The 70,567-nt window shown below is 41.2% G+C and overlaps 6 protein-coding genes across 12 annotated transcripts in view; 1 reads left to right on the top strand and 5 right to left on the bottom strand.

Moving 5' to 3' along the window:
- Positions 1–7,441: 7,441 nt before the first annotated feature.
- Positions 7,442–9,874, bottom strand: LOC103699625 (G-type lectin S-receptor-like serine/threonine-protein kinase At2g19130). Its single transcript, XM_039125208.1, has 2 exons — positions 9,303–9,874; positions 7,442–9,224 (listed from the first exon to the last, which is right to left on the bottom strand). Exons 1-2 carry the CDS (start codon positions 9,872–9,874, stop codon positions 7,442–7,444), a joined length of 2,355 nt encoding a protein of 784 aa, XP_038981136.1.
- Positions 9,875–25,536: 15,662 nt separating this feature from the next.
- LOC103712853 (protein CONSERVED IN THE GREEN LINEAGE AND DIATOMS 27, chloroplastic) lies at positions 25,537–39,931 on the top strand. Of its 6 annotated transcripts, none has more exons than XM_039125254.1 (4): positions 25,537–26,099; positions 26,189–26,217; positions 34,886–34,942; positions 38,851–39,367. In XM_039125254.1, the coding sequence occupies exons 1-4, from the start codon at positions 25,589–25,591 to the stop codon at positions 38,983–38,985; spliced, it is 732 nt and encodes a 243-aa protein (XP_038981182.1). In that variant the 5' UTR covers positions 25,537–25,588; the 3' UTR covers positions 38,986–39,367. The 6 variants fall into 6 exon arrangements, with proteins under 6 accessions (XP_038981182.1, XP_038981181.1, XP_026662650.2 ...); XM_026806849.2 differs by lacking the exon at positions 38,851–39,367 and adding an exon at positions 39,617–39,931 and having other exon boundaries at positions 25,539–26,099; XM_026806851.2 differs by lacking the exon at positions 38,851–39,367 and adding an exon at positions 39,491–39,532 and having other exon boundaries at positions 25,539–26,099.
- A 2,892-nt stretch (positions 39,932–42,823) lies between these two features.
- LOC103712873 (cytochrome P450 90D2-like) lies at positions 42,824–47,142 on the bottom strand. The gene is made up of 8 exons (XM_008799565.4): positions 46,785–47,142; positions 46,149–46,473; positions 45,260–45,409; positions 44,941–45,183; positions 44,641–44,730; positions 44,372–44,557; positions 44,097–44,218; positions 42,824–43,496 (listed from the first exon to the last, which is right to left on the bottom strand). The coding sequence occupies exons 1-8, from the start codon at positions 46,997–46,999 to the stop codon at positions 43,316–43,318; spliced, it is 1,512 nt and encodes a 503-aa protein (XP_008797787.2). The 5' UTR covers positions 47,000–47,142; the 3' UTR covers positions 42,824–43,315.
- Positions 47,143–56,448: 9,306 nt separating this feature from the next.
- Positions 56,449–57,739, bottom strand: LOC103712854 (putative GATA transcription factor 22). The gene is made up of 3 exons (XM_008799539.3): positions 57,387–57,739; positions 56,950–57,303; positions 56,449–56,841 (listed from the first exon to the last, which is right to left on the bottom strand). Exons 1-3 carry the CDS (start codon positions 57,576–57,578, stop codon positions 56,521–56,523), a joined length of 867 nt encoding a protein of 288 aa, XP_008797761.3. The 5' UTR covers positions 57,579–57,739; the 3' UTR covers positions 56,449–56,520.
- Positions 57,740–61,440: 3,701 nt separating this feature from the next.
- LOC103712855 lies at positions 61,441–68,253 on the bottom strand. The gene is made up of 2 exons (XM_008799541.3): positions 67,935–68,253; positions 61,441–62,060 (listed from the first exon to the last, which is right to left on the bottom strand). The coding sequence occupies exons 1-2, from the start codon at positions 68,071–68,073 to the stop codon at positions 61,759–61,761; spliced, it is 441 nt and encodes a 146-aa protein (XP_008797763.2). The 5' UTR covers positions 68,074–68,253; the 3' UTR covers positions 61,441–61,758.
- Positions 68,254–68,905: 652 nt separating this feature from the next.
- Positions 68,906–70,567, bottom strand: part of LOC103712856 (calcineurin B-like protein 9) — a 7,395-nt gene continuing 5,733 nt past the window's right edge. For both annotated transcript variants that reach the window (XM_008799543.4, XM_008799542.4), the window contains exon 9: positions 68,906–69,448. In XM_008799543.4, coding sequence (XP_008797765.1) covers positions 69,394–69,448 — 55 coding nt within the window. In that variant the 3' untranslated portion in view covers positions 68,906–69,393. The remainder of the gene's footprint in view (positions 69,449–70,567) is intronic.

Genomic DNA, 70,567 nt, shown 5'->3' on the forward strand with positions numbered 1-70,567 from the left:
AAAGCGGCGGTAAAAACCCGCATGCCCTAAAAATGATCGAATTTCCCTAATAGTCTTAGGAGGTGGCAATTTAGCAATTAATTCTACTTTGGACTTATCCATCTCAATTCCCCTTTGTGACATAATGTGTCCTAAAACAATTCCTGATTCTACTATGAAATGACACTTCTTCCAGTTAAGAACTAAGTTTTTCTCTTTACAGCGTTCTACAACAAGTGTCAAGTGGTGCAGACATTCATCAAAATTGGATCCAAATATAGAAAAATCATCCATGAAAACTTCTAAAAATTTCTCCACCATGTCGGAGAAAATACTCATCATACACCGTTGGAATATAGCTGGTGCATTGCATTGCCCAAAAGGCATGCGACGATAGGCAAAAGTGCCATAAGAATTGGTGAATGTGGTTTTCTCTGGATCCTCACGTGCGATAGGGACTTGGTTATATCCAGAATAACCATCGAGAAAACAGTAATGGGAGTGGCCCCTTCTTCCTCTTCCCAAATCTGTTTGAGGGCTTCTAACTCTACATTATTTACATTGTTCATATTTGCCTTTTAAGAAGCTTTTTCTGTACTCTTTACAAACTGTTTTCTTGTTACTTGATTCAATCAGGGGATTGAATCAAGGTTGTTGAGGTTTGTTGGTGAGCCGAAGTTAAAACCAACGGTGTAAGGGTTCGATTGTGATCCCGGAAAAACAATCGGATGGTTCTAGTCGATGAGCCTGTGAAAACCGACCGAGTTTGTTGTGATCTCGTAAAACAACAAGTTGGGTTGTGAGCTTGTAAAACAACCGGCTGTAATCCGAGGGATTATAGTGAACTCCCAAGTGAAGCTTGGGGAGTGGACGTAGGAGCAAGGATTAGCTCCGAACCACTATAAAATCTCTTGTGTTTGTGATTGTTTCATTGTCTCTTCCATTCCCTTCATTCACTGCATATAGTAAACTAATTAATCCACTTGCAATAAGTTTTAATTAGTTACCTACAAAGTTTTTTTAATTGCAATAATTACTTAAAACCCAATTCACCCCCCCTCTTGGGTTGTCCTTTTGGGCAACAGTTTGGCCTTAGTTAACATCTCTAGGTGTTAGAGAGGATGTGTTCCAACTGATTAGCATCAGGTGGTGTCCCAAGTTATTTTTCTCCTAAGGGATGAATATTCGCCAAGGTGGAGATTGTTAGAATAAGTGGCTCATATTAAGTGGTATTCTTATTTGAGTGGGACACTGGTATTCTAACGGAGCGAAGTGAAGCGACGGGATATGTTTATCTTTGGGATAATTATGTAGTATTTTATTTTACCAGAGATGCTGATAGGGATTGGGACTCTAGGGTTAGGGTTTATCTATAAATATCTTGTAACCCTTGTTATTTGAGAGATAGTGAAAGTTACGGCCGTTTCGCTCCCGTGGACGTAGGCACATTGCCGAACCACGTAAATTCCTGTGTTCAATTTCTCTTCCTATTCTTCTCTCAATTCTATGCGTCGTTCTGTTCGCCATCTGGATCCGGTGTTTTCCGCAACAGATGTCTTTAAAGATTTTTGCTTCCTTTTTTTTTTGTTTTGGTGAATGTTTTTAAAAATTTTTGGGCAAAGTAATTTTAAGTTATTGCAGCAATCCATGCGAACGTGTGTTTAGTCCCATATCGGCTATGCGCTAAATAGATCTTAAATAATTATACATGACTAAAAAATCTAAATAATATCTTTTAGTTAGCTTTTTGAGATGAAATCTTGAGTTGTTAGAAATAATATTGGAGAAAATCTATTGCACGACCAATGCGAAATTAGAAATACTACAATACGAGTCCATTTGAGTTGACCAAGAGCTGATTGTAGTGTTTATAATTAAATTTAAATTAATTTGGACTCTTAACTTGGCGACAGCACCAAGATTTAAATGAAAGAATTATGTGAGGATTTGTGCATGCCCTGGATGGATCTTGGATGAGATTTTGATTATTACAGCTGCATTTCCTTCTTATTACACTTTTATTAGGAGTTTAAGCCATAAATCTAATTTCATTCCCTTTCGCTCTTTCTTTTCTCTTAAAAAACAAAAAAGAATCAAAGAAGAAGAAGAAAACAGAGGGGATCAGAGTGTTGCATACCCTTTTTTCCCGAAATATTAAAGCCTTTCTTTTAATATTTATTTCTTGACAGATAAGAAAGAAGAATTCTTCCCATGAAGGGATTAGGACGATGAAAGACTTTCGATACGGATACCACAGATACCTTCGATAGACAGTATATGAGCATTCCGGGCCCCTGCACAAATTATTTCGTTGGGCAACAGGTAATAAATATCAAATAATATGACAAAAATATTACGAAGTATTTCAGAGGAGGGTTCATTCAAACGGTGGACCCAGGCCTTAGATGAAACGGTGGAGATTGTAGATAACAGATAGAAGTAAGCGTGATCATGATTTGAGTTGGGAATACATGGACTGACCAGGGCTACACCTCCAACCATGGCCCATCTATGATTAATGTGATAACCGTGATTCAATGGAGCCCATTCGGTACCCAAAACAACTGCATCTCGTGATATATCGTAGACCTTATCCGGTCATTGCCATTGGGCCCAATTATGAAAGGTAGTGATTGGAAAGCTGAACATGTACGTTGGAAAGGACCCCGACCTGATATTTATTGGCCATCAGTCCTGACAAAAGCCTTTAATATCTGTACGTATGACGTTGACCGTTACTGCCACGATGCGCTGATGTACGCTAGATGCGAAAGCCTGTGATCTTCGAATACATCTAGCAAGATATTTTAGAACATGGCCTGATTTATGCTCTTTTCTTTTCTTTCTTTCTTGCTCCTCCTCCTCTTTTTTTTTTTTTTTTTTTTCTCTCTTTTTTTTTTTTTCCCCCTCCTATACAATAGCGGCTCATACACTATAAATATTAATACGGCCAAAAAAATCAGAAAACATAATGCTACATAAAAGCACTCGTACAAACCCACGATCCACCCAAACGAAGCCATCGAAATGATGGGCTGCATAGAAAGCCACCCAATCAGCAGCTCCGTTTGCCTCACTATAGACGTATGAGGTCTTATGGGATTCGCACATATATACAAAACTTTTTACCTCCACCGATGACAAACTCAAACACTAAGTACATCGATCCACTCCTCAATCTATGAACTTTAGGGCAACGTGGTATGCTCAACACCTTCTTGCCCATACAATTGTCCCACTACGAGATCATGCCTAACCATTAGACTGACTATAACAATCATAATCAAAGGTATAAAATTGTGGAAGAAACGATATTAAATCTTAACATTGCGTGCTCGGAACTCTGGTTGTACAATGCCAGCCCAAGACACCTCTTAGGGTCCACCTTGTCAACCTAGGTTTACCTAGATATCTGGACCTCCACTAGTCCATAAAATATCTAGAGAGATAAAGAGAGAAACATGAGAGAGAGAAAAAGAGAGAAAATAAGAGAGACAAGAGGGAGAGGGGGGCGAGAGACAGCGAGCATCATGGCCGGCCACTCCCCCATAGCGGCGACCTTCGGCAACCGTAGCAGCGACAACAATCACAACCCCCCGCGGCAGCAATGGCCATGGCCCTCGATAGCGGTGGCCGGTCGGACCGAAAGGAGAAGTGAAAAAAAGATAAAACATGGGAGAATGTTTTCTTGAAATCCGGTAGCCGATGACTCCAATCAGGCTATCAAGGGTGGTCTTGGGGTCGGAAAAGAGGAGAAGAAAAGTTAGGGTCAATACCTCAACTCCAGTGAGAAATCCACAATAATATGGAGAAATTTTTTGGCTAGAATTGAAAGGAAACTCGAGGAAATCGTTGGCAACTTATTGAGAATGAGAGGTAATGCCAAGAGGAAAGATGGAGGGCCTTTTTATAGGCTCAATCTAGGGCTCCAACAATCTCTAGACTCCGCATGTTCGCGAGGCACTATATACTTCTTTGTTTCTTTTTCTATGCCTTGAGATTCATGCGGGGGAAGGATTTTAAGCTTGGGCCTGTCAATGGACCGGGCCCTTACGATGGCATCACGTGAATTGCATCACATTCTAGTCTTATATATTCTCTCCATTTATAGATCTTGGAACACAGCTGCTTGAACAAAATAACAGCAATTTGATGTGATTTCCCCATAGTTTTCCAACAGGCTTGGGCCTGTCAACGACCCGAACCTGTTTAGGCCAAATCCAAACCTGTCTATAGCGGGTCGAACATGGGTCGGGTTGGCGGGTCGGATCATATTTTGCCACCCTAATTGGAGTTGAGCTAAAAATTATTTCATAATTTGAAAATATTTTTAATTATTAAAAGATTCTTATATTACAATTACAAAGCAATTCAGGAGCAGTTCTAAAGTTATTACAGGAATCCTGGACAGACCCAAGTTAGGCTATTCGGAGATCCCTTAAAAAAATTAGAACTGTTCATCAGCTCCTAAACAACAAGATCCATATGACCGATTGTGATGCAGGCGTTCATCCCAAATTTCCTACCATGATCTTAGCCGCACCTAATTTGGACAATCCAACCAAAGAAGGAAAGGCCAACCAAGGCATCCACTCTAAATCTCCTGCCCACGATCTCAGTCGTACCTAGTTTAGAGAATCCAACCAAAGAAGGAAAGGCCAATTAAGGCGTCTACTCCAAATTTCCTACCCGCAATCTCAGCCGCACCTAGTTTGGAGAATCCAGCCAAAGAAGAAAAAGCCTACCAACCCATTAAATCTTTTCAGCATTTTTAGAATTATTGCCTTAAAATTATTGCTTTATTTTTTTTGTCTTTCTACTTATGTGTAGCTCACCCTTATTATATAAAGGCCCCACTCCCTTGTATTGGATTCGTCGAAGTTTTGAATAATAAAATTGTTTCACAAATTTTCTTTTAGTGTGATCACAAGAGAGCAATATGCTTGCTTTTCCTCTTCCATCCTTCATCAAAGGCGAAGTCTGTAGTTTTCATATGGCATTTGTGTTACTGGAAAAATAACTATAGATTTATTTATTTATTGCCCTTCAGTTAAATTTTCAGATAAAATCGGCAAAACCTTGTTAATTATAAGTGAATTATATTTGGAAATAATTATTTGCAGGTAATAATGAATGTTTAATGGTTCATTGACCCCTAATTCATAAGTTTGACGTAAACAGGATGTAACTGATAAAGTTTGATGGAATAATAGTAATTTTTAGACAATGGGATTTGTCATAGATCAAATAGTATGATGGATATAATATACTTAAATGAAAAAGAATTTTAAAAAAAATCAAATTTTTGTATTCTGCATGGTAAAAGCACCTATTGTAAATACGACATAACATACTTTCTTCTTTTTATCTGTTAGCAGTTGCTTGTTTTCTTCCTATCTCCCCTATAGATTCCCATTTATATGATGACGACAAGCTAAAATAATTTGCAGAGAATAAGAATTCCATCTTGAGGACACTATCATGTATAGGACAACTAAAAAGCCTAAAATATCACTAATGTTCCTTTTTCTTCTTCCTTAGATGAACTTGTTCTATAAGTAGTGTCCTATTCGACTAAAAATGAGACTTTTGGGATCCATATTGTTGCTGCTAGTCTCAAGGGGATGTTGATGTGGACCGCCTCCATGGATCTGTAAAATAATAGGCAAAGGTCAAAGAGCTCACCAGATTAGCTCCAACTGGATCCTTCGATGCTTAAGTTATAAAAGATTATCCCTCTGATGTTTAAGTTAGAGGAGATTATTTGATGGGAATTTAGAAGGAAGAAAAAAGTATCCTTTTCGGGCTCGGCCAGAGCCAACCTGATGAGCTCTTTGGCCCTTGCTTATTATCTTGAAGGTCTACGGAGATGATCTACATTAGGGTTTTGGGACCGGGGGCAGCACATACAATTCCTAAACTTACTATATATTTTGAATGTGGCACTTTATTTTCATGATTAATGTTTTCCTTTCCTTTTCATTTTTCTGTTAATTAAAGGCCAGTGAAATTGAATTACCTGTGCGTGACATTGATAGATGGGTTCCTTGGGCTATATACATGGTCGCTGATGCTTGTCTGTACTATATAACTGGGTCAATCAGCTTTGTTTTCTTTGGAACTGAAATAATCATTTGTCGACGACCTCTGATTCCTTTATTTTATTAGCGAAGAGCTAATAATACAAGCCTACTTAGCTTAAAAAAAGCGCATGGATCAGATGAATGCCATATATTGAAGAGCCTACAAAAGAATGCCCGCCACCGGCTGTCTTCAATTGGTTTATCAACAAGTTTGAACAGATTTAACACTCCTTTGTTTATTATATGGGTAAGCACAAGATAGAAATAGATTGCATGCGATTAAAGAAGGAAGTTATATATTTTTTTAATTCTTATTTAAATTTTTTGTATGGATACTCTTCTAAATATCAAATTTTGCATGAATATCCTTCAAAAATTGATATTTGCATGTATACCTTCGTAAAATTTTATTTGTGTACAAATATCCGTAATATAACAGTTGCTCTAACGGTATTAAAAAAATCATATTTATATTAATTAAAAATAAAATAAAATATTAAAATTACGCTATTGTTCTTGTCTTCTTTTTCTATCGGGATCACGATCTATTTGCATGTCTACCCATTAAGGGTATTTAGTCATTTTAATTTGAAACCATTAATTTTTTAACGTCGTTAGATAGCATGGGTATATATGCAAAAACAAAAATAAAAAAAGGGTAGAATGACAAAACAAGTGTTTTACAAGGGTATACATGTAAATATCAATTTGAAGGGGTATTCATACAAAATCCAATATTTAGGAAGATATTCATGCAAAAAAACCCTTCTTATTTTTATGTTCTTATGTCCTTTTTTTTTCCGCCTATGAAAGAAGTGGGAGGGAGGAAAAAGCCACCTCCACCTCTAATTAACATCCATATCCTTTCAACCTAGCTTACCATCTTGCTTTTTATCCCACCTCTAATTAACATTATCCATAATCAAGAAAACATCCATGGGGTATAATCATCTCAGATGGCCGGTCCATGAACCTTATAAACACATGCGCATATGTGGTTTGATTGTTGAGGTGATTCAGCAAAACTGAGAAATTCTGAAATAAATGCCTTGAAAATAAATAGATAAGAAGGTCTTGAACATTGTCTTCAGCAAGAGGTACATCCGGTGGTTGCCAGCTTACTCGTGTATCTAACATATCTATATAACTCATGCTTGGAAAGCGATGAGTTGGAAACTTTATAACATCTAACCTATCTTTATAACAAGAGATATTCATGAACTTTATGCCACTACATAGATACTACAGCCACTATAGAACATTACACCCTCATACAAACATCCATCTTAAGGATCATAACAACTACAAGCTATACTTTAACCCGTTACATATTATTGGCATGCTCAGCAGAGATTCATGTGGCCCTTATAGCTTGACAATTACGGATAGAAATCTTGAGATTGATCAAGTGGATCTTTGCATTCAGTGGATGACAAATCATCACGAATTTGGCTCCGATCTTCCGTAAGGAGCTGAAGAACCCTAGGAAGTGGCGGCATGCTCACTTCCAGGACTCCCTCTAGGATCTGCACCACCTGTCCCATTGTTGGCCTGTCAGCTTCAGAGTCTTGAATGCACCAGCAAGCAACTCTGCAGACTCTGGTTAGGTCTTCAAGGTCGGCAGCACCTTTGAATCCATGGTCTAATAAGCTAAATAAATCGCCTTCAACGACCTTTATAGCCGCCCAGGACGGATAAAAGAATTTGCTCCCATCCGCAGATTGCGCTGTGTTTCGCTTGCCTGATACCAGCTCAAAAAGCATCATCCCGAAGCTGTAGACGTCAACCTTGGAGGTGATTGGCAGGCCAGAAATCCACTCGGGTGCGAGATAGCCAATGGTTCCCCTTATGGTTGTCAGCACCCTGCTGAAGTCGCGACCGATGAGCTTCGCCATGCCAAAGTCTGCAACTTTGGCGCAGAAGTCCTTGTCTAGGAGTATGTTGTCTGGCTTTATGTCGCAGTGTATGATGCACTCCCTGCACTTCTCATGGAGGTAGGCTAATCCTCTCGCAATCCCAAGAATAATTTGATACCTCGTCTTCCAGTCCAGAACCGTGGATTTGTTTTGAAAGAGATGAGAGTCCAGGGAACCACCAGGCATGTACTCATAAACTAGAAGCCTTTTGCTGCCCTCGGTGCAGAAACCGCGAAGGTGAACCAGATTGACATGCTGAATAGCAGCCAATGTGCTCACTTCGGTTCGGAATTGCTTCTCTCCTTGTCTCAAGCCTTCAAGCTTCTTCACAGCTACTTCGGTTAAGTCAATTAATGTCCCTTTGAAAACAGAGCCAAAGCCACCACCACCCAACTTCTCGGAGAAGTTCTTGGTCACACGCTGCAAATCGCCATATGTAAACTGAATCAAAGAACCCTCAACTTGTTTTGCCATTCGAATACGTTTCCTCCTTTGAAATGCCCACATTAGTCCGACAAGAACACACAGGATCCCAATAATTCCACCGATGACACCAAGAGTAAGATCTATTACGAACTTATGGGAGCTACTCGAAGCTGGGAAATCAGAGGCAGCGAGCCGGAAATGCAGAGTTCCAGCTCCACCATCACCATCATAGAGTTGTTGAAGGTTCCGAAGATCCCCATTCCAAATTGAGCATCCACTCACATAAGCATATGCGTTGCAAGAGCAACTGTTCAAGCAAGCCTGTTCGCAATCTCTAGCACTCCCGACAGTTAAGTTCTGCGGATTGGCAGGCAATCTCATATTGGTCATCTCGAGGAATCTATCCCCTTCTTCACCGGTCGAGCTTTTATTGCTGCATCGCAAACTGGTTTTCCTCACGCACCCTGAGTTCCAAACATTGAACTCCCGTTCTTCCATTGAAGCTGGTTCAAAACCATAGGAGCACCTGCAAATATTTGAGCTTTTCTGGTCGCAGATACCGAAAGCTCCACATAGAGAGTAGACATCACATTGAGCCAAAGGTTGAGTAAAGATTGTCTGCCACTCCTGGGTGCTGTTCAGCCAATACAAATGTTTTAATAGCCCCGATGAATCAACCACAGTCCGGGTGATGAAAGAACTGTAGAGGTTGGTAAACGTGGCATACTTCCGCTGCTTGTTGTCGACGAAGGTGAAGTTGATGGGAGAGCTCTCTCTGGTACCAGGGATTGCAGGGAAGTACCGGCCATTCCAAAGCCCACTGCGCCAATAAATTTCAGAACCATTCCACAGCAATATGAACTAATTGGATCCATCGGGGTCCATACTTTGAGCGAACGGCCCGGGGGCAGGATTCTCAGGATTCTCCCATGAAGTTATGCTCTGATACTCCCCTGTGATCTTGTTTACTCCAACCCATCCTCCTGGCATGACGGTGTCAGTTGGATGATCAAAACTCTGCCAAATTGTAGCGTTCGACCGATTTCCTATAACAAGATTTCCCGTGTCAAGAAGCACTGCAACCATGGAATTCGAGGTCGATGGAGTTGAATTGGATGCCCAAACTGGGATTTTGGAACTGTTGAGGAGGACTAGTTTGCCATCTTCTGAGATTTTTAGCTCGGCAGATGAGGTGTTGGAGATGGGTGTTGCTCTGTTGGCCACCCAGATTACAGTTTGGACAGGAATTGTTTTGTACCAGATACCTATGTAGTAGTTCCGGGAGTTACCTGGTGTGAAGAACCCCAGCTCAAACTTGCCTTCTTTGGACACTATGGTCTGGTTTCCGGAGACGGACTGGCCCAAATAGATGCTATCAGTTGCTCCACAGGGTTGGACGTTGAGAGAAGAGAGGAGAAAGAAGAGAAGAATGATGGACAGGGAGGAACATGGCCTCATCTCAGTATCCATAGGGGCACAAGCACGGTGATGAGAAGATTCACTGATGGAAAGTTAAGCACGGTGAATTATCAAAGTCTAGTTGTTATGAAGATCTTGTACCCTTTTCAAGTCCATGTCGAAACTTCCTGTGGAAAAAATCAATAGCCGCTTTGTCCTCCATTCAAGGCTAAATAGCCACCCTTCAATACAATGGTAATCAGTCTTGTTAGAAAGTCTTACAAGATTGAAGTCCAAGTAATGTTGATAAAAGATAGTGTAAGTTAGCCAAGCAAGGTGAATTATCAAAGTCTAGTTGTTATGAAGATCTAGCACCCTCTTCAAGTCCATGCCGAAACTTCCTACGGAAAAAAAATCAATGGCTGCTTTGTCCTCCATTCAAGGCTAAATAGCTGGACTTCAAAAGAAGGGTAATCAGTCCTGCCTGAATTATCAAAGTCTAGTTGTTATGAAGATCTAGTACCCTCTACAAGTCCATGTTGAAACTTCCTCTGGAAAAATTCAATAGCTACTTCTTGTAACCATGCTGACCTTGTCCTGGGGGTTGATCAATCAGGACCACTCGAAAAAAGAAGCATAGGTCATGAAGACCATGATTAATAGCGGAGTGAGATAGTCAATCAACTTGTAGAGCTAATTTGTGGTTGTGTTGCTTCATGCATGCAGAGTGTCTCTACCAGAGGAAGCAATCTGCTTCTAAGTCTTGAATTTTGGATTTATGACGACGTTGTGAAAGTCATGCTTGTCTCATGCCTGATATTGATATATGGTTGGACGAAATTCCCTGTGAGGGGTGAAGATTTTTGGGGTCAGATTGATTTAGGTTTCCCAACAGAATAATGAGGGTGGTCAGTTTTCTTTCCTTTCTAAAAGTATGTTCCACAAAGTAAAAGCAGAAACCATGCAGGCTTATTAATATGATTATACTTTTTTAATTTCATGTCTACTTTGCTAATGACTTGGTTGCTTGCCTTTTTCCACCTCTCAATTCAATCCCATATATATGATCCCTACAATCCAGTCTCTGTTGCAGAGACACCTTGAAATTTGCAAGAATGGCCTTGTTGCTTGCATGAGAAAATATGATAACTGTCATGGCCTACTTTTTAAGGTGCCGCATGAGGGGGGACATTGGGCTCTCCTACTAGATATTGTCCGGTTTTGGGGTCCGGAAAAAAAATGCGTCTACAAGATTTGGAGACACCCGCCTCATATGCTCAGGCTCGAAGGACTCTCTAGCCGACGTGGGACTAAGGAGCCTCACACTCCACCCACCATCGGACTAGAGCCGTCCTCGACTCTGATACTAAATGTCATGGCCCATTTTTTAAGGTGCCACATGAGGGGGGACACGAGGCTCCCCTACTAGATATTGTCTGGCTCCGGAGTCTACGCGCGCGCGCCCCGAGCTTAACCCCTTCCCAGTTTTGTTTTTTCCCAAAATGCATCTACAGAATTTAGAGACACCCGCCTCATATGCCCAGGCTTAAAGGACTCTCTAGCCGATGTGGGACTAAGGGGCCTCACAGTAACCACCAATTTCTTGACTCTTGGTGCTGTTATCAGACCAATCTAATTCCCGTTATAGCTTTTTCCTACTTCTTTTAAGTCCATCATGCGACAGTTAGCATGCATTTATAATGTATACTAAAATAAATATAAATTTTTATCACTAAAACTAACTTAATGATGAACCCAACAGCAGGAGACTCAAAAACAAAAAGGCCGATTCAGATCCTTAGAAAACTTGCGGACTTCCAGTTTGGGCAGAGTTCCTGTTCATGTACCGTTCTTATGTTCTAACGGTGAAGTGGGGTCTTGAGAGCATCCACAACATGATCAAGGATGCTAATTCTGGCAATAACTCCGTAAACACAATCCAGGATGCTGATAATCATAATGCTCTCTCACAGCAAAATTTGTTTATGCAAACACTTTTATAATCTTTCATCCATTTGCAGAGCACAATATTAGTTCCTTTCTGTCAAGCACCCTTTCCAGATGGAGTTTTCGGTTTTATTTCATTGCTTCTTCTCTATAAGCTAAGATTGACGGGAAGCATTAAGACATGGGCGTTACATGACGACAAGGTTCTGCCTAGACAGGTGAATTTTCTATTCATACTAGAATTGGCAATCTTTTGAACGTATATATAGAGAATATTGCATGTAGAAAATCATCAGTATTGATGGCTAACTACTTGCTAATGTAAGGGAAAATGAACACCTAAATTTGCTCGTTAGTCATTCCATACCTTCCTCTTGAAAATAAAAAAGAAAAGTTGATTAAAAGAATTTGATCAAAAAACATCCTTCGATCCTCTACCGAGCGTCCTCCTTCTTCCTCTCCGGAGCATCCCTTCCCAATAGCCTACCTCAACATTGGTTCAAGTCCCCGTCACCGACGCTATAAATCGTCGGGAGTTGAATTTTTTTTTAAAAAAAAATTATTGGACCTATAGTAGATAGATTTCATGTTGCTATGAAGATTCTCGGCATTGAAGATGGGCATATAATCGCCATCTTCATATAATCTCTTCTCAAAAGCTCTTCCATCTTCATATACTGCCATCGCCGATTCTCTCTACACCTCAATTAATTGGCAGAGGGGAGAATCACACACACAAAAAAAAAACCAACAAAAAATCAAAGAGAGAATTGGAGAATTGAAAGGAATTAGGGTTCGGGATAGGGTTTTTGAAGATCTAACCTTCTGCCCCAAAAATCATTGGGTTAGGGTCCGGGTTCTTGTCCTCCGCCACCGCAGAGGAGGGAGGAGAAGAGGAGCTTAGGGCCGGTCGGTCGGGCCGCAGAGGAGGGAGGAGAAGATGGGCATATCATCGCCATCTTCATGCAATCTCTCCTCGGAAGCTCTCCCATCTTCATGTACCGCCATCGCCGATTCCCTCTACACCTCAATCAATTGGCAGAGGGGAGAATCACAAAAAAAAAAAAAACAACAATTCGAAGAGAGAATTGGAGAACTGAAAGGAATTAGGGTTCGGGTTAGCGTTTTTGAAATTCCAACATTCTGTCCCGAAAAATCACTGGGTTAGGGTCCGGGTTCTTGTCCGCCGTCGTAGAGGAGGGAGGAGATCTCGGAGATCAGGGCCAGTCGGTCGGCGCCGTAGAGGAGGGAGGAGAAGAGACCTTGCAGCCGGTCGGTCGGCACCACGGAGGAGGGAGGAGAAGGGGAGAATAGGGCCGGTCGGTCGACGCTAGAGAGGAGGGAGGAGGACAGGAGCTTGGGGCCGGTTGGTCGGCGCTGGAGAGGAGGGAGGAGAATAGGAGATTGGCTTGGTCGGTCAGCACCGGAGGGAGGAGGAGAGGAGATTGGCCGGGCTAGCTAGGGCATCGAGATAATAGGTATTGAATAGCTAGGGCTTGTAGCCTATGACGATGCTTTAAAGCATTGTCTCTTGCTGATGCTTTTTAGAAGCATCGGCAAATTTTGGCGCCCTGCCAAACTTTTCCGACACTCCTTCCTAGCGTCGGAAAAAAAGCGTCGCCATTTTCACATTTTGTTGTAGTGACTCCTCTAGCAGTCCGTATATCTCATGGATTAATGACTGATCCTCAAAACTGAGCATCCATCAAAAGAGAAAACGACTATTTTGTACGATGGGTAGCATATTTATAGAGAAATAGCATGGCATATTGGTGGGTCTACAGTCAAATACGCATGAAATAGCCCCTGCCCCTGCTTTCACCCTTCGTTGCACCACCCTAATCTAGGTCCCCCTCATCGCCACCCAATCCAAAGCCTCCCTCAATTGTCATGGTCGTACTGCCCCTCCTACCTCTTCGTTGCTCCTCCACGACCCTCCACTTCTTTACCACTCGGCGGTCATTAAGGCCACCATCTTCTCGCAACGGGAGGCTCGTGCCCTCAGGTGTGGGGGTGACCTTGTCACTGAAGATCACTATATCGACAGCGTTTTCTCTAACAATTCTATGGTGGAGATCGAGCCAAACAAGCCCTACACCGAGTTCTGGATGGAAATCCATGAGCCTGGGCCTTCTTTCTTGGTCCAAACCCCAATGGAGAACCTCAACATGCCAAAAAGTCCAAACCCTAATTTTGTCATGTCGAGGTCATGGATCCCAAAGGACCTACAATGCTAGGAGAGAAGGCCGTGAAGAGGCTCATTTCCTGCACAAACTGGACTAAGAGTCAAGCAAGCCACATCCATAGCAAAAAAAAACACAAAATAAAAAAAAAAAATCAAACCAAGTTGGATAAGCCAATCTAATCGGTTCATCTAGTTTTTTCAGATTTGACCCAATTTTTACCACTTTTTAAAAAATTTTTGAAGCAGATCGAATAGGCAAATGATTCATGGTTAAACCAGATGAACTTCCTGATCATTCTAATTTTGAAAATATTGATAACCAGATTACTAATAGATCATCCACTGTACCATTATTTATTAATAAATTTTTATTTTATGAAGTAGAGAAAAAAAATTAAAAAGAGAAATAATTAGAGTAAAAAACATTAGTTCCTATTTTATCCTATTGCTAATTAAAGTGTGTAACACACACAAAAACCAAAAATAAAATCCATTCTCAATTGAAACTATAAATTATTTATTTTAATTATTACTTGATTCATTTAGTCCTCTCACAATTGAGGATTGATCCAAAAAGATTAGGTGTCAATTTGGACATCGAGCCACCGGCCAGCTAGTCACCGGCTACCACATGGGACCCTTGAATATAGGACAAGTGAACTATGTGTTGAGAACCCCCACAAATCCCACCATGGACCACGCCCAGATTTCCACCCCACCCGCATTCAGCTCCCAACACCCGCCTAAATTCGAATTTGAATTCGAATTCTGCAGCCATGAAGCACCGCAGCAATTAAAGCCGAGAATTATGCTGCACCAACTTGGCGAATTAAATCCAGCAGCAACCGCCCCATGCACCCAACCAACCGGTCTTTATTCAAACTTTGAATTTGAATTTTGCAATCCACACAACAACAACAACAACCGACGCCCATTGATCACGCCTAGCGCAAATCAAGCCACATCCCATGCCACGCGTTGCACTCCATCTTTCCTTTGAATTTGAAACTCTAATTTAAATTTGAGTTGTTTTAGAATTCTGCATGTATCTATGTAAAAGCCTATATAAGGCATAGGATAGGATTAAGGAAGGTACCTTGGAAGTCTTGTTTTTATCCACCTAGAGTGTGAGTTGGCCGCAAAGGCTTGGGAGGCCTAGTGCTTATTGTAATCGGCCTTCAGGCTTGGGCTAAGGTTGGGATAAACCAATCCCTCCTTAGATTGTTCTTGTCTTTCTTCCTTTTGGAATCAAATCAGCAAGCCTTTCTCTTATTGTGCACCTCATGTGTGTTGATTCAACTTGGACAAACCACATGATAAGCTGCAGCCAGTAATCCCTTGGTTGGTTCAAGAATTTCGAGGAAGAGACAACCATCCTTTTTGTGCAAACATCGAGATAAGCTGCAGTCAGTAATCTTGATCTTGGACAAAGGGAATTTAAGTGTGCCGAACATCAAATCTACTCAGCGTTGCCTATATCCGGTCGGGGCGGCACTATCATTCCAAGGGTAGACGCAAAGGAGGCAGGAGACTACGTGGTGTGGAGGCGGCCGACTGACGCACCTCACCAATTTGGTGCTTTTATTGAGAGCCTTGAGAGGAGGATCTTGGGAGGTAACACCACACTTACACTACTTAGATATATATTATCAAAGAGCAGTACATGCTCTATCCTTCATGTGGAATTGTTATCTTTAAAATTCTACATCATTATCAATTGCTTGGGAATTAGTTGTTAAGTATTCGAAGTTGATTGTGAGATCTGAAATTTTGAATTGAGAGAGTCCCGAGTTGTAAAGGGGCGGGTGTATGAGTGCCTTCTTTCGGATAGATTGTATTGAAGTTTTTTATCTTCGCCGTGTTCATCTAGGGATAGCACAAAAGGAAGGCTACTTGTAGTACCTTGTGCTATTTGACCCAACTGATTTGCTGTAGGTAACATTAAGGATAGCATAAAGGGAGGCTACTGGTAGTACCTTGTGCTAATTTTTTAACTACAATGAATCAGAAAACTGGCTTAGAATTAAGGGCTGATTAAGGAGATCTTGAGGGACTGAATTTTCTGTAGGTATCTTTGAAAACCCTGTAAAGTGGAGGCTGATTGAGTGGTGTATTACATAGGAGGGTTGGATCATCCTTTGGGTGACAACCGCAGGAGGTTTGGAGTGGTTTTGGATGGAGGAAGTGCAAAAAAAAAAAAAAAAATTCTGGGTGTTGTGATCATCCACAGTAGCCATCTAATCATGGAATTCAGGAGAAACTCTAACTCCCATCAACAACGACTTGAAACCCTCGAAAGTCAACCCAACCAAGTGAATAAACTCTTGGAGGAACTCTTTACCTCCATGGCTGAAATGAGAAGAGAGACAAATGTTAGTTTGTAGAGATTGGAAAGAAGATTGGGTGAGGGTGAAAGAGAAAAAAATCAGAGGGAGAGGCCTTGGTCGCATGCCTTACGACAGGGCAAGCCAGAGAAGAAAGAGAGAGTGAAGGTGTTAGTGGGTCAGCGACCGATCATGGGGGTTATCATGTAAGGAAAAATATGAGAGAAAATATGAGAAGAGGGAGTAGAATCGAAGGCTATGGTGTTTGTGTAGAAATGTTTGAAGGGGGTATGAGACAAGAAGAATATTATGAGGAGGGTACGGAGCCAGAAGATAGGCCTTATCATGCCCCACAACATGATGGCCGAAGAAGTCATGGGAAGAGAAGAAGAAGAAGGCCACATGTAGGAGAATATGGTGATGAAGAAGGGAGTCCAAGAAATCAAGATTGGGGGTCAAGAAAACCAAAAATAGATTTTTCGAAATTTAATAGAGGAGATCCCTATGAATGGTTAGATAAAACGGAGCAATTCTTCTATGTGTATGAAGTACCCCGAGATGAGAGAGTCATCTTGGCGAGCTTTCATTTGGAGGAAAGGGCTAGCCGATGGTGGAGATGGTTAAGATCCATTTATGAGAAGGAGAGAAGAAGATTGGGATGGACGATCCTTGTCAAAGAGTTCATGATACAACGGGGGCCATTGTTGGTTGTCAATCATCACGGGCAATTGGCGAAACTGAAGCAAGAAGGAAAGTTCCAAACCTATATTGATGAATTCCGTCAACTTCAAACCATAGTGATGGGTTGGTCGGATGAAGCCTTGTTGGGAACCTTCATTGATAGGTTGAAACCTCGGCTTTCCAAAGAGCTGAAATTGAAGCAACCGGCTACTTTGCAAGGAGCCATGAGGGTAGATGAAATCTTAGAGGAAAGCTACCGTTTGGAGGGGAGAATGATCAAGAAAACCATCAGCAGCCGTGAGCCTAAGGTCTTTCAACCAAAATCTAATTGGAAGGGCAAAGAAGTGGTCGGCAACAGCCCCAAACCGCAGCAGCAACAAGTGAAGAAATTGTCTCGGGAGGAGCTGCAAGACTTCATCAAAAAAGGCCTTTGTTTCAAGTGTGGAGAAAGGTGGAGCTATGAGCACAAATGCAAAACCGGCCAAACCTTTCTTATTGATGTATATGGAAAAGAAGAAGAGGAGGAGGCTACTGAAATTTCTGGGTGCAGTGAAGATGAAAAGGCTGCACCACAAGGAGTTCTCACTTCATGCCTTGACGGGAGTCCAAAAGTCTTGCACCATGAGGCTGATGGCATGGATAGGGAAGCATGAAGTCTCTCTACCTATCGATAATGGGTCATCGCATAACTTCATCAACGCCAACATTGTGCAAAAGGTTGGATTGCAAAGCTTGGCCATTCAGTCATTTGAGGTGAAGGTGGCAAGTGGTGAGCGATTGAAGTGTAATGAAGTCATCCGAGAAGTGAAGATGAATGCCCAATGGGTTTGCATCAAGGCTGACTTGCATGTACTGCAATTAGTGGGGCTTGATGTGGTCCTCGGCAATGCATGGCTTTCAGAAGTGGAAAAGGTAGTCATCGATTATGGCTCAATGACTATGGAGTTTAAAATCAGTGGGGAAAAGAAAAAATGGGCAGCAAAAACCAACCAAGATAACATGATAGTTCATATGATGTCCAAGGAAGATCCATGGGTGTCCAAGAAAGAAAAGGAATCTACATGTGCCTGGGCCCGAATCTGAGAAGCAGTCAAGCTAGATGCCTGGGCCCAAGAGATTTATGAGAAGATTGAGGCAACCACTGGTGGAATCAAAAATTTCAGCTCGAGAGATGGGTTAATCTTCTAAAAAGAAAATGTTTATATGCCGATGTACCAAACTTAAGGAGGGATATTCTTGATCATTTCCACAACAGCAAAGAAGGACATTTCGAGTAGCTTCACACATATATTCATTTGAAGCATTTCTTTTATTGGGAAGGACTAAAAAAGGAAGTGAAGACAATGGTCGCCGAATGTGAAGTTTGCCAAAAGATCAAGTATGACCCAAAGGCACCAATGGGAATTCTACAACCCTTACCTATACTTGATCAAATATGGGAGGATTTGTCAATGGGCTCTGCTGCGGGGACGGATGCTTTGGCCGGAGCCTCGCGCAACAGTTAGCCCACATTAAGCTAGCAGAGAAAGAGGACTGCGTTCCTTCCGAGGTATTGTCCGCTTTGGGCATTTTCGGCCCGTGCGTCCAACGCTGACGGGGGGATACCCTCATGGTTTTGCCCTTCAAAAGGCGCCTCGAGAAGAAAGGAACTTTTCCCCCCAATTAAGGTACAGAACCTTTCCGCTACTAGCCGATGTGGGATAAATTTGGGTGCACCCCCCCCCCCCCAACAACATAGCCGGCATCGGGCACTCCTTCAGGAGCTCCCTCGGTGGAAGCCTCCCGAGATGTCTCCTCGACTGCTTCGACCTCAGCCCTAACTGCTTCCCGCTCGGCCTCAGGATCCGCGGGCGCCTTGCTGGCCAAGTCGCCGCTCGCCGGGCCTTCGGGCCCACCCTCGTCCTCGTCGATCTCACCTCCGGGTTGGGGTGCGTTGAGATCGAACTCAGGGCAGAGCCGTCTCAGTTGCCTCCGGAAGTCTTCAAAGCCGCGGATAAGTCCATCCACGGCCTCTTCCTCCAGCAACTCGCAGAACTCTTCCGACTCCCGGAAGAGTTGCACCACATTTTGGGCTTGCTCCAAAGCCCTCTTCCACGAGCCTCGAGCTGCTCGATCTGTAGCCGGACGCCCCTCACCTCATATCGGTGACCGGCGATCGCGGAGCGAGCTTCGGCCAGACGCGCCTCAGCGGCGCGCACCTCCGACCTGGCCAGAGCATGCACGGCCCTCTCCTCCTCGAGCTCCGCAGTCAGCGCTCGGAGCTCGGCTTCGGCGGCCTCCACCCTCGCAAGGAGCTCCCTCCGCGAGACCTTGACCTCACCAAGTCTCCTCTCGGCCTCCTCCTGCCCCCGCAGACATCTTCGGGCCTTGTCCCGATAGTCTGCCGCCACAGAGATCAACATGTCGACCTCGTGAAGATGCTGCAAATAGAACAAATGAAAGAGTAAGCCAAGGCCAAAAATCGAATACAGGAGTTAAGGCCGAAAACAAACTTACCCGAATGGCGGAGCAAAAGGTCCGGTCCACAAGACTGTTGAAGTCCGCGGACTGGAACTCGGCCCGATCGGCCGGGAGCAGAGCGACCCGAAAGACTTGACACACTATTTGGGCGTCATGGAGGGTCGAGTCACCCTCGAAGACCACCCACTCGGGGCAATGGGGCCTCCTCTCTTCCTGGGTCTCATCCCCCGAAGGATCCGGAAGACTGGGCCTCGCTGGGCTTGGCGAAGACGAGCTCGGGACCCCTAGGCCGCTCCTCGGCTCGGGAACCGAGCGCCGCAACTGGACAAGCTGCCGACCGGGATGCTGAGAGACGGGAGCTGGACAAGCGGGGGCCGCAGAAGTCCCCGCAGAGCTTGAGCCCCCGCGATCGGTGCTCAGAACCTCCTTCCGAGCAGGTCTAGAGGTCCCGGCCCTGGGGGCACTTGCTTTGGCGGCCGCGCACGCCGAAGATTTGGCTTTTTTCCTAGGCTCGAGTAGGGCCCCACCGGCCTCGGCCTCGGCTGCCCTTTTTCTGAATCGGGCGTAGAGAGCCGCGTTGCTGGTCACCATTTTCGGAATATCTGAAAAGACAAAAAAGAAAAGCCCAAATGTCAGGGAAGAGAAGACGAGAGAAGAAGAGAAAAAGTAAAACGAACAAGACGAGAAACGACAACCACCCTTACCCTGGGGGCGCGCCGAACTCAAGCCGACATTAACCAAAGCAACCTCGCTCACGAGGTCATTCAAAAGAATATCTTTCTCGAGGCCGCAAAGAGCGTTGAGGATCCCCTGCTCGTTCTCGGAAAGTCTGGGGAGCTTGTTGGCGGTCTTGAGCCGGGCCTGCCCCCACCTGGGGTCAAACCCCACGCACGCTCGGAGGATAAAAAGAAAACTTCTTCTTCCACCCGCGAATGGATGTAGGAGCACCTTGGAAGAGTGACCGACCGCCCCAAAGGGCAAGGTAAAGCCACTCTCCGTCCCCCGGATTGGACTGCAGCAACAAGCACTGCCGGAAGACATTGACCGAAGTCGATATCCCGTGCGCAAGGCAGAGGGACAAAAAACCAACAATGGTCCTCCACACGTTCGGAGCGAGCTGTGCTGGGACAAGCTGGTAGGTCGCTAGGAGCTCGTTCACGAACCCGTGTAGGGGAAACTGCAAGCCGGCCCAGAGTGTCTCTACGTACACTCCGATCCGACCTGGGGGAGGCTTCGTTACCCGATCCTCCGACCCCGCATGTTCAAAACAAAACCCGCACCGAGGAAAAAACCACTCGGCGATCATTTTCAACTCTTCCTCATTCATAGTGGACCCGACTTCATCCGGACCACAACCCATCCCAGAAAGAAGACGAAAGAAGAAGAAAGAGGAAAGAGAGCAAAAACCCTCCGAGCGAACGAGGGGGGAGGCACCTACTGAGATCCCCGCCGGAAGTGCCGACGATCCGGAGAAGAGAAAAACCAAGACGATCGCCTGAAAATGCCTCGGAGTGCCGCCGGAAGAAACTGGACACCAGAGAACAGAAGGAAGAAGCAACAATAGCGGCGGCCAAATAGGAGCCCTTAGGGCCAGGATAAGGGTTTATATAGACCTTTCCAACGGCCCGGATCAGCGAGACAGGGTTCCGCCTCCCACTTAGATCGTACCATTTGTCGGCCCCGAAGACTGAAGCGGCGTATCCAATTCAGATCGGCGCTTTGAATACCGAATCACGGCGTCCCATTGGATCGTGGAGCCCCATTATGAGCCCACGATGCGAGGCTACCTCGAAAGGCAAAAGGGCATCGCCCCGTCTTTTCTCATTAAGAGTGCCTCGAAACGCGCGGAACGTCGGAATGAGTTAAGGCTTCCTGGCCCACACCAATATGGTAAAGACAACTACTTCTCACGTCCGAGCTCGCAAACGGCTCGAACTAGGAAGTCGGGGGTAGTGTTGGGGGAAAAAACGAGTCGTCCCGAAATACATGGGCGCATGACCATCACGTGCCTGGGGGCGCCCGACTTGGAGGCGCCCGACCTGAAAGCGCCCGACCTGAGCACTCGACCTCGGCATCCTCGACTTCGGAAGCCCGACCTCACCATCACCTGCTACAATCACATCCTCCTGTAGCTTGACCAAGGACAACGCCCTGCTACCGCTGTCAACAATTAATGCGCATGGTCTCTGCTGATCTCCGGCTCACTCAACAATCAATGAGCGTACTATCTACGGACCTCAACTCTCCACGGCAGACAGTTGAGCTACTCCGCCACGTCCGATCAGCCACGACGACTCACTGACTCCGGCCTGATCTCCCACGATAATGCATTAATTCACACGATCGTGCTCAATCATGACGGTAACCTGTTCGCCCCGTCACATCATAGGTAATTCTGTACCCCTCTATAAAAGGAGAATCCCTCCATCTTAGAGGAGGTTGGACTCTAAAACTCATGGGACATATTTTCTCTCACTCCATACATTTGCCCCCTCTAACTTAAGCATCGGAGGGCCGGCGCCGGAAACCCCGGCCACCGGCTTTTTGCAGGTCCCTCGGAGGACGCCGCCCGCCGACGGACCGCCACCTGCCATCTCACGCTGGAGCTCCTCCTTCTCAGCCACTGGTCTCCCCCGGGTCCAATTTCCAGCAAAATCTGTTGCGGAGACGGACGCTTTGGCCGGAGCCTCGAGCAACAGTTAGCCCACATTAAGCTAGCAGAGAAAAAGAACTGCGTTCCACCCGAGGTATTATCCGCTTTGGGCGTTTTCGGCCCGCGCGTCCAGCGCTGATGGAGGGATACCCTCACAGTTTTGCCCTTCAAAAGGTGCCTCGAGAGGAAAGGAACTTTGCCCCCCAATTAAGGCACATAACCTTTCCGCTATTAGCCGATGTGGGACTAAATTCAGGTGCACCCCTCCCACAACATAGCCCCCCTAGCGGGAAGGTTCAGTGCGCGTCCCAGTCCTAGGGGGTAGCCTGCAGCAAGGGGCGCGGCCCTTCCTCGAGAGATGGGTTAATCTTCTAAAAAGAAATTGTTTATATGCCGATGTGCCAAACTTAAGGAGAGATATACTTGATCATTTGCACAACAGCAAAGAAGGACATTCCGAGTAGCTTCACACATATATTCGCTTGAAGCATTTCTTTTATTGGGAAGGACTAACGAAGGAAGTGAAGACAATGGTCGCCGAATGTGAAGTTTGCCAAAAGATCAAGTATGACCCAAAGGCACCAATGGGACTTCTACAACCCTTACCTATACTTGATCAAATATGGGAGGATTTGTCAATGGACTCTGTTGCGAGGACGGACGCTTTGGCCGGAGCCTCGCGCAACAGTTAGCCCATATTAAGCTAGCAGAGAAAAAGGACTGCGTTCCACTCGAGGTATTGTCCACTTTGGGCGTTTCCGGCCCACTCATCCAGTGCTGACAGGGGGATACCCTCACGGTTTTGCCCTTCAAAAGGCGCCTCGAGAGGAAAGGAACTTTGCCCCCCAATTAAGGCACAGAACCTTTCCGCTACTAGTCGATGTGGGACTAAATACGGGTGCACCCCCCCCCCCCCCCCAAAAAAAAAAAAAATAGACTCATTAAAGGGTTACCTACAAGTAAAGGCTACGAAGTGATCTTGGTGGTAGTTGATTGACTCAGCAAATATGCACATTTCATTCCTTTTCGACATCCCTATGTTGCCAAGTCCGTGGCCAAAGCCTTTGTGGAATTTGTGGTAAGACTACATGGAGTACCTCGGAGTATTGTGTCGGATAGAGATAAAATTTTCATGAGCACATTGTGGAAAGAGTTGTTCACACTACAAGGAAGCAAATTAAAGGCAAGCTCATTCTATCATCCGCAAACCGATGGACAAACAGAGGCAATCAATCAAACCCTAGAGCAATACCTTCGGTGCTATTGTCATGAACAACAAACCAGATGGGAAGAGTACTTAGTATGGGCTGAATATTGGTACAATATTTCGTACCAAGCCTCCACTAAGAAGAGTCCTTTTGAGTTAGTATATGGGCAACCTCCTCCCACACTAACTCGCTATGAGGTGGGCACAACCAAGAATGAAGAAGTAGAGAAGGAGTTGATCACGAGGGATGAAGTATTGATAAATGTAAAAAGAGAACTCAAGAGATCACAAGAAAGGATGAAGAGGTACCATGATCTAACTCGGAGAGATGTGGAATTTGCACCCGGAGATTGTGTATATTTAAAGCTCCAACCAACCCAGCAAAGATCATTAAAGAAGAGGTTCAGCTACAAACTATCTAAGCAATACTATGGACCCTAAAAAATATTGAAAAAAATTGGGAGAGTTGCTTATCAGTTAGATGTGCCATCCACCTCATAGCTACACCCGATTTTCCATATTTCATGGCTGAAGAAAAGAGTTGGTGACCCGTCAATGATAGGACACGAGTTACCCATATATGATGAAGAAGGAAGGTTGTTGTTGCAGCCCAAGGAAGCTCTCAAGTACCGTATTTAGAAAAAAAAGGAAGAGATAGAAGGAAAACATGGCAAATTTTGATCTAATGGAACGAAGTTCCTTAGGAGGAAACAACTTGGGAAGATTATGATGAAATAGCTCAGCAGTACCCTCATTTCATCCTTGAGGACAAGGGTGTCCTTCAAAAGAGGGGGAATGTTGAGAACCCCTGCAAATCCCACCATGGACCACTCCCAGATTTTCGCCTCACCCACATTCAGCCCCCAACAGCTGCCTAAATTCGAATTTGAATTCAAATTTTGCAGCCATAAAGCACCGCGGCAATTAAAGCCGAGGATTACGCCGCGCCAACTTGGCAAATTAAATCCAGCAGCAACCACCCCATGCGCCCAACCAACCGGCCTTTATTTGAATTCAAATTTTAAATTTGAATTCAAATTTTGAATTCAAATTTTAAATTTGAATTCAAATTTTGAATTTGAATTTTACAATCCACACAACAACAGCAATTGACGCCCATCGATTACGCCCAACGCAAATCAAGCCACATCCCATGCCACATGTTGCCCTCCATCTTTTCTTTGAATTTGAATTTCAAATTTAAATTTGAGTTGTTTTAGAATTCTGCATGTGTCCATGTAAAAGCCTATATAAGGCGTAGGATAGGATCAAGGAAGGTATCTTGGAAGTCATGTTTTTATCCACCTAGAGTGCGAGTCGGCCGCAAAGGCTTGGGAGACCTAGTGCCTATTGTACTTGCCTTTGAGCTTAGGCTAAGGTTGGGATAAACCAATTCCTCCTTAGATTGTTTTTGTCCTTCTTTTTTTTAGAATCAAATCAGCAAGTTTTCCTCTCATTGTGCATCTCATGTGTGTTGATTCAACTTGGACAAACCAAAGAATATGCAGCCAGTAATTCCTTGGTTGGTTCAAGGATTCTGAGGAAGAGACAACCATCCTTCTTGTGGAAACATCGAGATAAGCTGCAGCCAGTAATCTCGATCTTGGACAAAGGAATTTTAAATATGCCGAACATCAAATCTACTCGACATTGCTTATATCCGGTCGAGGTAGCATTATCATTCCAAGGGTAGATGCAAAGGAGGCAAGGGGACTACTGGTGTGGAGGCGGCCGACCGACGCACCCCACCACTATGGTGGTGATCGAAGTGCAAATGACAAAGGAAATTATTTGCAGGTCCCTAAGCAGATGTTTAATTATGTATGGATACATAGAGCCTCTGTGTAGTCTCCGCATGAAGCATCTGAAAAGCAAATGACTTGGACTCGACTATAATCATCGAGTTAGTCCAAGGTCGAGGATGCATGACTGAGGAGCGGCCGCTGCTTCACGATATCCGCCACCTGCTGAAGGAGTGTGGCTTCTATCTAGCCACATATGTTTATCAGGAGGCAAACTGTGTTGCTGACTGGGTTGTCTTTTTTGCTGCCCATAACTTGAAAAATTTTATTTGAGTAGATCACGAGTCTGTGCCAGACTCTTTTTGTAGCTTTTTATTTTCTAATTTTATTGGCCGCATTTATATCTATCGGAGATGAGCCACCATTGTAAAAAAAAAAATAAAAATAGCTACATTACTGACGGAGCCCGAACTAAAGTTTAATTACGAAGAGATCCCTGAGTTAGCAGAGTTCCTTATTAAGATGGATGAAAGCCCAAAGGGCCAGGGAAAGAGAACCGTTGGTTGCCGGTTTCTTGAGCTTTCCTCATGGCTTCGTCCCTGGCCTCATCTGTCTTCCTCTGCCCCCTCGCTATCCCCAAATTCCCCTCTCCATCTCCAAACCCTAACGCTAACCCTAACCCTAGAAGAAGGAGAAAGACGAGTGGTTCCCAATCTCATTTCTCTCCGATTTCCGCCTGCTCCGCGTCTTCCTTCCGGAACGGGAGCCCGCCGGAGACGGAGTGCCCCGTGCCGCTGGAGCAGCAGCCGGTGAACGAGTATCAGGCCCTCTCTACCTCCTTCCCGTTCTCCTGGGCCGCCGCCGACCTCCGGGACTACTGCTCCCGCCTCGCCCTCACCGGCGTCTCCTTCGCCCTCTTTGTCGGCCTCCCCGTGGCCGCCTTCGGCACGCGAGCCGTCGCCGACCCTGAGGTCGACGGCCTCCTCTCCGCCCTTGGCACCGTGTTCACTGGCCTCCTCGCCGTCACGCTTGCCGTGGTCCGGATGTACCTCGGCTGGGCCTATGTCGGCAACCGATTGCTCAGTGCCACGGTCGAATGTAAAAACGTTCCATTTTTTTTTCTTTTCTACTTCCAATTTCTTATCAATTAAATTTTCAAATAAATTCCGGTTTTTAATGTGTTGCAGATGAGGAGACGGGGTGGTACGATGGTCAGGTAAGATTTATTTGAATTAGAGTTTGTTTGAAAGATATTGGATTTTGATCGAATACATGGACAGCCATGTTCAATTCACGTTGTCAATTTCTCAATCTCAAACTTTGGCCAGGAAGTTCAATTTTACTGTAGAACAAAATGCTCATAGTGAACCTATGAAACAGTGGTGGCACAGTAATAATATCTATGATTTTAGGGTAATGTCTCGAAAATGAGGAAAATGTTGTATATGGTGAATCTAAAAATGAGGGGTTGTGCAGCAATTGGATCTCACCATGTTTCAGAATATTTTTCAAAGAATGCTTATAATATCATGCACTGCAACTGCAACAATATAACCTTATTTAATCAGGACAGAATCTTGTAGGGAAGACAGTTTTGATCAAGAATTCTCCACTGTAGTAATTGTGCAAGATTTTTTAAATTCGATGTCAACACATGAGCATGGTTGCCTTGTAGAGAGAAGATAAAATTACTGAGAATTGAAACTTGTGTCCTATTGAGGAGCATATGAATGTCAGAGTATGTGAGGAAAAAAGACAGTGTTGATGATCTACTCATTATACCAGATATAAGCTCGGACTTTTGGGGGAGGACCTGAGGGGGGGGGGGGAGGGGGACGAGGAGTCTGATCGGCAATCTGATGCTATGATTGCTATGAATCTTATTGGCTTGAATCAGGAGCGGGTGAGGTTAAGGTTCAGTTTGGTAGGGCATGTCAACGGGCTCCGTTGGTAAAGTCACTGGATGTTCGTGTTGATACTGGAACCCTAGTTTGGAATCCTGTCCCCACCTGATTTTGGCCAGGCCTCTCCCATCATATTTTTTGAAAAATAAATAAAGGTCTGCGGTTTTGGTAAAACTAATGCTCAAAAATTCGGGAGTCATGAGAGCTTTGGAGTCAATTTAGGTTAAAGTGCTACCTTGTGCTAGTAAAGCTAATTTTCTCAAATAATTAGGATGCACGAGTGTTTAGGGGTCAATTACTTGAGGTGGTCCAAAACATTTTGAGGTAGTATCCAAGGTATTTACCTTATGGTGCTATGTAAGAAAAGCATGATTTATGAATTTGATAAATGATATAAAACTAATTTGCAAAATATCAATTTACTTAATGTTAATCTTTATATAATATTGTTAGATATGCAGGATAATTCATCAAGTGGGGTGAGGTGGTACTATGAAACATATTTAAGGACAATGACAATATTTCGAGTGGGTGCAACGCCGTGCATAGAATATCCAGCTAGAAGTTGTCTAAATTTGAGAATGAAAATATGGGTACTTCGGAGGTGAATTTTGTTAGTATTTCCATTTAGTAGGATTGGGTTCGTAAGAGGAGGTGTGATGTAGCACCAGTGCGGGGGAAGAGGAGAAGAAGGAAGAACAAGAGAAGGAGAAGGAAGAAGAGGTTGTAGAGACGCAGGAAGAATAGAGAAGGAGAGGAGAAGAAGAGAAGAAAGAACGTAGGGAAAAGAAATTCTTAATCATTCATTAACCCTAATCAACATAAAAGTTTCCTATAAATAGGGCCCAATAAGAACACTTAAAATAAAACCCCTTACACAAAATAAAACCCACAAATAAGCCCTAAAATGCAAATGAGTCCAGAAATAAAATAAACCACAAATAAACCCCTAAATGCAAATAAACCCAGAAATAAAATAAACAAATATGCAAATAAGATGGGGACCTAGCTGATGTCCCCATCAACTCCTCCCGGGTGAGAAAAACTCGACCCCGTCGAGTGTATATCGGGTCGGCTGTCGTACTGCTCCAGAAGATCCGGGTCAAGGCGCTGCAACTCAGCTCGCGAAATTCACGACACATCTGATTCGGATCGACCTTTCCATCGAACAAGGTAACGTTGGTAGCTTCCTCTCCTGGTAGATATAACCTGCTCATCTAATATATGTTCTATGTGTTCTCTGCGTGCATGAAACTGTGGAGGTGGAGGCTCACTAGCAGGTGCTAGATCAGGGTGATCAACAACAGTGGGTGTAGCAACAAAAGGGTCAGAAGGAATGAATGTGGATATTTTGTATGGGACTAACTCTTCAATATTAAATGTCGCACTAATCCCATAGGCTTCAGGAAAATTTACAACATAAGCATTCGAACTGATTTTCTTTAGGATTTTGAACGGTCCTGCACTACGGGATTGCAACTTTTTGAATGTTTCCGAAGAAATCCGTTCAGGTCTAATTCTCACCATGACAGAATCTCCTACATTCAACTCTTTATAACGTCTGTGCAAATCAGCAAGGAATTTATATTTTAAGTTATTAGAGTGAATACGTTTGCTGATTTCCTGATGCAATGAATGCAGGTGTGATGCAAATGATTGTGCAGACTCAGAGACTTTATGTTGATGAGACATGAGAATCAAGTCTATGGGTTGCCTAGGTTTATATCCATTCACCACTTCGAAAGAACTCATGCCTAAGGACCTATTGACCGAACTATTATATGCAAACTCGGCGGTCGGTAACACTAAATCCAAAGTCCTAACATAGGCCGACGAAAATTTTAATTTAGTGCCAATCATGTGCCTAAGAATTTTCCTAATGGAGCTCACGAATCTAACATCTCTTTCATATATAATAGATTTTGGAAGGTCAGGAGGTCTAACGACTTCATTGAAATAAAGTTTGGCAAATCTAGAAGCGTTAGAAGTCTTAGGACATAGGAGAAAGGGAGCCATATTTGAAAAATGGTCCACAACCATAAATATGGAATCATGCTTGATATAGGTACTAGGAAGTTCTAACACGAAGTCCATACTGACATCTTGCCATGGGATCGTGACACTAGACATAAAATCTAAGAGGTCGTCCACCCTAAGAATGAAAAAATGATACTTAACGATTTTATCAATGGCACGGCTATCAATGCACATCCTCCAAGAGTCATCTTTCTTGGGAGTGAGGAGTGCAGGTACAACACAGGGGCTCAAACTCTCACGAATATACCCTCGGGTGTGGAGTTCGTCAACTTGACATTGCAGTTCAGTGTGCTCGTTTGGGTTGAGCCTATGATGGGGAAGATTTGGCAAGGGTGCTCCGGGAACGAGGTCAGTCGCGTGCTGGATATCACGCATCGGAAGAAGTGTATCTGGAAGATCCTTAGGGAAAACAGAGTGGAACTCCTCCAACAGGGGAACTGTTGCTGGTGAGTGCTCAAGGTTCGACTCCATACTAATGGCTCTAGCCACAAGGGCAAACACAGATGATTGGCTTTCGATATCTTTCATTACCTCTTTCGAAGTAATGATGTGAAATGGTTCATCTTTTCGTAGAGTGGCACTCTTCTTTTCAGGGATGGACTCTCGAGGAGGCAATGAGTTCAGTATAATTTTCCGATCCTGGAACATAAAGCTACACGAATTCGAACGCCCATGAAGTGTGACGTCCATATCGTATAGCCAAGGCCTCCCTAGGATGACTTGACCTACATCCATCGGAATGCAGTCGCACCAGATTTCGTCTTTATAGGATAGGAATTGAATCGGGACGAGGCATCTTTCCGACACCGAAAGAGATGTCTTATCTACCCAAGCTACTTTATATGGATTGGGATGAGGGGTAGATTTCAGGCCGAGGCGGAAGACAACTCCGGAAGCAATGGTATTAATACAACTTCCGCTATCAAATAGGATTTTGCATGTTTTATCATTGATCTTAATGAGTGTGTAAAATAGGGAGGTCCTACGCCAATCTTGTTCGGTCTTAGTCTGAGTTAGAGTGCACCTAACCACATGAAGCCTAGGGTTTTGGTTATTTGGATCAGTGGGCTCCTTTTGGGGTTCAGCCTGGAGAAACTCTAACCCGGTCTGTTCGTCTCCAAAGTCTTCTACAAAATTCTCAATGTTTGGCTCATAGACTTCTTCAACACATTCATTCGCTTGAGTCCCAACTTCTAGTTCAGTCATGAGATAGGTCTTGGCATTACACTGGGATGCTATATGGCCAAATTTTTGGCACCTAAAACTTGGCTTCTAGAAGGAGGATTGGGACCTAGTATGCCCTTTTCTTTATCATTTGAATGGTTCTGGACAGGTATCGGGGATGTCCTAATCGGTGCTTGGCTAGGGCCGGGCTGGTTAAAAGGATTGGGAAACTGCCTGGGTTGTGCGGGGTAGTTTTGATTAGGTCGGGTTCCTGGAGGTATGAACCGAGAGTCGGTACACCTCACTACAGGGGCTTGTAAGAAACTATCTACATCTTGAGCCAACTGGTATGCTTGGCCAATAGTAGTAATCTCTCGGAGGATTAGTTCTTTCTGGATCTCCTCGTGGAGTCCTGCCCGAAACCTAGAGAGAGTAACAGTCTCCTCTTCGATTACACCGCACCTCATATGAAACTCCTCAAATCGTGCAATGTAATCAGCAACGGTTGATGTCCCTTGAGTTAGTTTCTGCCACCTATCCATAAGGTGTTGTCGGTAAGAGAATGGCAGATACTTCTCATTCAGCTTTTCCTTCATATCCTCCCAGGTAGTGATACGAGGAAGCCTTTGGGTCTCACGCATATGTTCAACATTATGCCAGTACCAGTGAGCTTGCCCAATAAGCTTCATTTTAGCGAATCGTACTTTTCTATCGTCAGTCATTTCGTACCACTCAAAATAGTTATCCATGGCTGCTCTCCAATCAAGGTACACACTCGGCTCTAATTGACCAGCAAATGTGGGGACATCTACTCGTACGGTACGAAGTAGTCGCTCATCAAGATCGCGCTGGTGATCAGGAGGAGGTTGGTTCCTAGGGGGATGGGGAAAAGCTATAGGTGGTGTGGTCAAACCAAGCTCGGGATAAGCTGCAATTGGGGTTGACGGTTCAGGAGTCCTAGGGTGTTGCACTAGAACACGGATCTCTCGTTTGAATTCGTCACGATCAGCTCGTAATGCAGCTAATTGTCCCAAAATATCTTGTAGAATGCTGGGGTCCATGGTGGGTAAGGGGTCTGAGAGTCAGTGAGGAGGTACTCTCTACCACTACGGGTTGGCATGCAGGGACTACTCTAGTTGGTGATATGATATGCAATGCTACTAATGAACCCTAACTTACCAAATGCAATGCAAGACAACCTACTACTGCAATCTACTATAAATTCGGAAATCAACAAATTTTCACAAAGATAACTTAAAATTAAATATTACTAATTTATACTTTGGTTATTTCAGAGTTAAAGTAGAAAATTAATCACTATGAGAAATTAGGTTGCAAGCACGTATTACAGTCGTTCTAATCCTAAAGTAATCTGATCGACGGATATTGAGAATTATCCTGTTGCCAAAGTGTGCTAATTTAATATTTAGATTTAAATGGTGGGTATGATGGGTATGGTAGTAAATGTTCTAGGTTTTGCAGTTTGACAGGAAAGTAAGTTTTCAAAATAGGACCGTCATGCAAGAGAACTAGAACATAATTAGATAAACAAGCCCAAAAGAAAGAACAACCTGTTACCTGTGGTGGATACAGTCAACCGGAAGTTGTAAAGTCTCGAGCACGAAGTTGGCGCCGAGTGAAACTAGCTGGAGCTGTGGTCCTGGATCTGCAGCACAAGGGGCTCCTGGAGTGGGCTGAAAAATGGCTAGATCGGGCCTGAAACAGGGTCTGCGGCTGATTGGGCTTGGACCGCGCTACAGTATGGCGCACTGGCTGGGCTGGCGGCCTGCTGAGGACAACTGGGCCAGGCCGGTCGGGCTCGGATGTGGCCTGATGCACCTCTCGGCTGGCAGCCTGGCACACAGGGGTGTCCCTGTTCGCGGATGAGAGCTGGATGGGAGCGGCTCGGACGAAGGCTCGGCGATGGGCGCTGCAAGTCCGGAGTAGGCAGCGGCCGACGGCGCACGGCGGCAGTGGTGGAGCACGCGGGCGCGGGGAAGGATGCAGCGGTGGTGGCAATCGGGCGGTTGCGGGAGTGGCGGGGACAGCGATGGCGAGGCGGCGGCAGGAGACGGCACGGGCGGAGGCGGATCTCGTCGGCGGAAGGAGGCGTCACAGGCGGAGGCGGCAAAGGCGGAGCGGCACGGGCGGAGGCGGCAAAGGCGGAGCGGCACGGGCGGAGGCGGCGAAGGGTACGCAGGTGGTGCGGCTCGGCGGGGAGGGCGTCGTCGGGGCTCGGTGACGGTCGGCTTCGATCGTCGGCGGTCGACCGCGGAAAAGAGGCGCCCGAAGGAGGCGTCGCACGGCGGCGGGCGTGGTGGCGCAGCTCGGCGGAGACGCGGTGAGGGGCAGCCGATCGGGGAAGATGAACAGGTAGTTTTTTTTTTTTTTTTTTTTTTTTACGCACGTGCAGTCACGTGCAAAGGTTTTTTTGTTTTTTTTTTCTTTTTTAGGCGGCACGTGCGGTCACGTGCGTCTTTTTTTTTTTTTTTTTTCCTCCGGAACGGATCCGGGCTAGTGGGGCGGGCTAACGGGTCTGAGACTTACCCGTTGCCCCAACCTTCTTCAACCTCCCGACGGATTCGGGAGGGCGTCGATCTTCACGGCGGCGGCTGCGGGCCGAGGCAGGGATCACAACGGCGGCTCCGCGACCTGCGGCGGCGGCGAGATCACGGCCACGGCTTCGTGGCCAGCGGCGAAGGTCGGCGGCGGTCCCCTCTATGGACCCGACGCCGACGGTTGGTGGCAGACGCGAAGCACTCGGGGCAGCGGCGCTCTCGTGGGGACGCGACGATCTCCGGTGGCGAGTCGGTGGCGCTGCGAGGTGGGGCGGCAGTTGGCGCAGACACGGCGATGGGCAGAAGGGGAAATCTATGGCGGGGCCCTTCCTTTGTTCTTTGTGACAACCGAGAGGGAGGATGGGGACCTGACCACACTTCGAGGTGGTGACCGCAGGTGGCCTGCGGCGGCGAGCGGGAGTGATGGTGGTCGCGGGTGTGTCGGGCGGTGGAGGATCCCGCTGCAGGGGTTTCTTTTTTTTTTTTTTTTTCTCTGGTGAAAACCGACAGAGGGGAGGGAGGGGGGGCTGGTGAAAACCGAGAAAGAGAGCGCCTGGTGAAAACCGAGAAAGAGGGAAGAAAGGTAACGCTGGATCGTAGCTTTGGCAGCAGTGGCAAAGCCGAAGCTCTGATACCAAGTTGATGTAGCACCAGTGCGGGGGAAGAGGAGAAGAAGGAAGAACAAGAGAAGGAGAAGGAAGAAGAGGTTGTAGAGACGCAGGAAGAATAGAGAAGGAGAGGAGAAGAAGAGAAGAAAGAACGTAGGGAAAAGAAATTCTTAATCATTCATTAACCCTAATCAACATAAAAGTTCCCTATAAATAGGGCCCAATAAGAACACTTAAAATAAAACCCCTTACACAAAATAAAACCCACAAATAAGCCCTAAAATGCAAATGAGTCCAGAAATAAAATAAACCACAAATAAACCCCTAAATGCAAATAAACCCAGAAATAAAATAAACAAATATGCAAATAAGATGGGGACCTAGCTGATGTCCCCATCAAGGTGCCAAGACTCTAAGTAGGAGATATTAATGTTATTGATTTACTTATGAATAGAGGGAGGTGAAAGTATCTAAAGAGGAGCATGGTGGACCTTTCATGGTCCAACTATCTTATAATTGATGTGCCCTTGTTGTTGAAATATCTTTCTTGTCCACTTGGAATGAGATCCACATTTATTGAAGTGCACCTGAATCACATCCTTTCCGTTTAAGTGTCTGAAAGATCCAGGGACCTAGCTATCTGTATTATAAAACAAATGGCTTTACCCTAGTACTTCGAAATTACCTTGTGCTCTTGTCCATTTGCTCTTTCTCAACTTTGCTAGCTAGTTTACTTTGCCTCCAACCAATATCATGAAGGAGTTCCTGTTGCTGCTAGGCTTTAATTTGGCACTGCCTAAGTCACTTGGTCATGAATTACATGAGCATCAAAATGGTTTGTCTGGCATGTAGTTCACCCATGGGCTCCAAGCAAGCACCACTTATGTGCTATCCTACTGATAGGTGTAGGTCCATATTATACATGCTTATTTCCTTTGAAAATTCACTAAGATTAAATGGATTTAGTTAATAGTTAAATAACTTAATATATTCAACATAAACCCACAAATTGTGCTTTATCTTTTCTTTTTCTTGAAAAAAAAGTTTTCTTTCCCATCCACTATTTCCCCAGTAAGAGCATCATAGTCCGACAAAAGAAGTTGCTCAAAGAATTCTACATTTATACTACTAATTTACATGCTATATATATATATATATATGTATATATATATATATGTGTATATATATATATATGTGTATATATATATATGTGTGTATATGTATATGTATGTGTATATGTATGTGTATATGTATATGTATATGTATATGTATATGTATGTGTATATGTATATGTATGTGTATATGTATATGTATATATATGTATATGTATATATATATATATATGTATATATATGTATATATATATATGTATATGTATATATATATATATATGTATATATATATATATGTATATATATATATATATATATGTAGGTGTATATATATATATATATATGTATGTATGTATGTATGTATGTATGTATGTATGTATATTGTGGATCTGTGCATGCAGTACAAACTGGAAACAAGTCAGCAGATTGGATAAAACCAACACAAAGAAATAGAACGAAGACATGTATAAAGAAGTAATATGATTTTATTTTTTTCAACAGATTTGGGTGAAGACTCCAGAAGTTTTAGCTCGTGATCGTCTTTTGGGTTCATTTTCTGTAAGTTCATTCCCAATTAAAATCCAGTTTGAAAGCATTTTTGCTTGGTTATCTTTGTCAGTACGTATGTAGTGCACATCAGATCCTCCACATGCACTTCGGTTATTTAGTTCTCTTGATAAAGGTAGGTTCAACTTATGAAGCAGGTTGGTTTTCCATTTGCTTTGACTTTTGACAAAGCTGAATGTGGTTGATGTCTGGTTAAGTATGTCAAAGATCGCTGTACTACACATTACATCTTTGTATGTTGCTTCTAAGTATTGATGGCACTTGGCAGAACAGTGCATGTCAGGTGCATTTAGTGGGGCCTATAAGTCAAGGTCCTAATGATTCCTATCATTTCTTACAATTACACGATCTCTTAGGGAACCATAGCGATAACAGTCTAGTTTAATGTGGCATGTGATCTGAGAATGTTTATCTGTATTCCAAGCAACAAGTTTAAAGGAATGTTTTGAAGACTCTTTATTATCTGTTTAGCAAATCCATTTTGGTATATTATATGTTTCTCATACTTCAGGTGAAGCCTGTGCTAAGCAGAGTCAAGCTTACGTTATTAGGTCTGGCAGTGTCCTTAGTGGTCTGTGTTCTTCTTTTCATCAACATTGAGAACTCAAGAAATCCATCAGAAGATGTTGGGGAACGAGCTGTAGCTGGAGTATACAATGATGCTTCTGCAAGGTCATTTGAGCCTGATGCATTCTGTGGTGAACCGGATTTGTCCTAAACCTTAGGGAAGAGCCTTGGATATGTCTATTGTTCTCCACATAAATATATACACAACAAGAAGTCCGATATCACATTTCCAGTTATGCACAGTTAGCAATCACTGCCTTTCTTGCTTCCATGTGGGACCATCTGATCTCTGTAAATAAGTGCATAATTCCTATATTGTGAAGTCATTAGCAGTTATAGGTTATTTCTGATTTATGGGTCACAAAGATGCATGTACTTACATACCATTGTATAGGAAGCAAATTTTACTGATGTGATTCTAGAAACTGTATAGAATATTAACATCATAGCATTTATAATTATATGACCTGACATTTATGGCTTGTTATTTTTTTATAGCACAACTGGACCACATGCTCTTCTTGAATCTTGATGCAATCTAAAATTTAATTCCTTTAGAGGAGTTCCATACTAGTGAAGCTAGAGCTTGGGGCTTTTGTATAACCCATAAAATTCTGAGATTGGTCAAATACCATTTAATAATAATCCAAGTCTAATGGTCTTGTTGAAGTGTATGAGAATATAGCTGCTCGGTAAGTGGCCTGTATTTTTGTACAAATGGCTTGAATGTACATTGTTACAGTTAGAAAAAAGTTCATGTGTTACTTGCCAGCTTAGTGATTCATACCAAGCTTGTACGAACAGTTGGAACTACTATGCTTGATGAATATAATTAGAATGCTGGATGTCTCGTCACTGGTTTGAGTTACTGGACTGAACTTATGCCTTACTGATTCTATAGTCTATAAATACAGAATGATGGGGGTTCTCTCTAAACAGGTAGGGAATTATTCTGTCACTTGAACGATGTCCTGAACTTGAGCTGAACATTTCTTAGTGTTAAGTTAGGGGTTGACACAGAGAGAATGAGTAATCTATTTGGCAAGGTCTTTCAAGGGCTTGATTGTTCTTTTCTTTTCTAATCCTTTATTTCTTTTCTTTTTTTTTCAAAAAAAAAGGGCCTAGATTTTCCTATTTTCACTTCAACGTCAACCTCGGCGGTCGAAAGATTGGAAAGGAATTTGAGGTTGAAATAGATAATCCCTTTTTTGGCAGGAATCTAGTTTCTGTGCTAAGCTCCAACCTGAATATCACTCTCTATGCCTGCAGAAGTGGTAACTGAACTAGAGAAAATTCAATTCTTCTAGAAGAAGATTGGGGATCAAAGGAGCACCATATGCTGAACATGTGTGTGTGTGAGAGAGAGAAGGGGCTACAATAAGGTTATGCTCTCTAGTAAAGGCCTCTTTGGATATTCCTAGAGGGTCGGGCTGAAAATCCTGTAGGATTCATGGATTGGGCTGCTATTTAAGTATGGTTATGTATCAACTAAATACCACCTAGCCCAAATCCTATGGGAGGGAAAAAACAGACCTCTATGGATCTTTTTTTCTTTCTTTCTGCAGCCCAAAGGGTATGATCTAGGCTGGGTTTGGACAAGCTCTTAGAAAATGTAAGCTAGATGGACAAACAGACCTGATTTCTACAGGATATTCAACCTGATCCCATAGAAAAATTGAAACAGCCCCTAAGGGGGAAGGGAGAGAAGGGTGAGTAGAGATGTGGATTTGGTAGGAGCTATCTTCGTTCTACTATACGAAGGGATCTATGCGGATTGGAAGGTTTTATACAGGGGATAAAACAGGGTGTTTGCTTTCTAAATCTTTTGAGTGTAGACACAAGTAAATGAGGTGCTTCTAGTGAATTCATGTGAGATCTAGCTGAAGCATCATTTAAAAGTTTGATCAGACATTTATAGGAGGAAATGTGTGACCTTTCTACTCTTCCTAACATCTTCCAGGAAGTTTATATCACTTCTTATTAAAGATTCTATTATTGCATTCTGGACCTTCAGATGTTTTGTAACTATCCTGTTTCTGGTGCATTTTTTTAGCACCCGAGCTTCAATTTGCATGAATTTCTTTTGTTGGACGATTATCTATACAGATATCATGAGATGCAAATTATGGGAAAAAGAAAAAAAAAACTATCAAAATCATCTTCTTGTGTACTAGTACGATTTATTGAAATTGTGACAAATTATATATCAACTTCATTCATTTCACTATCTGATTCAGTTGCTTGTGATGTTACTTGGTCTGTTGGATTTTACTCTGGGTACTCCCTTGTTACCTTGTGGATACCATCCTTTGACGTGAAGCACATCTGGGTAACTTACCCAAGGAATTACAAATTCAAACATTATAGAGATGTTGTTGGAAAATCGGAAGGAGAAATTTGGAGTTGCTTTCGGGGCAAAATTAAGCCAGTTAATCTCTTGACTGATTCTATTGAGAGGAACTTCCAAATGTCTAGTTCGTAATGTTCCATAAGCAGATGGTTTGGTTGAGAGAAAAAATGTTCCATTTTGATATGTCATGTATTAAGGTTGGTCCGCGATGCAATGTGCAATCTTCAGTCTTTGGGGCAACATATGCTCTCATGGTTCAGAAGGTCACTCTGGCTCTCTCAGCATTTGCGTCGTAACTACGCAATCCTGTTGTAGAATTTGCTGGTATATGTCCTTCAGCTGAAGCAGAGTTGATGCCCTTGGGAAATCCTAAGAGAGCAAAACCTTGTTCCCATTACAAGACTAGTTTGAAAGGTGACTTAAGCAATGTCATTACTTGGGATAACAAAGAAAGACTGTAATAATTCAAGATTTTATCTAAAATGACTAGCCGAAAGGTTTTTTTTTTTTAGTTTCTTAGTCCTGTATAAGTATCCAAAATCTTCTCGCCAAATAATCGATGTAGATTGAATACATTCGCACAGGTCCTCATATATTTCCTCCATTCAAGCCGTCAGGCTAAAGATTCAAATATATTCAAATCTAATCACAAGCACCGTGATCGGCCCGTGGTCAGCTTTCATGAACCCGTGCTGTAGTGTTTTCTAGTCCACATAGGCTATGAACTGAGTTCACTCTGATACAATTTGTAACAAGCAGGATTTTATCCAAAATGACTAGCCGGAAGGTATATATTTTGAGTTCTTTAGTTTTGTATAAGTATCAAGATCGTCTTGGCGAATAATCAATGTAGGACTAAATACATGCCCACATGAGTCCTTACAAAGACTGACTTGGAAGTTATTATAATCTTGTTGCGATCAGGGATGTTGTTAGGCAGGCAAATTCTCATTTGATTGGGAAGCTTTGTCTCTTCTGTCAGGTGGTTAAAAATTTAGTAATTCTGCCTAATAAAAAGATGAGAAAAAGGAAAGAAGCATGGTTGGAATCAAGCTCATCCTTCCGGCGACACAGACTGATGGTTCAAGATGCCAGTTTCATGGCGTCCACAAGTTAAGAGATGAATATGTTAGGAGGTGATAACTATGAAGATGTGTTTAAGCTTCATAATGGCTTCGCTCGGCTTTGCAATATATTGCCCCTGGTAAGAGTAAATGAATCAAGAATTTTGCAGTCATCGTCGCTGTCCTGAGCAAGGATATCTATCCATGCGCCACCTCACTGAGAGGCACGTAAAACCCCACTCAAACTAGAATTACAAAGACAGATCCTAGCTGCCTTTGCAGCCACTGGACAGTTCCATTCCATGATATTAGCTGTGATGGCATATGATGTACACAGTTTAAGTACCAAATTCAACCTCATCTTTTAATGTGTTTTAAGTTCACTAATATGTTTACTATGATTTTAACATTCACCTTTTAAGTGGCACTGTTACATATGCTGCATCTTTGTTCCCTCTGTGCGATTAAGATTTCACTGTCCATTATTCTCTGTTCTTCACATTTATTCGGTGCTTGGTATCGCATCACAAATGCTTTGAATAGTGCAACCTGAAACAGGATTTGGATCAAAGTTTTAGTATATAAACAAAGGCAGCTGCTGATAGACAGGGCTTAGGATTGGTTGTCACTGCCTCACTCTGAGCATCAGCTATTCCAATACCTGAAGAGTCTAGGCTGATGCAGGTCATCACCAGGACAACTAACTCAAGATGGAATCAGAGATAAATCATCTAGCTAGAAGGCTCATGGACATACAGCGAGAATGACGACGAATCAAGACTGTTTAGGGCCACCAACTTTGGCTCCATGCGAGGGTACCACTGAAGGACGATCCTCAGGTGGTTGTCAAGTTGCTCTCAAGATAGATCTCTGGTAGGTGTTGATGTTAACACTGCATTTCCTACGGCTACTAGTAGTCTTCAAAAGCAAGCAAGAAACCCAAGGTTAGCTTCAACTGATCTAATTGCTATCATTCAGCCAAGGAACTATTTCTGATTTCGCCGGTCTTCACCCTTTTGCTGCTGTACTAGCTCTTTTCTCCATGTCATTTATCTTTTTTAGGGGATTTCGTCATTCTGAAGCTATACAGTGTTCAGTGGGACCGGGTTGTGTCCTTCGCCAGGAATGCCATCTTGTCTCTGCTCATGAATAGGTTTAGCACGGTTCTATTTTGTTTTATTTGCTAGGTCACTCCAAATACACTGGCCAATGAGGTAAAGCTACAGGAACAAGCGAAGGAAGACAAAAATTTTGAAAATTTCAACTAGAGAACCAATTCAATCGACAACCACATGAAACGAAACTATGAAAACAAATATACTGCACAAGGGGGGATTGTATCTTTGACGTCAACATCTCGTGCTGATTTAGGTAATCAAAGTGATGATAAATGTGATCATATATATATACATATATACATATATGAGGTGGTCTTTGCTCCACTCAAGAAGAAAGAAAATCTACTCTAGAGATTCATCCAAATTAAAGATCCCCATATGTATATATGGGAGACCCTGATACTCTTGAGAGGAGAGGAGATCTTCCCGTCTAAGATACATTCAAATTAAAAATTTATATTATTGATTATGATCGATACGACTAAAAGTTCTTACAAATCAAAAATCAGTGTGTTTTGGCGATGTCTCTTCCATGCATCAAATGAATACAAAAATGAATAGTTAAAATGATATAAGATCATATTTTGCTATGGTCGATATATATATATATATAAATGATCTGATGTAAATTATGATTAATAAGATGGATTTTTAATCTAAATGCTTTACTATATTTTAGCATAATAGCACAGCAAAAACTATCTATTTTTGTATTTATGTGATGTATATATTAGAAACCACTAGAATTTGTGATGTGTGGGGTACACATACTAACGTGTATATATGCATACATGTTGGGTGCATGGATGTATACTTATTTATTTATGTATGTATAAGTCAAGCTTTTTTTTTTTTTTTAACGTAGCAATCACTTTTTACAATCAACAATATAAATGCAGCTATGCAAGTGGTGTGCCTTTAAAAAATAATAAAGACGAAGAAGAAAATAAGATGGAAGGTGAGACTGATCCCACGTCTTGCAATCTCAATTAAGCTGGCGTCCAACTTCCTGCCAGCGAAAAATGTTATCCTAAAAGCTTTGGCTAAAGTCTTCTGACACAGAAGCTGACCATGAATTCTTAAAGCCATGAACGGGGTCTACGACGACCACGCGTGGCTTTGGTGCCTCGAAAAAAAAAGCATTAGATACTACAGTTGCTGCATGACCTCAAATAGGACATATGTGACTCGAGCCACAGTGGTGATGCCACCTACCCACCCACCCCTTCTGCAGCAGACCCGACCGTAGTATTGATGGTTCCCAATGCCTAAAGTTTTGAGTCTTGGTTCTGAATCCTCCGAGAGGACTGTTCTTGAACTGGGGTGAGATTGGCTGCACTGGTTAGGTGTTTGGTCTGCTTCTCTTTTGGATGCTTTTTATTATTCTGATGCCAGAAGTTATAATGGCAGGGCCCACAACCTCCCAAAAATAGAAAACCTTGCAATCAAATGATTGATGGCCTAACCCACATTCCATCCATATGTCAGTTTGCCTATGGGATGTATGCAATTGGATCAATACAAGCCAATGATCATGGATTCTGGGGCCAACAAGGATAATGAGGACTTGCACAGACTTGCTTATTTGATTCATAAGATTTTTCCAAAGAAATGAAAAAAATCAGAACATGAAAATAGATCTTACACCAATACTGACTACCCACTTTCATGTTGTGTTTTCTATTTAAATTTTTTTTGATTGGATGGTATTTGAAGATTTTTTTAATTTTGATTTATGTTGATGCTTTTATTTTGACTAATATTTTTATGAAAATAAAAATTTTAAAAAAGTAATTTGATTGGTATGATTCATGGTTTAATCTTGTATGTATCAAAAAGTGGCACAAATTCTCGAAAGAACCGAGGTTCTAGATGTGGTATGGTATAATAAACCTTTTCTTGATTCATGACTCGGAAAATAATCTTTCAAAAGGCATCCTGAAAAGAATTTGGGTCCACTCTAAATGATAAAAGCTGCATCTTTGTTCTTTAATTAGAATACTTAATTGCAAACGCAATTAATATATTGCTTTGAAGAGGCCATGCAGTCCATTCCTGTCCTAGAACTAGGGTCTGATATTGCTTTGAAATCTCATTCTTGCATGTGTGCTTACTTGCTTCATGACAATTTATATCCTTCCCAATCATTTTTTCCATTTTCTTTTGCTTTTTGTTAAACCTTTCTTAGGTGAAATGAAATATGTCTTTCGTAGTTTTTTCTTCTGAAATTTTTATGCTGTATTTATCTCATTGTACCATTGTCAAGTGCCTTAGATTTATATTATTTATTATGACTATATATTAGTATAACCCCCTCCGCCTCCTCCCTCCACCCCCAACCCTGAAAAAAAAAAAAAAAAAAAATGAAACACCAATATAGACGCATCTAGTCGTTCTTGATTCCTACTTTTATGTGCATTGATTCTACATGCACTTAAATTTGCTCCTAGGGACTTTCTTGATTCAAGCTAAACTTTGGCAATCTGTAGCTGATGCTCAGAATGCCAACTAGAGATGTTTTGTTTGACATGAACACCCCATACATGACATGCACTAAACTACTAATGATTGTCAATTGACTTGTTAATGCATAAATTATTGATTTTGTTATGTTGGAATGGTGACTGCATTTTTTTTTTTCTCTTCTTTTTCTTTGCTCTTTTAAGTTCATCTTCTCTTGGTCAATTAGATTCGCACCAGCTAAAGATCAGAGAAGCAATGCTTTACTCAAGATAAAATGGACTGTTGTTGCTGCTCGTAACTTGCAAGGCTATAAATAAAATCCTGAGGATTTTCTTCTCCTTGCATTTCAGTTGTTACATCTAGATAGTCACATCTTACTGATCACACTTATTACAGTCTGATTACACTGATGACATCTGTATAGAATAAAAAGAAGAAAGGTGGAAAAAGAAGAAGCTCAGTTATTTCACAGACTTCATATCACTTCTATCTGCCATGCAGTGTGCAGTGAATGCAGTGCCCTAGGGTTGGCCTACCAACCTTTGTCCTCTAGGGCCTGCATCCTCCTAGAGCCCAACCCTTTGAGGACTTGAAGTCTAAAAGATTCTGACTCCCTTTCTTGGTCAAAGACCAGGACCATTTGACTACTACTCAATTACTTTCTTGGTCAAGGTTGTGGATGCATCTATAGGTTTTAAGTGTTTCACACGCAGGGATTTGATTTGTATAGGTTGTGGCCCCCACAGTACCCATATTTCCCTGCTTATTTACCTAGGATGGCGACCTTTACATGCATAGAAACCTACAACCTTTGACTGTCTAAGCATTGGATGTGGATCCTTTGCTTCCTTTCTCCCACAGTGGTACAACCGGATCTCTCACCTTGGCCAGCGGAGGATTTCTTCCTTGCTACTCTGACAGGCATCTTATTCTTCATCCGTACTGTCGGAAAGTTGACTACGTGGTCCTCCTCAGCTACCCACCTGTGGGAATTTAGCATTGAGGAATAATATATTCAGCAAAGTAGAGAGGGATTCAGAATTTGGAAGAAGAAACAACTTCAAAAAACTAAAATTTATTTAATATTTATCCTCTTTCTTAGGAAAATAAAGTCTATGCCAACAACTGTAGCATAGTTGGTTGGCATGCATGTCAAAAGAAAGAAAGAAAGAAAGAAAGAAAGAAAACAAAATCTATTAAAAGAGGGCAACAGCAAAGTTCGAGTTCAACGACACCAGCATGACCCACATCAAATAGCATGCATGATTAGTATGCAATCCACAACTATTCCATAATCAAGTCATCAGTATTTTTTTCCTCAAAAGACGAAGTCATGGGTAATCCATGGACAATTCATAAACTTGTACATGCGACACCTTGCATGTATTAGAGCACCATGCATGCGCTCCACATTGCATTTATCTTACATATGGATCAGCATGCATGCATATGTAGATAAATTTAGATACAATGTGCATGTGAGGCATGCCATGTTGCAAATGTCACGCATACAGATACTCCACATCAGATTTATGGTGCTTAAAATAAGCGCGATCAAGTATGAGCTTGGGGGTTATCCTTACGTGAAACTGGTAACCATGTGGTGAAGGAAGATGGAAGCCTTAAGCCTGGCCAGATCAAGCCCGGGGCAAAGCCTCTGTCCACCTCCAAAGGGAGTAAAGCTACAAGCCGCTATGTCCTTATCCTGTAGCAAGTTCCAAAGAAGAGAGATATATACATATGGTACTCCAATAAGCGATGCATGAGATGGAGCCAAAGCAGATGCACCTTTTCTTTGTGGTTCAAAACAGGGGCTGATAGATCATCAGTAAGAAACCTACAATTAAATAAGTCTTACCTTCCACCTCCATGGGTTGAAACTATAAGGGTCACCATAGTGGTTCTCGTCCAGGTGAACTGATCTAAAGTAGGCAAAGACGCACCATCCCTTCGGTATGAAGTACCCATTTATCGCCACATCTTTCATGGCCTTGCGCATGACGCCCAAGATGATGTTTCCCATTCGCAGTGTCTCCATTATAACCTGCATGCTCAGTGCATCTAGTTAACTTCTCAGTAATGGTCGCCATATGCTTTCTTTTGATGTAACAGTCCATATAAACTTACGTTTTGCGTGAAAGCTAAGGACATGTAGTCAGTCCAGCACAAATCTTCCCCGAGTAAAGATTTTCGTCTCTTTAGTTGCATGCTTTCTTCCTGTTTCATCACAAACTAAGTCACAACGCTTATTGTGTATAAACTGGTATCATATATAATAATATAGAATGACTCCATGGCGAACTGAACTGAAGAATATGAACCTCATATCACAATGTATATATACTCTAAATCCTTTTATTCTAATATTAGCTGAAGTCTTCTTGCTATAAGGGAAAAAAATTAAGAGGAGAATAGAATGTAGTTTACCTCCAACTGTTGGAGAGCAAGAGGGCAGTCGCTGAGGTATTTTATTGCAAGCGTCATGAGCATGGGCACAGAATCCTCGCCAGGGATCATCAGATCGATAATATTGTCTGATATAAGATCATCGGTTAGTTGATTGCTAGAATCATGGAGCAACACATCGATGACATCTCTTGGGTTGCAACCTCTGCTCCTTCTCTTATCTTGGATGATATTTCGCACAAGCATTACCATTCTCTTCTTGGCCTAAATTAAAACATTCTTCCAGTTAGCCAAGGCCAGAGAAGATGGCTTGACTAGTTTTTATACAGAGAGGACCTGCCTGCAGTGATCTGTAGAGTCTAGTCCCGGGTAGCTTCACAGGTAAAGAAATCAGACCAGCAATAAATTCCCGGAACTGTTGCTTTAGAAACTGCATCTCATCCCCTGGCTGAAGACCTATCAACCCTTTCACCAGTACTTCGAACACCATCTGATGAGAATGTCCGCAGGAACCTTTAATCCAATACTTCTTTACCGACTATGATAGTCATGGACTCATATAAACTTCACTTTCTATAAACCTCCATATCCATTAAAGAGTGTTTATGATCTTAGACTATATATTTTTAGAGAGATAAAACTACATAGTTTACTATTGAAGCCATTAAGGAGGCCCAACCGAGGCTCAGTTTATGATCATTCAATTCTATTCTTGAAATGTGGACTTGCCTTAAAGATTACCCAACTATAAAAATATGGAGAACGTGCTCTACCGTAACCATAGTCACCGATTACCTACCATAAAATAAATGCACTTGAAAGTAGCAAGCTTGAGAGAGACAGATACAACAAATATAGCAACAACTGTGAAAAAAAAAATAAATAGCATCATTAATTTTCTTGATGAACCACGATCATGCTGTGGGACAATCTCTAAATAATTTATGAAAATTCAGAACTGGTGAAAAGGTCACTTGGCTTGCGAAAATTCATCGGCATAGGAGTTCTCCAAGGAGAATAGTGCCAATGAACATAAATATTTGCTGTCAGACAGGACTATTTCTAATGTTTGTGCTTAAAAATTTCTTTCAATCGCATAGGCTGCAGAACTCTCTAAGCCAAGGCATAGTTCATGTGGTGCATGTGGGTGTCTGCATGTGCCTAGAAATTAAGAGCAAGTGACAGAAAAAGAGGAAAAGAAGAAGAAATTAATATTTTGATGGACTAACATGTTTCGTTTCATCTTGGATGTAGATTAGCCGATCATCCTTCCAGCAGGCCATTGATGCCTTCAAGTAGTTATGCATGTCGAGGGTGATCTGAGCCTTAAGGCTTGAGGATTTGAGGAAGGCACCAATGAGCCCATGAACTCTCCTTTGCAGGCTACCATTGATCGATAGAATGGAGGACTTTCCCATCAATTCAGTAAGGGATTTTGGATAGGATGGCACAAATATACTTGCATCGCTCTGTAGAATAAACCTGTTGACCTCAGCCTCTGTCGACACAATGGTGGGGCTGCCAAAGATGTGCGACTTGAATACTTTCCCATGCCTAAACATTTAATCAAAACACTCAAACTTAGAATAAAATGATGATCTACAAACAATTCTCTAATTTGATTTTTTTTTTCTTTTTCTTTTTCTTCAATAGGCCAAGTTCTTGCTGGACAAGTCGGTCTACATTAAAAATGGTTAAAACTATACTGTTTTGATATTGTTGCAAGTTTTAAAAGGTTTTCTATGCAAAGACTTAAACCAAAAAACTGTTTTTTAAGTAGCAACAACGAATGATCAAATTTGGATTCCGAAGACAAAGGTCATATTCTTTTAGATCACAAGAGCAAGGCGATGGTATGCACTCACATGATCCGACGCTTTTCCATGAACCTCTCAGGGCAAGGTGAGTATGCGCATGACATGAATTCCAGCGTCTCCCCAATAAAAGGCCATCCGAGGCTTCCTCGAGGGAGTTGGCTTCTTCTTCTCCCTCTCATCCTCTTCTTCTTCCAACTTTTACAAAACATCACAGTGATGAACACCATGACTGTTGCCATGCACATCATCAGCAACTTGTCCATCTTTGCATAGACTTTGAGAGAGAGAGAGAGAGAGAGAGAGAGAAGTAAAGGGTTGGATGGAAGTTTGTTTTTGAAGCTAAAGTACAAGGCTACATTTAAATTGGTTGAATAGTCCCCACTCCTGTAGATGTATGATTGACTCGTGCAACAGTGCAACAGCTCACCTCGTGCACACATGTGAGGCCCATTCAATTTAAGACCTGATCCACCCCCTATCATCATCAAAAGGAACTTTTGGTTGGCTGCTTCCCTCCTCTCCTTCTCTTTCCACCCAAATCATCGCCCAATCCGCAAATAAAGTATATATCTTAATCCACCTTTAACTCTCATCTTTAATTTGTTAGTGAGCCCCCCACATGCGATTCCTTTAATCTAATGCATGCACCTCTTTATTTAAACTCCTCCGTTTTGAATGCCATCCTTTAGCTCTCTCATTGCATTGCTTTGACTGCTCCACTGTATTAAATTACAGAATATCCCATTGCTCCGCTTTGATGGTGTTAACAAAATGATAGCAGATTTTTAAAGAAACTAATTTATTCCTCCCAGCTGCAGAGCTATCGGCTTCATGTAAGAGGGAATTTTGCATGAAAGGGCTTTTCTTTTTTATATTTTTATAGGAATTCCCCTTTTGTTGTAAGATTTTACTTGCAGGATTACTGCCATATTCTTTTAGGCAAGGGCATTAATAGTATAGTAAAAATACAAATAAACCATCATTGTAGAAACCAAAATGTTAGTCCTCTAATGCAAAAACGGCAAATTTTTCCACCAAGTTCTCCCTATAGAAGCATGTAGTCCTTGGTATGTTTATCAATGGAAGACATGATATGGTGGCAAAGGAGGTTAAAAAGAGTTAAATGATCTACAATCAGTGGACCTAGTGAACCAAGTTGGTGATATCATAGATCTATCATGAGATGTACTTTCTGGAAAATAAATTTGTTCTCTTTTCACTTGTAAACATGATTGGTAGATCTATTTAGTTTTGTCTTGAGAGCTTATGATTGGCATTCCATCTCGCTCTTGAGGTGTTTGTTGTGTTGCATTTCATTTTTTTTCTTAAAACACTAATTAGGGTTTTTAGTGCATTTTAAGAGTTTCAAAAACTAGCGAGCTTGAGTAATCGTAGGTAGAAATGTTCTCTTTGTACTAATCAAAGATAATTTAACTATTCATGATTGGTTGGTTTATTTAGCAATTATTCATAGCTTGTTAAAAAACTCATGGATTCTTATTGATATACAAAGTTGTTGGACTTAGTGCAAGCATGCATTTTGCTGTTTGCTGCTATTGCTACTGCTCTATTGCTGCTACTATTGTTGTTGCTGCTGTTGTTGTTGCTGTTATTGTTGGGGCATCTCGAATACGTGTTTTTACTTGAATAAATATAGAAATATATCAATATTTTCTGCATTGTCTATCTGAATATATCAAGTTTTCACTAAACTCCCCAAGTTTTCTGCTATTTATAACTGTTGCACATGAAGTGCATACAATAATTGGATTGATCAAGAAGCCATTTACATCTGCAAGAGGAGATGACAAATGTTTGCAGAACCTTTTGTCCCTCCGTGGTAGCCAATTGGTGTTGACAAGAGAAATAGACCAAAGACACCGCATGTCGTTATTTTGGCTAATCAAGGCTCTGCTAGAATGATCTAAAGTTCTTTAAACTATCTTAATCCAACGTTAAACCCATTGTAGGGTAAGTTCCAAATGTGCATCATGAAACTAGTAGATCTCAAGCTGGTATCCATCTGAGTGTGCAAATGGGAACAATCCATATTGTATGGATTTGCAACTTCCAATCTCATTCATCTCCTGACTCTCTAGCAATCAAATTGGATGAGACGATTGCAAGGCCACACCCCAAATATCTTCGATAGATTTCTGTTCTGAAACTTGGCTGCATCTAGTCATCCTTTGCACCAAGCACACTACATAAAAAGTGATCTTTTCTTGCATTTTTTACATCCTTTACCGATGCTTATAAGATCTGCCCGATGCTATATAAAGCGCCGCCAAAGCGTCGGCGATACCTGAATGAAAAAAAATTTTTCCGACGCTTTTGAAAAGTATTGTAAAAGGTCGGTTTTTAGCAACGCTTTCTAGCAATGCTTAAAAACATCGCTAAAAGTCTCAAAGCCAACGCTTATAAGCGTCGGCTTTAGCCTTAAATTTTTTTTAAAAAAAATATTTTCTATGATTTAGGGCAAGAGGGAAGAGGCCCGCTTTATCTCCGACCACACCTATTACCGAAGAATCAAAAAATAATCAAAGATCACAACAACTAAAACAGCGAAGAAGGCTCTAAATCTACAAGCATCCCAAGAACATAGCCAAAAGGGAAAAGGCTTTGCTGCTAGATCTCTAATAAATTGGAGCAAGAGTCTTGTCTTTTTTGAAAAAAATGATTTCTTTCTTCAAAATTATGAAATGAAGAAGTTTGCAGGCACAGAGAAAAAAAATTGATCCAATAAGTTGAGTAATATCTTATGTTTTCTAAACAACACCCAAGCTTAGGTTCTTGTGATGGCTTCTGGCCCCAAAAAGACTGCAGTCAGAGATCAAATCCCTAAAATTCATCAAAGAAACCATGGAAAACCTACGAAAGATCCCGCCTTTCTTGACATTTTCAACACAAAGGGTCCACTCGAGAGGTGATGTAACAGAGAAAAGGAGAAAAAAGTGAGGGGGGAGATGAAACTTACGAGATGGACGGGGGCCTTGATGTGCTTGACGAGAGTGGAGCTACACTGGTTCTGTTGGGAACCCTGGTGGTCGCATGCATATATTTTTAAAAATTTTACAGCGGAAGCATGAATTAAACTATTTAATTCCTATGCATGCTAGAGATCATATATCTACAACAAAAATAGATCCAGGACTTTAAATATTTATCCTAAATAAGTAGGCAGAGATTCTATGTCTAACATGTAGTCATGTAGAATTTCAGCAACCTAGTTGATTTCTAATCTTAATTTTTAATGAGATCAGATCTCATACCTTTTTGTTTTGAAAACTTTGATGATGCCTTGATCACCTTGTGTAGCCGCACACGCGTCCGGCCTCTGCGGATAGTCCACGTGAAGCTCTAAGAAGATTCACAACTGCAGGAGTGCTAGCTCGTGCAGAGATGCTGTAGTGGCTGAACTTTTTTCCCTCGAATCACTCAACTTTTAATTCTTCTTCAAGAGGATGAAGGATGGAGATGAAGGAGAAGAAGGAGAAGAGAAGGTGGCTAGCTCTCAGAATTTTTTCAGAATTTTTTCAGAATTTAGAACCCTTTCTAAAGACCATCTATTTTAAACCCTAGGTGTGGGGGTCTTTTTATAGCCAAAAGACCCCCCACGCCTCACACCTCTTTTGGTCAACGAATTTGGCTGATAAAATTTTCAAAAAATTCTGGTGAATCGGTACCTAATAGATGAACAAATTTTCTTTTAATATTGTGCCAAGAATCCCTAAAAATCAGGATGTTATTGTGCCCCAAACTTCAGCTGCACGCCACCCTCCTTGATGCGCCATGCAGTCCCTACAAATTAAGGATTTGATTCCTATCTTTTTAGGAAGATTTGAGGTGCCATATTTTTCTGAAAAATAGCCCACGCCTCCTCTTTCGTCATGCCATAAATTGTCCAAAAATAAAGAGGATAGGCACCACTGCTTTTAGGGATAAGGATGAGGTGTCTTTCTTCTCCAAAAAAGAAAGCTAGGGTCCTAAATTTTAGGAATTATTCTCCAAGATAAATTATGATTATTTGGACTCTTAATCCTCATTAATTAAGACTCTTAATTGACTTGAGTCAAGCCCAATCCAATTGGGTCAAATTCGATCAATTAGGTTATGCCCAATCGGCTTGGGTCGAACCCGATCGAATTAGGTCAAACCCTAATATAGCCCAAATTGAATCTAATTCAATTTGGCTTTATTAAAGTCCAATAATTCAATCAAATTGAATTTATTAGTAATCCAATTAATAATTAACCCTCCAATAATTCAATAATTATATTAATGCAACTTTTGCTTAGGATAATTTGTCAATCGAATTGACCAAATTATTTCTGAATGATTCTTAATCATCAATCAATCATTTGATCAACCTAGAAACTTCTATGCGTGTGACCCTATAGGTTCGAACCTAAGCCGGCAGCACAAGAACAACTTCTTGTACTAATCGAATTGACCATCTAACAATGGTACCCGATATCCGGATAGGCCGAATATATGCAAAGCAAATATTCTAGAATCCTGGACTATGGTTACTGTATAATTCATCCCTTTAACTCCTAATGCCAGAATGACTTCAGAGTTCTGTCAACTCTGTAATAAGTACATCCTCTATGTGATCAACTTTAGAAATCATGTGACTCTTCACAAAGATTATCTTGGTCAAGGTTTTGCTAAATTGAACACAAAGCATTATCTCCTGTTTTTAGGAGGGGTCAATTCCATCTTGACTCATGCACTGATTTCGCAAGTACTTGACTGTACCCAGTAACCTTCCGTCCCAGAATTAGAAGTTCTACTAGTCCGGTACCAAAGTACAGTGAGTTGCTTGCTAGTCACTGTGGTGATCTCAGATCTGTGGGATACTTATACCGATATCCACTTGGAACATCTCTCGAAAGTAGAGTGTTCCGAAATTGGTCACGTTTAGTGAAATGTACTCCTACACTTTACCTGTGCGACATATCAGTGTCTCCACACTCTTTGGTTAAGACGACAACCAACGTATATGTCTCACAACAACCTAATCTCGACAATGCTATCGCCTATTAACAACAAATCATTTGGTCGTAAAAAAATTTAAGGACTTGAAGATAAATCCTCCTTTATCATAAAACAAGTCCTAAGGACTTCATCATATAAGAGTTCATTTGAAGATGTACAATGAAATGATGAACAATGCCAAATAACACTTTATTAATTTATCAATTCATTTACAAAATTCAATCATCAGCACACTGACGATTGACTCTTAGGATACAATTCCTAACAGGTTCTTTGTCGGCTGGTGGCGGTGATGCCACCTCACGAACTTGGCCTTTATCTGCCTACATCCATGGCCGCTCACCTTGTCGGACCACAGCTCGCCCGCCACCACCGCCGTATCGCCGCCCCTCCCTCTCTCCCCAAGCATCCCCCCCTCCAAAAAGCTCGCTTTTGATCGAGAAAGAAGAAGAACAAAAAGAAAAAGAACGCCGACGTCGAAGAGCTCCTCAGATGAGGAAGAGGAGAGAAGAGAAGAGAAGAGATTTTTAAAGGATTGATGTCGGTGCAGGGGCAACTAGGGCATCGATCGAGAGGGGGGCGAGCGGTTGTGAGGGAATTTGGCTTACGACGACGCTTATAAGCGTCGTCTTAGGTCCAGGCTTTTGACAACGCTTTTTAAGCGTCGTCGATTCTGAAGATTTATCGATGCCTTTTAGAGGAGTCGGCAAAGTTTGTTATTGAATCAAAATTTTCTGACGCTTTTTCGAGCGTCGGAAAATTTTGCTTTTCCTGTAGTGGCACTTGGCATTGGCTTGAACATCTTGAACTGTTCGGTCCGTTAGGGTGTCATTCAACCTGTCAGTTTAGAAGAAACCAATAAAGATGATGAGAACCTCCTAGATACCTAACCATCAAATCAACTCGTATATTGGTCATAATAATCTATTGCTGCAGCTTCTATTCTGTATTGTCACTTAGAAAAATTGGTTATAATAGTCAATAACAGCTACCAATTCAGCGCTTGGAGTAATGAGTTGTTCTATCCAAGTCTTCATCCTTTTTATTTGAACTAACGAAAATTGATGATGTTTTCAATTTCTTTGCTTCAGTCTAATTTCTAGAAAATGATAACGAATCCAAAGACCAAGTGAAGAAATTTAAGAATTTTGAAGTTAGCAGTTAATCAGTGCCTCCAACTACTTGATGAATGAATGTTATTCAAATAGATCATTACCAGATTTATCATGCCGATTGAAAAAAAAAGGAGCTTCTAGAAAATAAACTCAATTCTTACTTGAGTTAATTATCTAGAACTGATTCGAGAGGATCTCTGAACTCGGTGTGGACCACTTTAGCAACTACAGATAAGGATAGACAGGGTTCATGAGCGAGATTTACCACTTCAAGAAGCTAAGTCGCAAGCTAAACTTTCGAAAGTCATAATTTAGTCCTAAGATGTCTAATTGAGATTATCTTTTTTTAATTAGGTAGCTTTTTGAGATCTATGATGATTCCATGCTCTTTTAGAGTGTAGTGCCTCTAGAGATCAGGCCCAAATTTTATCATTTGGGGACTGAAACGGACTAGTCAAATCGAAAGTTTTCTTTTTAGGTAAGATTTTGATTAGGCATATTTTTTTCAATCTGAGAAGAATCAGGCGGAGCAACAGAAGGCAAAATTGATGTAGAAGTCAAGATTAACCTTCTGAAGAATTTTAGTTTTTTTCAAGTTTGTTTCTATTAATTATGTCTATTTTATGAAAGAAAAATCTATTAGAACCAGAAAGAGGAATCCGGCCTACTTTGTGTAAAGGGCAAATCTCACCATTATAAATATATATAGGCTGCATACCTCTGTTCTAGATTATCAATAAAAGAAAAGGGGTCTTAAGACTTACTTTTGCAATTTTTCCATCTTCTTCTAAATTTCTTTTGAGAGAATCGAACTGAGTTAAAGAAATTCTCTCTTCTCTCTGATTAGACTAAGAATCTAGATGGCATCATATAGAGTATCCAATTTGGTATGGTCAAAGACTCCAAAAAGTCAATAGCCTAATTCAAGTTCATGGTAAGTAAAAGGTCACATGGATTGAGTCATTTGATAAAGTGAATGCTTATGAAAGTCTATTGGAGTTTTCAAGTATAGTGTCTTTTAAAGTTCTATTCATGTATCCATTTAATAGTGACTTTTAGATGTTTTAGTACATTTATGTAAGAAGTATATCAAGAGCCATTTTATAACTATATAATATTGTACAATGAGATATCTTGTAAGCGAACAAGAAGTAATAGAATAAAATAAATATATATGAGTTGAGTATTCTCTATTATCATCTCCTATTATCTACCTCCATATCAAAATAAAGTGACTTAGTGTCACGACCCAGATTCAGACATGATTTGTCACACCCAAGATCGGGCCCGTGACACGGCCGTGCTACTGTAGGGTATTGCCCATAATAACACGAAGCCCATGATAACAATAATTCTTTCATGTAGCAAAATAACATTTGATCATTTTTATTTGCAAATCAAAGGAAGCATATACAGAGCATCTAAAACAAGTACTTGAGTTTGCAAGATTACAACCCAAATTTATTAGTATAGCTATATCTATGAATTCTTGTAACTATGCTTCAAACTCCATTTTCTTTTACTCTTCCCCGCTCCTAGCAACCTTACTTATCTGAAATAAAAATAAAAAGAGGCATATAAGTTTTGTGGCTCAGTAAGTGACCATGTACCACCTTATCGGATCAAGCATGAGTTTTTCATATCAATGCATCATTTAAAGAAAATAACAATGAATCCAATGTATGCATTTCATAGCACGTATATTAAAAACATATCATAAAGCAAATCATGCATACATAAATCATTTAATTTCTACAAACATAGCTTCAAGTTTATTTTGCAAATAAATGCATAACTCATTTTTTTTTGCCATTTAGCCATATCACAGTTTAAAACCTTGCTCACATACTTATGTATTGCTATAGTCACTATAATCCTGTGATAAGGCCATCTTCGTAAGTGACAAGATTTATAATTCATATTCGTTACCATCCTCTACCTATTCTTCTCATATAAATCTAAAATTTGTAGTATCGGATAAACATACGATACACATGAATACATGCTGACAAGCACATACATATGCATGCACAATTGGATAACATGTATATGCACTTTACCTTCTTTCACAAATGGATAACAATAATACTAGACAAAACTACCTGTTCGTACCTATATGTTGAGTATTTAATCCGATGATACCTTTTTCTGCAGTAGCAGATGCTCATTAATGAAAGAAGGGGATGACGCATTTATGATACCTCCATTCTTGGAGCAGAACTAAGGGCTGCCTAGGAGGGCATTGCCTATACAAGGCTCATCTTGAGAGTGGATTGTATTCATCTTGAAGGAGGTTCAGTTATGGTGATTGAGTCGATTTAGGGCCAGCACGGGGCTAGCGATGAACATCTGCTACTGCAAGACATCCGTAGGTTGACGATGGACTGCGGTGCTTTTCGGACCGCTCATATCTACCAGAAGATAAGCAGAACTGTTGACTGGGTCGTCTCTTTTGTTATCCAATACTTTGGTGGTGTCCTCTGGGAGAGCTGCGAGATTATCCCACCCTTTCTAGGTCATCTTCTTATTTTCTACTTTATTGAATGTAGTCATACTAGAGCAGTATGACCTACCCATCCTATCAATAAAAAAGTATTTAACCCGATGACATTAGTGTTGCAATGCAGGGGGAAATGGTTTTTGGAGGAAAGCTTGTGTGCTAATTTCCACTTTTATGTATGATGATTTTTTTACTTAAGTTGCAATTTGTTCTGCATAAGGCTAGCTAATATATCTAATTAGTTTCCTCTCTCCCCTCTCTCTCTCTCTCACACACACTCTCTCGCTCTCTAAAATCTTTTTTGTGCATGTATCTTCCAAGGCCTAAGTCAGCATTGCGACATCATATCTTTAGGAGTTTCTATTGTTCCATGCCTTATCTAGAAACGAGTTCATTAACTCAAAGTATGCAGATGCGCTCCTTGAGGGTTCATTAGCACGTGGCGGACCGGAAGTTCCCAACGCCCATTCTTGAACATGACATCGATCTGGTCCATTTATCTCTCGTAGCTTCTTGACAACACTATCAGCAACTTCAGCCACAAACAGATCTTAGCAACCCGATATCCAAATGTCCCTTGTTCCTGCTTGCTGAAGTCCAGGGCCAGAACTCTCAGCAGGTGGTGTTCTGGCATTAAATTCTGCTCTTTTTTTTCTTTTTTTTGACTGAAAGTATTAAATTCTGTTGTTGTCTGATCAAAAGTACTCAAGAAAAGAACCTGTAGAGGAGCCAATAACGATCTCAGAGGCTGCACTTCATGAACTATGAGATTATTGATCCGTTTCTTTCTTGAGGCCACTTACATGTTTGGCTTTTAATCATGTTTACGTTCGATCTATATCAATTATTCATAAATTGTAAGATACTCTATTAATTATATAATAATTACCATAATGTTTCCATTGGTTGGTGGCAAGCACAAGCTGGAGAAGCCTGCCTGCGTGTGAAACACTAATACTCTATTGAACAAACGACTACTGTAGCCGATGCTGAGTAAAAGAGTTTAGAGAAAAAAATCAATGAGACATATTAGCCGCATTCTTTTTTTGAAATAGGCATCAGCCATTTTCGAATCGCAAAATTATGAGAGCCAATAGTTTTAAAATAGGTGAGATAGATCAAAGGATAAAATTCAAAAGGGAAAAAGAAAAATATAGGAAAGCAATGCTCAACCATGAATGAGGCCACAAGATAGAGCCATCAACAAGATGGCTGCCTCCTTTTCATCCTGCGGGAAGACACGATGAAAAGCTGAATCATCGCTCAAACTCATCATAATATCATCAATCTGAAGTTTCTTCCGAGCAGTTCTAGTGGTGTTGATCTTGCACCGCTTCTTGTTAGAAATGGTGCTCTCTCTGTCTGTTCTCTTCTCCTTTTGCACCTTACTAGGCGTATTCATTGCAACTAGCCCACTACCAGCTGCCGCCACCACCATGGCTGCTTGTCTTGCTTTCCTTTGCCTTATTCCACAGGCATTACAAAGGGACTGCCATGGGCACAATTGTTAAGAGGGAAAAAAGTGAGAGATAAAAACGTTTGAAGCTATATCCATAGAGATAGGGAGGTGGATATGTGGATGGATAGGGATTAATACCTTTGGACCCTGGGGGCCGCTCCTCCACAGAGGTGTCTTTGTTGTACTGCAATTGGAGCAGACTCTGATGGTACCACTAGGAAAATTTCTGATGCTGTCTCGGTTTTGCTGTATTTTTTCTTCAAGATTTTTCATGCTGCTTCTTGGTTTACTCGTGACAGTTTGCTCCCAAGCCAGCATCTTTCTCATCCACCGCATCTTTGAAGGCATCCACTTGACCGATCCATGCCCATCCTCATGATGATGATATCCATCACAAACGTATTGGTCCCTTCTATCATTCTTGTCATCGTTGTTGGTCGAAAACGATTGCAGGAAATCGCTTGATCCATCGATCAGCACGAACTCATTGGGCTAGAATAAGCAAAAGATATAAAGAGATCGATCGGCGAGTCGAATTGTAAGCGAACTGCAAACTAGATAATGCTGTCCCTTACCTTTTCTTGTTGTTGCTGTTGATGCCCGTGAGGCTCTCTACAATTCGCTCCCTGATCTTCTATAGAGGTTTCAAGGAAGACTGGACGTGGGTATGAAGTATTGGTTGTTGGAGTGGAGGTTGGCAGGTGACTTTGATCTTGGTTTCTCTTTTTAAGAGGGAGAGAGGATTGGTTGAGATTACTAGGAATCATGGGGTGGAGAGAGCAGGTTTATGTGAGAGGAAGGGGAGAAGGGAATGGATTCCGTCTATCAAAGGAAGAGCCAATAGATAAGGAAGTATGGGGTGAGAGAGAGAGAGAGAGACAGAGAGAGAGAGAGAGAGGGGAAGGAGAGACCACATCAGTGCATATCACTAAATCCTTTTTAGACGGTAATGGAGTAATAGAGGAGTGCCGTTGGATGGCATTCACATGGCTTCTCTGCAGCAAGAAAGAGACGCCGCATAACACCAAATGGATGGTTAAAACAGGGACTGGTACAATACAACAGAAGGCGTGCCAAGTTGCCAAGAAACTCTTTTGTCTTCTAAAACCAAATCTAGGCAAGAAATTTAGAGGATTGTAGAGACGTGGGGACTGGAGAACTGCATGCAGGCATCTCTCTCTCTCTCTCTCTCTGTGTGTGTGTGTGTGTGCACGCGCGTGTGTGCCGAAGGACAGCCAACACTTTGCCTTTGAGCAGGCTAGCGGAAAGGAACTGGCCCCATGACTCGGCTTTGCTCGATCCATTACAGATTTCCCTTCCACAGTCCCAACAAAAATGAGTGGTCACCGGCCAGCCTCTCTCTCTCTCTCTCTCTCTCTCTCTCTCTCTCTCTCTGTGTGTGTGTCCTCTCTCTCTCTCTCTCTGTGTGTGTATGTGTGCGCTATTGGGAAATTGAAGTTTTTGAAAAGGAACCATCATTTGAAGAGCCAAATGCCTGCACGCAGATAAGTCAAATGAAGGAGAGGAGTTCTCGTGAACCCTGAAAAAAAGCTAAATCGAGCCAATTACTATGATTTTACCAACGTTTGTTTCGTAAGAAGGCTTGTAAGGTGTTAAGCTTTTGAAGACAAGTTCTTGGTTAGAGAGAGAGATGAAGAGAGAATTTCTTCTTCTTCTTCTTGTCAAGCCACCCGAATTTCTTCAAGAAAGAAGAGGGTACAAGACGTAAAGAAGAGATGACAAAGAACGCAGCCACCAAAATTCCTTGATGAGTTATAATATGAGTGATCTCACACAACCACATGCACATTTGTTGAACACAATGGCGAGCTATGGCTTTTATGACAAGGTCACTAGATGTTTACAGTATATGGCTTTTTATGTAAGACCTAACTCATGTTTGAAAATATTTCTAATGTGGCTGACTAGCTAATGAGCTATAAGGTGGATGTGCATGGCCTTTTTTTTATTTTTTTGGAAGTTTCTGTCCTCAGCTAGCTCATCTTGTAATGGTATTATGAAAAATATCTTCATGGTTGCACAGATCAAATGTTCCTATATGGATCTAAAACCCCACTCCCTCTCTCACATCCAGGATTGGAGGAATCCGAGCAAAATTCAGGTGAGACAAGGTTCAAAACCCAAGTCACTTGTAACATAAAATGCTTTCTTTTGATTAAATCTGATAAGGTTAACAGTTTGACAAACACTTATTAGGAGTTCTGGTAAAAAAAAAATCCGAAAGCAAATACTGAGGTGAAATTCTGACATTTATTCTGCTGCTGAGTGCTGATAGCAAAAAAATTTGACTGTCACGGCAAGCATGGAAGCTAATTAGCCGTTTAGTAAGGCCACCATTATCATTATTATTTGCCTTCCATTATAACAATTTTACTTAAATTTTAGTTAGAAGTTTCCTAATGCTTACTTCATCCAGGAAACAGTCTATAAACCTTTGGGGCTATAAGACTATAGCCTGTAGCAATTAAAACAATGGCATCCAGACGTCGAGTCACAAACCAGAGAAGAGTGTGCATAGAGATTGCAAAGGAATCAGTTAATGGACATGTCTTTGGCCTGGCCTTCCCCTGGCTTCTTACCTGTTGATGGTTACAGAATAATTTTCCTGGATCAAAAAAGAAACTACGTATGGTTTCTATGATTTGCGAGCGTAGATACGTACTAGGTGTGTGAATCACTCATGGGCATCTTGGATTAGAGAGAGAGAGAGAGAGAGAAGGATGGGGGTGTGCATGGGCCCCCATTACACAGGACAGTGTCATGTAGCTTTTGTCCTGGACCGTTTTGAAAGCTACACTTTGTTGGGGGCACTCTATTATTGAATCCTGCACTTCAGCATCCCTCTCCCCCTTAACTATGCAACATCAGGTCAAAGTGACTGAAGTTTGACAGTTGGTGTCAAGATTGTTGTTTTTGTCCTTATGGGATCTGGTGCGTTAGTGCTGGTATGATCGCACATCAGATTTGGTTCCATCCGAGTCACAACCTGGTATATTAGAAGGATACCCGAAGAGCAAATGCCGTCGTCACTGCCATCAATAATACGAATACTGAATTCACATCATCGATAAGGTGGTCCTAGGTTCTCTTGCTCTTGAGTGCATATATGTTTTGAAGGGGACCTCATACCAAAGGGTTGATCTGGCCTGTGGAAGTTTTACTGTTCAATACATGTAAAGTTTTGAAACTAGGAATTATCCATTGGTCGCACCCCTTAATGTAGGATGCTGAGGTCCAGATTCAGGTGTCAAGGTGTTTTGGACCTAGCTAATTCTGATATGGATGGGTCACCCTTCCTTTCTCTCAAAAAACACATCCTCTCTAGATGTACAGCACCTAAATTTAGATTTGTGGCGCATCCTTTTCATTTATCATAGGTGTTTACAAAGTCACCAGTGATGAGCAACATGACAGTATCCGGCATGTTGCAACTCAAACATTTCCTTTCAGCGCATCCATCAAGGCAAATGTAAGTCGCTACATCAACTTGTATTTAATGTTATAAGCTCATTTTTTTTGCTAATAATAAGCTCATTTTTCAGTGAAGAAAAATTGGACTGTTTCTCAATTTTTACAAGCTTCCTTTGTAAAAATTGTAGCTCAATTTTTTCCCCTCTTTTCTGCAAAGCAGTTCATCATCACACTCTAACAAGCATTATTTGTGAACCATGGGGCCTCATCTCAAGGCTGCTGGATTGGCATTTTGAGGCATATTCCAGGTGAGGGTAACCAAGCAGCAGACATTAATTATGGCTGATCTTGCTTGTGATCTCCCCTCTCCTAGGGTTTCTGTGACTGATTTCATCTTCCCCCTTCTTTTTATTTAGGCTTCTACCATTGAAAAACAAAATCTCCATATCATTTGAGCAGGAAATGAATCGTTCGTGACAAATTTTGTATCATTCTTCTCATGTAGGATGATCCTTTTGGAACCTAGTGAGGCACTGGTAGAATAGAAATCCCCCAGGAAGTAAATAATTGCTGTCCATCTTGCTCTAAAAACCCATTCTTGGATCTAGTGATCTGTTGAAACAGAGATGCCGGCAGTATCCACAAAGTGATGCTGCAAGTTGTACCCTAATTTTTATCCTTGACTCTATCTCTCCTGCTATTTTTTTATGGACCACCACCATGAAGAATAATTCATGCAACTGTTCATCAATGGGACCATGCGTCTGCCAATTACCGAGTGCAGAGGGTCTGCTGAAACCATCAAATTGGGAAAAAGGCTTGCCATGCAAACCGACCGACCAATTAGATCATGGTAGCAGGGGATAAACTGCAACACGAAAAGCACCAGATAACCCTACATTCAGAGCCAGTTGTTGACTCTATGTCAGAACAATGTACAGCGCATAGAGAATAAGGAGGATCCCCTTACAATTTTCATCACTTCAAATTAAAAGGAAAACAGATTTGCTAATACAGGTCTTCAAAGATCTCCAAAAGATAACCAGAGATAATGGTCGGATACCACTGAGTCGAACACAAGGAGACGAGCACCAGCAATCACCCCCAACTGGTCACCTATTCCATGCTGCACAAATTCATCTCATTCCAGAAACCAATCATACTTTTGGATGCAAATGGCCTGAAAAGAGCTCTAACTTGAAGCCCCAAAAAAATAATCAATCGATAGGTCCATATTAAACAACTTTCCAAGAAGAAAACAATCTTGTACAAAGTACAGTTCAAAGCAAGGATGGTCAACCAGAACATGACTTTCTTGTATGAAAAGCAAGGAGCCGGAGCCCTGCTGAATATATCATCTAACTAAACGATACATTTCTAATTTAACCCATTTAGATGTATGTAAAGATATAGCTAAAATAACAGATAAGGACGACTGAACACTACAGAAACCACATTCACATCAAATCCAAGCACAGCAATCTCTAAATGTAGTCTAACTAACAGATGAGATTCTTATAAGCTTGGGATTGATTTTGATCGAATAAACTGTTTGAGAAGAGCTTTTTCCTCATCAATTTTCTTCTTCTCTGCTGGATCACTAGGCTTGACTTTCCTCTTCTCTTCCAGAATCCACTTGAAGAGCTCGTGTTGCTCATGTTCTGGAATGGGAGGGAGCATCTTTTTGGGCGTCAAAAGAGGTTCAGCGGACAATTTCTTCTCTGGAATTGGAGCGTCTGTGCTGACTAATTGAGAAGAAGGAACTTCCTCATCCTTATCAGCTGGCTGTTTCATTGAAGTCCTTGCAAGAACATATACTGCATGTTACAGGATTGTTAAGTTGGAGAACATGTAACACCATTATCTGAAATAATGGAAGCTGATGCTCGTTTCTAAACAATTTTGAGCAATTTTTTTTTTCATCAAAACATCCAACTAAAGATAACTTTCTTCGATGACAATAATACTTTGCACATATCAACTCTTAGGCTGATAAATGTCGAAGATGTTGAAAGCTGATAAGTGTTGAAAGCTGCTTGAAGTTAAACAGAAATAATAAATTAGGAAGATTTATATGTTTGTTTCCTCACCCTGCAGACATCTTGTGTTCTAACTATATAACAAAGTCTGGCTCAAAGGAATAATGGTGCTCTTCTAGTGTGAAAACCACTTGCATGCATAATACATTCACACATACTCATACAACAAAGCTAGTCTTGAAATAGTTATCACTATGTAATTGGCAACTTTAGATCATCCAATATGAGGATAAACATCCATTAAGCTCTTCACACAAGTTTTTAAAAGGTCACAGGAGTGGTTTGCCACTGATACTGCATAAGACAAGCTTCATTTTCACTCTTTTAAAATTAGCCAAAAAAAGGTAAAGTACATGTTGTATTGAGATGTTAAACAAAGAAATTAGAATAATACTATGAGGACAACAAAAAAGAATCATCAAAGCTCAAAAGAATCAACTGCTTGCTTGATCAAACTTATCAGATCTCCTTGCTTATGAAACACACCAGCATCTAGATGCAGCTCACCACATTTCTTCCACGATGCATAACCGTAACCATAATCACCTAGCCTTATCCCAACCCTTCAGGATTGGCTGTATGGACCCTCATATACCAAGCATTCCTGTTTACCGTCACCTCTGGTGTATGTAAATTTCCATAATACATTGTAGCTTCAAAAGATAAGTCTTGGGGATGCGATCATGCATCTATCATTCAAAGGCATGTGGAGATCTGCACTTTATGATGGCAACATGCCAAGATTTATGCATGAATCTCGGCCTGCCAGTGAATGGTAAACAGACAGCTGTGCCTAAGATATATTGGCACCTTGAGTTTAAGAGTTGTCCAACTTCCAAGGCACTCTAATTAGGTCACCCTACAAAGAGAAAGATGGACCTTAAAAATGTATCAGAGTTTTGTCATGTTTGATAGGCAGTTTGAGCTCAAGGTCTAACTGGGTTGCATTGAAAGTTTAATCTTCAATAAATCCATGGAGAATTAAATTGGACATTTTTCACAACTCTATTTTCATGTACTGCTAATTTAAAATATGGTGTCCTGAGTCAGGAACAGAGTTTCAGAAGTCGTCTGATGTATAGCAGACTTAGCTCTCTGCCCTTTTTAACTCCTCGGACCAGGAATTTTTCTTTTTCTTCCTGGTTGGTTGGACCAGGTATTTTCAATGGCATCAAACTGGTTGCTTATGTGGCTCTAAAGGACTGAATCCAAATACTACATGGAGGAATGAAGCACAGCAAAAGTAAGACTCTGATATTTCCGATGCCAAACTTTTATTCCCTTAATTTTTGGAGTTGCCATCTTGAGGCATTTCAAGCTGTTGCTTATGGGGCTCTAAAGGACTGAATCTAAACACCAGTCCAAGGTCTGAAGCGGACTAAAACTAAGACTCTGACATCTCCAAGGCAAACTTTTATTCCCTTAATTTTTGGAGTTGCCATCTTGACCTTATATAATAAATAGCAGGAGGTACTTCTAATGTCACCCCTGACCTACCTTTGGTGCTAGGCATAAGAATTAAAACCATGACACATAAGCCAAACAGTTTAGCACTTGCCCCCACAGCATTCACACTTTATGCATCTAGATAAACCACAATATTAAACCAAAAACCCCTAAAGCACCTGCTACATAACCTATGCTATATCAAAACATTGCTCTCATATGCCAAAATACCAACCCAAAGATAGCAACTTTTCTAGGCTATGCCGGCTATAGGTGCCAATGGATCATATCCTACATGGATCCAGTATACTTTGAAAACTCCAAATTAAATAAGAAACAAACAATCAAAATCTTGATCTTACTCTACTAACAAGTCAAATTGGATTTGGCTTCAATTTGTGTTTAGGGCATGGGGAAAGGTAGAGAAGTTGGAGCAGGTTAGGATGGGGACTGGGGAAGAAGACTGATTTTTTTTTTACCGGGTTTGAGGGGCTGTTCAGGATTCAGCCAGGTCAGGGTTAGGTAGAAGAGGGATGATGCGTGAGGAAGGAGGCGAGGGAGGCAGGCGTATGGGTAGAATTCCAAATTGTGGTAGGTTGAGGTGAAGAACGCAGAGAGAGGGAGTGGAGAAAAAGATGAGGGCGGGGCTAAAAGTGAGCTCTCCAAAATCAGAGCAGGCAAAGGAGGGCAAAGAGGGGGTTGGGATTTCCAATTCACAGCAGGCTATACAAGGTAGGGAGGGAGTCAGGAAGATTGATAGTTCTTCCTTTGTTCCCCCATTTTGGAGGAGCTGGGGGTGGGTAGGGAGGAAGCTCAGAGTAGGTTGGAGCAATGCGAGAGGAGTAGAGATTGTGAAATTGTTGGTGTCTCAATATACCATTTCATAATATTCTCAGTTTAAGTCATATCCAAAATCAAGTTTGATGACATATCGGATGTCAAAAGATTGGAAACTATTTGAATCCCATTTGACTGGAACCTGAAAAGTCGGATCAAATCTGCATTCTGAGCCTTATATATAGTTCGAGCAAATCTAATGCGAGTACTAAACGCAGGTTAAAAATGCCAATTTATCGCATTATTAAATTCCAAATAACTTTGCAAGTTCAAAATGCCAATTTGGAATGTAGGCGATCTGATTGTCAACTCTAATTTTTGATATATCTCCATCATAAAACAAATAAGAATACAGCTACCAATGAAAAAAATAAAAGGCAGAAACCACTTTTAATACTTAGAAGATACTAAAAGTATTTATACCTCCAACTTTATAATGACATTGTGGTTTTCAGCACGGACTTTAAAATTCCAAGCCTTTCTGATAGATCTTAAGTAAAAATTTCCTCCAGTGATAATTCAATGTATACGCTTGAAGTTATGCTTTAAAGTTTTCATTAATTTAAAATAAGTTTTTCCTGTTTTACAATACAAACCATCTTTCCAAAAAAATGTTGGGTGGGACAGGATGACTAAACAATTTAAGTTAAAAAACCAATAATGATTTTTACTTCAAGTTACACATTTCTTGAATTATTTAATTCTTTTATTGAATTATCAAGCTTAAGCATCTGCTAACAATATAAAATTCAGACAGTATACTTACATTGATATTATATTAATATATGCTGCAATGTTAAGGTTTAGTTTTCAAATATTAACATAAGCATAGCTTCAAATGGTGCCTGTCAAAGCATGGTCCAGAATTCTAGATATTGTTTTTTTTTAGTTTAATTAAGGATCTATAAAACCTTACCTTTTCACAATAATAAAATTTGATACCTACCATAACATGTTATGATTAATCTACTTTTTTTTAATGAAGATATTCCAAAGCACAACCAGAGGAATATACCCATTCTTGGTCCTCCTCTTGATTTGATATGCTACGAACTGAACCTTTTGGGGGCAAAATTTTTGTTTCGAACAAATTCTCAAAACTTAAGATCACTAAGAGAGTAATTTTGTGTTTGTCCAACATCAAGTAAATAAGGGAAGAGAAGTTTCTTAGCTGACTCATGAACCAAACCTTTACCTCTAATCAATGTTCTCCAAGTATTACATATCTTTCAACTATTACATTGTATCTTTTGTATACCTTCCTAATCTACTAAAAGTAACCGCATGCATAGCCTTATGAGCTCCATATCAATAGTTGTAACTGAGTGCTAGTTTTGTGATGCCTCAAATAAGAGCACGCAATCTATTAGGGTTTTACCAACAATTACCTGATTTTCCTAATAATATTTTTCCATTCCATTTGTCCCTTTCTACAGAGTTGAGTGGAACTCCACTAGTATATATTTGATGCTTTAAGAAGATGACAAAGAAGCAAAGGAAAGAGCAGAGACAATTAATGGGTAGGAAAGAGGAGAATAGATTATGCCAGCACAGATTCACCTATTCAAAAGATACTGCTTTCACTCCACTGAATATATATCAATTTGCTTGATGATTAACCCTAACTTGTAAGCACAAGCCCAAGAAAGACGCGGGTAATACCAAAACAATCATGTTGACTTAGCTAACTCAAAGATGGCCCTGCAAACAATACTGACCATCACCACAATATTTATACAAGATGAATATAGGTACACATCAAAGTGCAATTTATTTTGACTGAGCCACTGATCCACAACAAGATGAGAATGTCATCCATACAATGAAAGATAAGGCTATGCTAGCAATACTTTAAAGGTGAGATATTTAGATTTTCAATGAGGCAAGGTGTATGGAGTAAGCTTTAAGATTCATAATGATCCAAAAATTCACTTAGGAACCAAGAAACATCATGAGAAAGAGGAACATATAAAGGATATAAGTTTTGTGTTTATGCATGGATATCATGCTCCGCCTTAAATAGTGACATTCCAGCACTCTGTAGTCTGTACCTTGCAGAAATATTGGAACAAATAATCTAAAAGATTCTATGCTTGGCTCTAGTACCATGTGTTACAAAATCTTGGAAAAGCTTGAACTGTATACAGTAGTAGATCTTCCTGAGCCAAAGTTTTGCACTTCATTCCATGCAAAATAATCTTTTTTTACAGATCATCATGTTTTCCTTCTTTTGCTCGTGAAAATAAGTAAAAGGAAATGCCTATGCCTCCAATAAATGGCAGGGACTAAGTTTAGATGCATGACTTGCACAAGCCTCACTCTCCAATTCACGCCTCATTTCATGTAGATCCTCTCATGATCCCCAAAGTGATGTCTAACAGCTTCACCTTTTAGCACAATTATTAGATAAGCCATTTTAAACACAATCCAAGATCCTCCATATTCAAAAGTAAGCTTGAGGTGGTTATTTGGATGCCATGAAGCACATATAAATAACCTCAAAATCATGAAGATTGCCACACACCAAGTCCAAATATAAAAACTCCAAGAAGAGAGCTTTAAACTTTTACAGTTTAGAATTCAGAACACAGCTACAATATGAAAAGTTTCAAGAGATGACTCACATCGAGAATCTTCATCTCAAAGTGGAGAAATATACAGCGCGCTTGTATTAATTTTCTTTACTTTTCAAGTGCAGGAACAATTTATCTTACAATTTTAGAAAACAGTATCATCATCTTAAAATCTTATTACAAGTTCTTGCCAATACATCTGAGCTTCCACTGGCAGATTAAAATACATGCTCCAGAAATGCTGAACCTCGAGATCATGCTTGATTTTTTTTGCAGTTCTAACAAATTAGCACCATGTTCTGATTGACACTGCATGATTGTAAAATTGCCGTTTCTCAAAAATTGATTCAAAACCCTCGCATGCGCCTCCATCATGACTTATTTATAGAAAGAAGTTAGTCATCAAAGCAATATATTATATGAAAAATCAAAAAAAAAAACTCCCCATTTTCTTTGATATCCAAACCAACAATAAACCCGAATCATAATCAGAGCTTCAGAGATTGATAAATTATCAAATTACAAACAGTATCATGGAGTTCTAAACGGCAAATAATTAGAAGAAAGGATAAATACTTCCTCTCCTAACAAGATCCTAATGCAAATCAGAGAGATGAGGGTAACCTAAAACTAGGGATTAAAGCTCCCACTTTTCACATGGATCAGAGTCACAAACAAAACACGTGCAAGATACGTTAAAAACGCCCAGATCATTTAAATATAAAAGGAGAAAAGGATCGAGAAAATAGGTGAAGAATAAAAGGGTAAAGAAGGAGATGAAAAGAGGAAGGCAGACCTCCGACGCCGAGACTGGCGGCGAGGAAAAGCGGCAGGATGCGACGGAAGAAGCCCTTCTTGGCTGCAGGTGGAAGGGGGGGAGGAGGCGGAGTGGAGGCAGCAGTAGAAGAAGACTTGGACGACGAGGAGGATGCCATGAGAGGAGGAGGAGCAGAAGGGTTGGGGAGTAGAAGGCCCGCTTCGACTTCCTTTGTTGCAGCAGCAGAGAGATCCAATTCCAAGATCTATCAAGCTTTTCTTTTTCTCTCGGAGTTAAAAAAAAACAAAAGCTCAAGGTCGCCGTGGAATGCCCATTCGTGCACCCACAAGCCTCTTTCTTTGTTTCCAATTAAATAAATTTTGTTGGTAGTGCTGGGCCGTGGAATTAATCTTTCTTATCGTTAGGTCACCAGATACTACTAATTTGATATATTTAACCCGGAATTGTCCCCAAGTTGTTCATTTATTCTTCAAAACAGCTCAATTTTTTGATTGGATATATTTAACCTGTCTAGTTGAGCTTTTTTCCATTAATTTCTGGATAAATATCATTCCCTCACTTTCTGTCAAAGCTGATAAATGCAACGTAAAAACATGTCCATCACAAATTATGACCAAAAAAAAAAAATCCGACTAGAGAAAAGAATATGAGTACTGCTTTAGATCACATAGGGAGCAGTGAATTTACCATCATGCCTGAAAAAATGTAATGCCAAACGTAGAAGCGTACATGGGCTGACGTGCAGTGACTAAGGGCAACAAGAATGGTAGAACATAGATCCGACTCTATCCAGAAGCAGCTTATTTCCTAATTAATGTATGGATTAATGTTCCTAAGATGCAACAAGCACCACGACCCTTAATGCTTCCACATTACGAGGGTCATAGGTTAACCGATGAAAATAAAACACATGACCAGGAAAGGGCAACCGTAAAGCCTGGGCACCAGAATTGAATCCGAGACAGGAGAGCCTTTTTTATTATTATTATTTTTTCTGATTGTAGGGGAGGTTGGAGGAACTCAAAATCCGTAATAAAAAGTACTTCTAGCACAATCTGCAGATACACCTTCCCCCAATCTCATCACGAATGCTACCTCAACTTCTCAGCTCCTTGCTATGCGAAATAGGCAACAAAATAATGTACCAATGATAATTGAATTGGCATCTAATTGTAAATTACAGCAACGAATTATAGAATTCTGTACATTACGGAAGAACCAATGGCGCAAGCATGGCAGTGCATGACCAGAGAATTTGAGTGGCGCAAACAAGCTGGTATCGCATGCAGCTTGCAGGTTAGAACAGATAAGCAGTGCGTTGCTCCGATCTCATCAATATCTCTTCCCAAAGGGCAGTTCTTTGATTATTATTAATAGCTTATCGAGGGTGAAAGCCCATCTTCGATGGCGTCCAACGCCTTCCACCATGACAGTCAGCCATACTCTTCGTTGCACCCAAGATTTGTGTAAACTTGATTTAATCTTCCACCTCAGTGTTGAAGACAAAACTGGGGAACACCGTAGTGATGTCCCTGAGAGGAAAAATATCAACCATCAGTAAAATATTCTTTCATTAATGACATTTTATTTATACTGGCGAGCTAATTTTACACTGCAAAACTTGATAGTACCAATGCCAATGAAACATACAAATTTCCAGGCTAGAGTAAATATAAAGTTCCCTATACTGAATGAAATCATGAACCCATTTCTGCCATGAATTGTTATTTCCCCAAGAAATCAACAGAAACCAACATACAGTACCAACAGGCACCTTTAGAAGAATATCTGACAGTTCTATCAAAAAGAAGAATATCCGACAGTTGCGAATGATGTTAATGCCGAAAAGCACTTTTACAGCCATCATTTCTGAATAAACATAATTAGCAAACGGAATAACAGTATTGTGACAGAGAAAAAGGAACAACAGTAAATGAGAAGTATAGCATATAACTCTCAAAAACATCATTAATAGAGCAGTCAAACGAGTCATTAAATTTAAATGCCAGATTGAATTGCTGATTTGTGTCGGCTTTGGGGGTAAAAATTTGTACCAAACTTTCGGAGAAAATCCTAATTACATTAAGATTATTTTCTTTTAAAAAGGACATAAGATGTTGACGGGTTACCTTACTCTATTATTAACAAAAGACAAAGCACAGTTGATTGAGAAGGCATATTTTTACACATTAAAGTTTTGACAAAATCAGGAAGAATACCATAGATGAAAAATTTGCAAACTACTTGAGGATATCTCAACTTTTGGGAGAACTTAGATATAGCATGACAATTGTTTGAAGTATGGATTTGCTTTTTATTTTGATTCTGAAGCAGGGAAATACAAATTTGTCTCTAAGTGATATAGTTCTATGAAAAATGTGTCATGGTTTCTGTATTTAATTGGGTCAAGGGCACAGCAGTTTGCCAGTTTAAGGACTCCACTATCGAATAATTTGAGGATAGAGATGCTCTGAATCTCCAAAACAGGCTGTATATATGCATGCATATATGAAGATACATATTTGTACATATTTACATTATGTACATATACATAGAAATCTACATATTTTTATTGCAGCAGATGAAAATCAACCAAAATTTTGGGAATATAAGTAACAATTGGAAAGAACAGAAATCATTATGATCTCTTA

This window comes from Phoenix dactylifera, chromosome 4 (assembly GCF_009389715.1).
Source record: "Phoenix dactylifera cultivar Barhee BC4 chromosome 4, palm_55x_up_171113_PBpolish2nd_filt_p, whole genome shotgun sequence".
Classification (NCBI taxonomy): domain Eukaryota; kingdom Viridiplantae; phylum Streptophyta; class Magnoliopsida; order Arecales; family Arecaceae; genus Phoenix; species Phoenix dactylifera.

Excerpts from the sequence above, each read along its gene's own strand:
- LOC103699625 (XM_039125208.1), bottom strand. The coding sequence starts at position 9,874 with ATGGATACTGAGATGAGGCCATGTTCCTCCCTGTCCATCATTCTTCTC. Across the intron at positions 9,225-9,302 it reads GAGAATCCTGCCCCCGGGCC|TGGGCTTTGGAATGGCCGGT; the intron begins GTTCGCTCAAAG and ends TTATTGGCGCAG.
- LOC103712853 (XM_008799535.3), top strand. The coding sequence starts at position 25,589 with ATGGCTTCGTCCCTGGCCTCATCTGTCTTCCTCTGCCCCCTCGCTATC. Across the intron at positions 26,100-26,188 it reads GCTCAGTGCCACGGTCGAAT|ATGAGGAGACGGGGTGGTAC; the intron begins GTAAAAACGTTC and ends AATGTGTTGCAG. Across the intron at positions 26,218-34,885 it reads CGGGGTGGTACGATGGTCAG|ATTTGGGTGAAGACTCCAGA; the intron begins GTAAGATTTATT and ends TTTTTTCAACAG.
- LOC103712873 (XM_008799565.4), bottom strand. The coding sequence starts at position 46,999 with ATGGACAAGTTGCTGATGATGTGCATGGCAACAGTCATGGTGTTCATC. Across the intron at positions 45,410-46,148 it reads TCCAAGATGAAACGAAACAT|ATGGTGTTCGAAGTACTGGT; the intron begins GTTAGTCCATCA and ends CATTCTCATCAG. Across the intron at positions 44,558-44,640 it reads CCTTAGCTTTCACGCAAAAC|GTTATAATGGAGACACTGCG; the intron begins GTAAGTTTATAT and ends CTGAGCATGCAG.
- LOC103712855 (XM_008799541.3), bottom strand. The coding sequence starts at position 68,073 with ATGGCATCCTCCTCGTCGTCCAAGTCTTCTTCTACTGCTGCCTCCACT. Across the intron at positions 62,061-67,934 it reads CGCCAGTCTCGGCGTCGGAG|TATATGTTCTTGCAAGGACT; the intron begins GTCTGCCTTCCT and ends TGTAACATGCAG.
- LOC103712854 (XM_008799539.3), bottom strand. The coding sequence starts at position 57,578 with ATGATTCCTAGTAATCTCAACCAATCCTCTCTCCCTCTTAAAAAGAGA. Across the intron at positions 57,304-57,386 it reads AACAGCAACAACAAGAAAAG|CCCAATGAGTTCGTGCTGAT; the intron begins GTAAGGGACAGC and ends TGCTTATTCTAG. Across the intron at positions 56,842-56,949 it reads GCGGCCCCCAGGGTCCAAAG|TCCCTTTGTAATGCCTGTGG; the intron begins GTATTAATCCCT and ends TGCCCATGGCAG.